Source organism: Calidris pugnax, unplaced genomic scaffold (genome assembly GCF_001431845.1).
Source record: "Calidris pugnax isolate Ruff unplaced genomic scaffold, ASM143184v1 scaffold17, whole genome shotgun sequence".
Lineage (NCBI taxonomy): Eukaryota > Metazoa > Chordata > Aves > Charadriiformes > Scolopacidae > Calidris > Calidris pugnax.
In genome coordinates, this window is record NW_015090794.1 from 6,335,165 (window position 1) to 6,407,253 (window position 72,089).

The following is a 72,089-nucleotide window of genomic DNA, read 5'->3' on the forward strand; positions in this document are numbered from 1 at the left end:
TCAGACCAGGGCAGTGAAGACAAAAGTGATTAAAGAGTACAGTTACCTATAGAAATCAGTTGGTTGTACCCAGCTGCTACGCCAAGAGTAACTGAGAGGAAAGAATCTGATATTACTATTATTTTATATTTACTATACTTATATTTTATATTTAATTTCCCTACATTTAACTACATTATTTAACAGAAAAACTTTAAAGTTACTAAAACTGAGAAAACAGGAACTTTGGTGTTTTTTATGCTTAATTCATTCATAGCGTAGATACTAAAATTCCTGCTTCAGAGACTGAAGACTCTGTTTCATTATTAAACGTATGCGCATCATGGCCCTTACAAATCTCTATTAAACTGAGGATTAGGCAAGGGCTGGAACAGATAGACAGTATATTTTCATTCAATCTCCTTTAAAATAATGATGCGTGCAACTTCATGTCATTACTCTTTAACGGTCTTAAGCCTATTTAATAGCACAGTAATATTCCAAAAAGGAAAAGGGAATTATTTCCACATTTAATTTTCATCGCAAAAGTGAATGTGGTTCTTTCAATGGCAGATAAGCAGCTAAAACTGCTTGGTACCTTAACTGGGATATGACTGCATTAGCTCTGCTACATTACAGCCAAGCTAATGAAACAAAGCAAAATGATTAGCTTCAGAATCCTTGGAGTATCTGAAAGTAACGTTTCACTTGTTTCTAGGGACCTCCGTAGAGGAAAGGGGATCGGCAGATGCAGCACCTGAATGCGCATCACTGGCCTGTGTGTCTGAGCTGGTTGCCTGCCCCGTCCCCCCATGGCACAGGTCCTGTGCCTCAGGCTCCACAGGGAGCAGCCTGAAGGTTATGGGCTCTGCTCCCCAGCTCCTCTCATCTGCTGCGACAGGAAGGAATGGCTAAAAGCTGAGGCCAGATCTGTTCTAGCACGTGATCAGCTGTGCCAGTCCCTGAAAAAGCTGCATGTCCCAGGGCCAATCCTACTCCCTTACCTGAAAACACCACACAGTTTTCATTCTCATCCTGTGGCAGCACAGGGACAGCTCTGAAGAAGCAGGGGACACTCTCCATCCCTGGGCCAGCCCAAGCTGGGTGACTCCAGCATATGAGTTCTTTCTGCATCCTGGCTCTCCTGATTACTCAAAATGAACTGCAGGAGGAACTGTGTTTTACACCACTACAAAGGGCAGCTTTAAGGCAGGGATGAGCCAACCTAACTGGTACTCAGACTCCACTCCCTTATGCTCACAGCAAAGCCCATCAGAGACAGCAGTTGCAGAGATGTGGCACAGGGGAGTGCCAGCCATGGAGAACTGATTCACGTGTTTAAAAGCTTTACATGGCCAAGGCTTGACTGCTCAGTGATTTGGAGAAATGAACACGAAGTCATAGCACCTCACGACTCCAGTGAACGCTATGTATTGCCAAGGGAATGTTTACACTACAAAAGCCTTGTTCTTCTATTTACACTGATGCAACTCTGTAAATGTTGTAAATCCACTTCTGCTACACATTTATGGAAAGGAGCTGACACTTGGGCTTCCTGGCTCTTGTGCCACAAATAGAAATAACTTGTTTTTCCTTCTTAAAAAAAAAAAATATAATAATCACAATCCCCTGATTGTTACTCTAGCAGAACCTCCTACCAGTTAATTTAACTAAAAAAAAAAATAATTCAGATGGTGGATGTGCAATACAGAACACAAAGGGTATCTGAACTGAGGTTCAGAACCTATTTCTTTCAATGCAACAATGTGATTGATTTCCACACACACCCCACCCCCCCCCGGAAGGTGTTCCTTTATTCATATTTCAGCTTTAATTAGCTCCTCCGGTATTGTTAGTGCTTCCACAAGATTCTTTCCTCTAAGTTCTAATTATAGATACTGCATAGATTAGCCCGTGTTTGATGACCTTTTAATAGCCAAATTGACTTCAGCTTCATGGGCACAAAAATCCTAGTTGGGAAAGAAAGAGAAATTAGATCAGATGACCAGAAACAAGTGCAACGCAGCAGCTCTGCCCCTGACCTCCTGTGCTGGTACTTTACGTTGTCTGAGCACCACTAGAGAGAAAATTCACATCATCCACGCAGCAGAAGAGAGCCTGCTTATAAACAGAAACCAAGAGATACTAAATAGATATTTAATATAAAGTTCAATGCAACAGAAAAGTTGACTGTGCTCAAAAAAGAAAAGATACATTGTGGCAAAAATCTGGGGTTACTGGCACTGTAGCCTGATACATTTAAAAATTCTCCTTGCCAGGCTGTACTAGTCCTCAAAAACTAAGATCATATCATTGACCACCACAGACCTGTTCTTTAAGCACTGCCTCATTCTACTTTTAGGAGTGCTCCTGAAGAGGACAGGGCTCCAGCTGCCCACAGTTACCAGAGAGGAAAAACTGTTCTCTGGGCTCTCCAGAGAACTTGTGGACACAGCCACCTCACACGATCAAATCATCTGCTGGAAAGAGCCTTCAGCAGCATCTCAGTTTCTGCCAGCAGAGAAGCTGTGCTACAAACCCCTCGTTCTCTCTCCCCCACACTCCCTTCCTAGGGATTTGTGATATAGGAAGGACAGTCCCAAAGTTTCTCTCACCACCTACCGCAACTACAGAGTATTGGAACTATGAGGTGATATTTCTACTGCAGATGAGATTTTCCCCAAGGATCTAAGAACACAAATTTCATTTATTTTTTAACAGATATGTAATTTTAAACTATGAAAATGCTATAAAAAGAAAAAACAACAAACAGCCTTTGAAGATATTATAAAATTATTTTACATGTGTATAGAAATACATAAAACTAGTCAGGGAACTTCATTAGGCTATCACTCTGTGACTGGCTTAATACATAGCTCTGCTCCTCACTCAGGAATAAAAATCGGGTGGGTTTTTTTCCATAACCATTAATTAATGAGGTTACAACAGTATGAATGATTTACAGTGACATGCTCTGACAGTTTATACATGGTGAGTAATGCCATGTCAGACACTTCAGTATTTATATTGAGATGAATGGCGCATAATGTGATGCACACGCTAACAATGAACATAAATATTTAGTACTCCCAGCAAAGCCTACTGGTATGATTAATTTGGTCTTAACTTTGTATCTCTCTGCAGGCTTACCTATCAGCTATTTATTTAAAGGCATATTTCCAGACAGCCCTTATCAAGTGTATTTACACATCCTCGCTGCAATAGCAGCTTTGGGCAAGTAGTTATTCTTCTCCTTGGAGCGGTGAGCTCCACTCACATCCCTTAAAAACATCCTAGAGTCCATAAAGGCCAGTTGGGCTTGCAGCAGCCTGGAAAGAGCCCAGGAACTGTGCTGTTACTGTCATGTTGTCAGTGACCCCCTGCACACCCTCCTGCACCCAGAGATGTACCCTTTCTCTGCTCGTATCCATCCCCTTCTGGCAGAAGAGAAGGACGAGACTGTTGCTACACCACCCCTCTCAGCAACTCTGTGAAGAATGCTTTGAGCTACAAGGGAAGAGGAAAAGCCCTCCTCCTGGCTGCCCACCCCTCTGTTTGTGGGAAACCAGGGACTAGCTCACCACCCCCACCCAGTTCCAGTGAGAGCTTTGCTCTTGCTCAGCAGAGCTGGAGAGGAGACCACGTGCAGCTCCAAACAACTCTGTACGTTCAGGACGTACAGAATATGTCTGAGAAATAATTATAGCAGCTCTCTCACTTGTTCTTCCCTTATATCATACACAGTGAGGGTCATTTTTTCTTAGGAGCTGTTAATGCTGCAATGACTGTGCTGTGACTGATCTGTCTAGTGTTTAAGTTGTGGAGGAGGAAAAAATTTTCTACCTTATCCCTTATTTCTACCCAAAGAGAGCCTTTGATTGCTCACCAATTAATAGGTGTGATAATTCACTTCATTTTTGGTATTAACTCTGTTTATTAAATCACAGGACAGGCTCTCCAGGTATTGCTCTAAGCAAAATACGAGCACATCTTAGTTTTAGAATATTTTCAGTCTTTACCCTTGAGATTTTGCATCCTCACTGCGTTTTAATGCATAACACAACTCCAAATATTTATATTCCTAAGATAAACAACTGGACAACTGATCATTTTCACTGGTAACAGAGAAAGCACATATATAGACCCTTCCCTCTGTTCCCCAGCCACTCTCAAGAAACCTGGAAGGTGGGAGTCTTACTATCCCACGTCACTCTGCCTGTAAGAAGAAGTTCAAGCTCATGCATTCCTGCTCCTGCCTTTCACCCGTACGTGCAGTCTCACCAGCTCTGCCCGCACACTGTGTTTCAGAGCATACCCACTTAGACTAAGGAGCCCAAAACCAAGCCTGGGGTGCTGCCTATTACCAAAAATACACATTATATACTGTAAGCATAATTTTATTCCAAAACTCAAACTAAATACAAACTAACCAAGATACTTTCCTTGTTGAAACATAAGCATATAGTGAAACTGCAACTAGGCATCTACTTGAGTAGGGTAGCAATGAACTAGCAGAGGATAAACCTATATTGTCAGAGGTCTCTTCTCATTCTGAGTAGCCTCTTTACAATCCAGTCATACCTATATGAGCAGCATATTTCTGTATTTATCCACTACTAATCCATAATTCTTTATGAACTGAACTCTCATTAAATTTTGTCATCCCTGTTGTCATGTGAATAGCAGAAAGACTCATTCCATGCATGTGCATAAATAAAGTCAATGTTCATTTACTCGCATCACGTACTAACAATTTAATGTTTGTCAGCTAATAGAAAAGTTGTCAACCTGCCATTCAAGTGACTTCTGTGGTGCATCCTACTCTTTCAAAGATTATTTACAAGGCAAGGTATTTGCATGAATGCAAATCATGAGATGTTTGACCTACATTAATCCAATGTATTAGAATCCTCCCCTCTCTCCTGGCACCAACATTTTTCAGTGTAAGACTTCTCCTGACACAACTAGCAGCTGCCATTACACGTGGTTCTGCATTACACTGGAAGATTTAGGAGCTCGATCTGTTTCGTCCATCACAAGGAAAACCAGAAGGTCACAGGGCTATGGTGCACCTCCACAGGAGAGAATATCAAAAACTCTTCAATACAGAGGAGATGAACACACCAGTCCACTCAAACAACTGGTACAAGCACACCAGTACACTCAGACAACTGGTAATGAAACCCAAACAGATTCAAATCAGAAATAAGCAGAAATTTATAAACCCACAAGAGTAATGAATCTTTGGAGTTAGCTACAGAAGGAGAGGGCTTTCTACCTTGTAACATTTTCAAATCATAAACAGGTGTCTTTTCAAGGGCTTAGGCAGAAGTAGTTTCTGGCAAAGTCCACGTGAGCATCTTAACTGCCTCTGAGCTCCACCAGCCTGCTTCCATGCAGAGTCATCACTTGAAATCCAAACCCAAAAGATAAGCTTCAGTGCTCTAATAACATTGTCCCAGTGCTCATCGCCACTGCTCTGGTCACCCACAAGGTGCGTTCAAGTACACAACATTTAGAGGTTCACTGCTGCTAGTGCTTCAACAGGCAGAGTGAATATATTTAGGCTGTAGGAGGGTCCCCCTGTACCTCTCGACAACTGCCTTATACATGAGTGAAATCCCTGCCAAACTTTCAGACTGCTCATACCTCATCAGGAAGAGCACACTCAGACCAAATTACCTCCCTACTCATACCAGAGCACTCCACTGTCATCTGCAAATTTACACCGATGCTTATTAGAGGGTCACCTGAACACACGTGGACCGGCAGAACCCACGTACCTCACTTTCACCCGCACAAGCCCTACCACCTGCACCGCGGCTCTAAGGCGGAGAGTCAGCAGCACTTACACGCTATACTTGGAAACAGTGTGTGTTAGCCATGTTGAGAAATCTAATTTTCTGTTACTAAAAATCAGCACATGCAATAACCAGCAAGACTGCTGGGCAGAGGGGTGTCTCTTCCATTTATAGAGCTTCCTCTTCTAGCAGCCCCAGACGCAGCAGGGAGGTTGGACTAGATGATCTTTAAATGTCCCTTCCAACCCAAACCATGTTGTGATTTCCCTCTGGAAAGACAATAAGGGGATAACAAATGCAGTTCTGATAAAAGCCAGGAAGAGTACCATAATGTCAAGCTCCATCACACAAACCAGAAGGTGAAACATAGTCAACAGCTATATCCCTTTCTGTGTTCTTCCCACTACTTTGTGATGTTGTTTCTGGCCCCTCAAGTCCCTTTCATCCTGTGATACATTCATGATGGTCCTATTCTTAGTGACCGGGCTCAAAAACTTATCACTTTGTATGGTCTGAATTGATCCTCTAAAGAATTCTTTGAAAAGTACTATTAGGATGATGTATGGCCTAATTTTGGTTGCTATAGCATTTAGAGTCAGACATGACTGGGGAAACAATCTCCCACTCACTTGAAATGCAGGAAAAGGTTTCACGACTGCAAGAGAAGCCTTTCTGGCTGAAAAGTCATATTTTAAAGTTTACAGCTCCTGCTTCTGGCTCGGTGTTGCTACGGCAGCAAGGAGAGACAGCCTGGCAGGGTTTCACAGATGCTGTGGAGCTCTGAATGCGGCCACCCTATAACACTGTTTCAGCTGCTGTACAGGAGGAATCTAGCAGCACTTTATTAACTTAAGTACTAAGTTACCATTTGAATTTTTCTGTTTTAAAAGCACCATCTTTTTATTAAGATAGAAGTGACTATGAGGAATCAAGTGCATTTTACCATAGGCAGTAAGATGTAACGCAAGAAGGCTGTGTAGGCCTTTATGGCTGGCAATAGACATGGTGGCTATCAACCTTTCCTGTTGCCTTCCATCGAGTTTAATGTGTGTAACCTTGGTGGCCAGCACACTCTGGCCTTGGGGCCGTATAAGCAAATAAACCCAGCCAAAGCCAAATCCCAAAGCAGACAGAACCATCTTTTCTCCTTTCATTCTATATATATCTGTTCCTATGACAGAAGTCCTCAAAGCATTACTGTATATATGCATCATACTCTGCATGGAAACCAATACTCATTTCACAAATTAAGATAGGATGGTTGAATTAAAAACCTTTCCTCCAGTTCTGAATGCTTCAGGTTCCATATTTCATCAGGACTTTACAAGTGCTAAGCGCCAGTTTCAGAAGTGGCTTCCACTTGCACTCAGGTTCATCAATGTTCAAACATGCCTTTAGAAGTCATGAACCAGGTTCTCCAGAATTAGGAAATGGCTCTAAAACATGATTTTCAAGCCAGGCAAAAATCTCGTATTACTAATAATGTACCGTAGACAAATCCAACTAAGCAAATCAGAATAACCTAACCATGTCTTAGGTATCTGTCTAGTTCTTTTTCATGCAATCATGACTCTTCAGAGTCCAGTGAGAACACACGTACAAGTGTCATTTTGTTCAGCTTTGCCCCCTTTCAACTACCTTTTTCAGCTGAGGAACAGCACCTGTTTTTAAGAACATACCTATTTATGACAGATACAAAACTAACATATGCTTAGTGCTACTTCTTCAGATTTTAAACCATCCCGAAGCACGCAGTACCTGTGGCTTACACAATGCACACAGCTGATGAATTTTAGTTAAACTAATCTGTGGTGGTGTTCTCACTCCAAGAGATTTTGGAGGTGCCTACTCCCATTACTACACTGAAAAAGTCACTTCCTGACTGCAAAGCAGACGCTTGGATATCACATAGAGAACAAATGTCGTACTCAGTGCAGTACCAGGGCTGCTAATGAACTTCTCATTTCCTGCCACTGAGACCGTATCTTGCCCCAAAACCTTAAATAGGTGAAACTGAGTTCTTACATACGACACAATCTGCTCCCTAAGAGAGTTATGCACTTGTTTAGTTGATGCTAGAACTTTGATCCAGATACCCAGAGCACATACATGATCTCAAAATGTCACCTTTCATAATTCTTTATTGTTCTGAACTCTCTCTCCCTCCACTCTGAATGGCAGCCAGCTCACTGCTGCAAGCAAGGCAACACTTACACCAGTGTTTCACAGGCAGCCGGTGCAACCACGTGATGCTCCTGGCTCCAGCAGTGCTGGCAACGCAGCACCCCAGGTGACAATTACTGCATTTAAAATGCCTGAACTCGGGTGCAAACCCACATTTGCACTAAGCACCCAAGCACGCATAATACAGAATATGTTCTTTCTTATCTATTGAGAAGATCCATAAACCAAACCCTTTTCTTGTAAAATTAGCATAAGTTACCTTGGAATTTTGGGTGGTTTGGTTGTTTGGTTTTGGGGGACTTTTTCTGGGGGAGAGGGTGAGGCAAAGGGTACTAATTTGTTTAAAAAAGAGGGGGAAAAAAAGGAAAAAGTTATTTGGTGAGTTTCAGTGAAGTCTTTACGTGTTTCCTTTAGAAAAGCTCCATAGTAATCCACAGCACATTATCCAGAAGAGTCTGTACCGGCAGACTGGATTGCTAAAAGACTTCAGCCTTAAAGAGCTTTTTATTTACTTTTTTGTTTCTTTCTTGTTTTACTTCAAAAGTTTTCCCAGCGGCTCTAATCTGTAATAGAATATTAAGCTGCAAAACATCTCCTGTAGCTTTGCTGGTCACAGTTACTGATAAGATTTGATTCCTACTGTTCTTAAAAGGCGAGCGACAGGCTTCGGCAGGGCGTACATGACCTTTCCAAAGCTGTGGCCCAGTAGGAATTGCGTCGATTGCTTTAACCTGTCAATGAACAAGAGCTGCAGAGCCAGCAGGAGAACAAGTTCTGATGCCTGTAGTTAAATAACAGCACCTCAGGAGAGCACATTTATGAAATATCTGAAGGGCCGAAAGGTCACTCTCAACGAATCTCCCCTTTCTCAGGAGCAAGAACTGCTATTTCCCAGCTGCTCCTCTGGCTGGGGCAGGTTGTACCACAGCAGCCTGGATGTGAAGGGGTTCAGAGCTTTGGAAATTAAGGTCTTTATAGATGTGAGCTCTTCTCCACAATTTATTATACTTAAAGCAACATTAAACTTCTGGCAGAAATTGATAAAACCCAGGGGCTTGAACTTCTTTAAACCATCAGCAAATAAGGCCCACCTGTCTTTTCACACAGCTTCATGGAGGTCTTACTCTTTTCAAGGGCCAAGAGTCCCCAGACACCACCCACAATGATCAAAGCCTTTGTCCCCTCAAACGTCCCATAACTAGAGCATGCAAACCTTCCAAAACTTACCACAACATGCTAGGAATCAAAGAATTCTTCCCAACGGTTTAACCAAGACAGCTCCGTAAAATTACAAAGCCCTTTTCACACCACACATCACTGGCCTGACCTTTGAGAGCTCTGAGCTCCCACCTGACCCACTTTGTTGCAGACTTCACTGCCAACTCCTGCAAACCCTCAGCAGCTCCAGGGTGGTTCCCTGGGTGGTATGTGTGTCAATTAACACTTTGTGGAGCAAAACCTGACTTTGAGAAAAATGAAGACAGTAGAAGTCCCCAGCTGGGTCATCTATTGTGCCCTGAGCCCATGCAGCAGCTGGGCAAGCAAAAGCATAAAAAAGCTGTTGCTCCTGAGATACCATGGTGTCATAACCATCATCCACACATACAGGAGCCCTTGTGCTCAGGCAGAGTTTTAGCTTACCTTCCCTGCACGCTGGCCCAACAGTCGGTTCTCCACACAGCCCAAGGGCCAGAGTGTGAGTCCTCCCTCCCTTGTCTCTTGCTTTATGCTTTCTCCCATTTTTCATGCTGCTCCTCTGCTGCTTCAAGGTGCCTCTGTACCTGTCCAAATGGAAGAAGGAAATCAAATTGATACCGCATCTCTGTTTACACACATTCTTGTCTTTGGATACAACACCTGACCTTAAGAAAAAGCACATTTAGTGCTTCCTATACTTAATGCAAGTGAAGGGAGCTGGTATGGATATCAGTCTCAATAAGTGTGGTGTGATGCTTCCTAAACCGTACCCATTCTTCAGTCTAACAACAGGCACATCCAAAAGCTAAACAGTATTTTCTCTCTACCACGAGCTGTTTCACTGCCAGCTTAAAGAGCAAGTGTCTCAAAAGTAGATCTTTTACTACAAGCAATATGAGCTTGAAGTAACTCAAATAAAATGTTTTACTACTTTTTTTTTTTTATTTTCTGAAATCTGCCATCTCTTGACACCTTTTCTCCCTTGTTTAAAAGCTTTTCTAATCCAGAACGGCGTAAGAAACACAGTGCTGTAAAGTGCATACAGCGAAGTCCAGCTGGGTAATTTGGCAATAGTCTTACAATAACTGTTTTTCCAAACCCATTTGTACCCTTTCCTGATGTTCCAGCTAGTATATAAAAAATAAAATAAAGCTTAAACTGTAAAACTTCTATAAAACCCTAGAGCAGGCAATGCACTCCTTGGTACAATCACACATTTCAAAAATGGGATTTTTATCACAGTATTTCATTTCCAGTCAATCGAGGTCTGCATTCATAGATCATTTTTCACATACATTACTCAGTGACTGCTCTTTCTATCTCTAGTCTGGTAAATATTTTTGCCTTGTGCAAAGGATATAAGGGCAACACAGCCAAGATGAATTCTTGCCTTAGTCTCGCAGCCAAGATGACAGTGACATACAGCAAGACATTAGAGCACTATAGTATCAGAAACGTACAGTAAGCCTGAGTAAAGGCTGTAGCCTAACATTTTATAGCCTCAGTCCCAGGAAAACAAAGATAAAAGGCACACTTCTCCTGTAACGTATGGCCAAGTTTAGTCATTCAGAATAATACACCACATCAATTAAATTTAACCTATTGATTCATCATCTTCCTGGAGCCGGCCCAGGTGCCTTTGATGACAGCGTGGCCTATTTCATGCAGTGCAATACAGATCAATAAGGAGGTGGTACAGGGTAGTGGATGGTGCCTGTGTGTCTAGCTAAGAAAACAAAATATAAATTAGAGTTATTAAACAGTTTTACTGCTTCTAAATGGACATCAGCATTATATAATGTAATCCAGGTGACGTAGCAGAGACGTTTGACTACTGAAAGTGCTGTGCTTCCTTTGCTGCTGAAAGACTGCTGTGTTTGTCTAATGGGCAGCAGGATATTGCTCCCAGTGAGTTCCCGGTTACTGGGAGCAGGCTGGTCTCAGTTTTATGGCCAAACTAGATTCAGCTCAAGAGCAGCACATAACCAGTCTCTTATGAGCAAAGAACATTTTGGTTTTCTAGATTGATGGTAAATCCTCATTTCTCTTCACAGGCATTAATCCAGACTCTGTGGAATCAGGCATATTTAGAAGACAGAGAACAAGTTACGCCGTTCTTTCTTTGTCCCAGCAGTATTGCACGTACGTCATTTATGCCTATGGCCTTATCACCATTCCAAGATGCATCAGTTTAGCTAATAATACTAAGATTTTTAAGCAGCTAGTGAATTCTCCGCATGGCCAGAACCACTTTATTTCAAATCGGCCTTATATTGAGTTCCCTCAGCTCAGCAAAGGCGGCAGCTTAATGTGTAATTAAGGCCCTCCACACAAGTCATTTTACCTGCTATGTAAGCAGTTAGTATTATATCAAGAATCATAAATAAGAACTAACACAATAGAGAGTCAGTCTAAGGTGACGGAGAGACGGAAAGTTTATGCAAAATACAGACTGCATCCAAGTCTCAGAGTCACCTTCAGGACTGCAAAAACACCAAACAGCACATTTAACATCCTATTAGTCAATTTTCTAAAATGATACAGAAGGACTAGTTCAAAACATAGAGTTTCAGCAGAGTGAGTATTGAAATCCCTTCATAAGAGACCTGTACTATTCTGGTCTTATTTGTAAATTTATATAAGGTGTCATAACCATATATATAAATAAGAAAGAAACAGCCTTGCAATGGTAAGTAATCCATACAAATTCTATCACAGTAATAAACTCTCTCAGAATTTTATCCTCAGGGCTCCAGATAACCTCATTCAGTGAGGAATTCAATAACTCCATCAGTCAAGAACCAGAAAGTGGGGTGGTAACAGGGTTTGGAAGTAATGCTAATGAAACTCTACAGATGCAGCTTCTCAAATGGAATTAATTTGACGAGAATGGAACGCAGAGAATCATTTCAGGCTCATTTTTTTGGACATCTTTCAGAGTTAAAATACTTCTAAATTGATATGCTTGAAAATCTAGTGACTGCCTTGATTTTCTAATGTAATATCTTTGCGGGTAGAATCCTGGAAGACAAAAAATTATTGGCACATGGCAGTATTATTTAATCTAACTTGGTCTGCAGGCTCAAAACACTTGATCTAAATTCCTATGGAATTAACAACCATACTTAGTAATACTATGACTGAATTTTAATAACCTGAAATTAAAGCTGGAACAGTTGGAGGAGGGAGACATGAAAACCGAGCTACTCATTTTTTCTCTTTCAAAGACTTGCAAGTTATTCTTAGGTTTTAATACAGTGGAGGATCTCCAGGAATAGCAGATATCACGGTTTGGTGGGTACTCTACAAAATAGGGCAAAGAAAAAATGAAGATGTTTCTTTCTTCCAAATAACTTCCAATTAAAACATGAAAAAACCCAACCAAAAAACAGATTGAGGCATCAAGAGACAACACTGTTTTTTGAACTTAGTGGCTTAGTTCAAAGTCATTTTTGTCCACAGAAATATTTTGAGGTATTTTAATCATGATGGCATGATGGGCTTGTGTGAAAGAGGCAACATGAAAAATTTCCAAACAGGTGGCTCATACTAACACACAAGGGAGATAGAGCTGAACTGAAGCAAGGATCTCTTGGAAGAGAATAAGACATCCTGGTGGAAGGATAGCCTCAGTGGGTATCCAATGTTTGATGGAAGAGAGCAAAGAAAGCCAAGGAAGAGCTGAATCCAGAACAGTATGAGGCTCAAAGAAATTGTCTAAAAAGGTGTCTTAGCAGCTGCACTTGGTACACACATGCACAGTGACACTGCATTTAGAAAGTCAGATGCTCCTGTAATTAAGATTCAAAACAGTGAGAACCTGGAAGAAGTTCTGCTGGACTAGTCAAGAAAGGCCAACCATGGAGATATTACTGAGGAAAAATCACTGAGACCAAGGCATTTTCATGACCAAGGCAATTTAATAATTATTATTCAAGTTAATTTTTGATGGCAACTCAAAGCATTTTTAAGACTTTGCTAATCACCCTGTCTTGTAACAAAGAGCAATTTCTGATTTTATATAAAAACAACCAGAACACACTCCCATTTAAAAAAGCTTAGAATCCAATTGTCTTTACACTTAAGGATAGTGATTAACTGGGATTAATGTATCTTTGTAAATCAGGAACAAGACGGATACAACTGAGCTGGTATTATAATTTCTGCTGCTAAGGCTTTAATCACATCTAGGGAAAACAAAACATCCAGGAAAAAATTATAGTTTTCCTAAATGATACTAACAGTAAAGTGTCAGAATGTGGCTTACTGCTTTTCTTTAGAAAATGTACAGAATTTCTTGGTTTAGCAAAATGAAAAAAAATGTGGCATAACTTCTTTTCAGTGACAGTAAAAATTGTAACTTTTTTCTTATCAAATGTTTTATAAAAACAGATTTTTCCAGCAATCACCACACTGTGGAAGTTGCCCTGAGTCTATTGGATCTGTTTCCAACAGGCATCTGGAGCATGTACTTCAGTACAGGGAGATGCACACGTCGACTCTCACCAAAACCAAGAATTTTTGCAGCACTGGACCAGACCTGGGAATTTAAGGCACAACTTTCCTCTGATGCTTTATTACACGACCCTGAAATTCTTCCTCTGGAAGTACTTTTTTTTTTTCCCTTTGTTTGATTCCTTCTATTAAACTTAACATGTGCTAAAAATGAAACAGCAAGCGTATTTATGAGTGTGAAGTACTCAATAAATTATAACTGTACATATAGAGAGTTGTAGACACTTGTTAGAGATTAAACAAAGCACCTACTGGCACCACAGTTTGCAATGAATACAAAGTTCTTCCAAACGCAGTCTGTTCTACAAGTGACAAATACAACATCTTTCCAAGTGGCAATGAAAGGCCTCTGAAGGCTGAGGAGAGGGCGAGACCCAAGCCAGCAGGACCATAATATCTTTATCAGCAGATTACTTCTCTAACATCAAAAGAAAATAATTTGGCAAAGGCCAGTCAGGCCTCAAAGTAGGATTTCTAAACTGGGAACAGGTTTTCAAGGGTAAGTTGCCATGCTAAGATGCAGAAAACCCCAAAATTGTGCAACCCCAAAATTGTTGTCTTTGTGCAACTTAGAAAAGCTGTATGACTTGAGGCATTTACCTTTGATATGACAGCCTGTGGGAAGCACATCTCTCTCTTCTCTCTAGAGAAAACACAGGCTTCTACATTGAGATGGTCTGAATCTCACCATCGCCTAATGCTGTCAAACATAACCACCATAAAAAGCATCATTCTATTTGGATTTCATATTGATTGGTCTTCTACTGTGAATGGGATTATTTTCTTACTTGACCTCAGTACAGGGAGCTATTTAGGGGCTTTTCAAAACCTACTTTTCTATTATTCAGAGACAGATTTGAATTTATTGAACAAGAACTGCTTTTCAGAGATGTTTTTTTTCTGTTTTTTTTTCCCCTTCCATCTTGCTTTTCTGCTCTTTCCCTCCCCTCCCAAGGTGGATGTGAACCTCAGGCTGCCCGAGTAGTTTTATTTAAATGTTAAACAAAACACATCAGCTTGCCATGTCTGTCTCAGCAGAAAGTCAATATCCACTCCAGGAGCAATCAAGCACCCAAGCATGGAGGCTATAGCAAAAGCCTGTAAAAAAAATGTAGTAACAAAGGCTGGAACTGGCGTGAGTAAAGGTTTTCTCGTAAAACTGCAGCTGAAACCAACTTTATCTAAGAAATTACAAAGGTTTTGATCAACCTGAACTAAATTTTGTGGTTACGAACGCAACATGTGGCTAAGTGAAATTTTGAACCATGCAATACACAGGTATCTTTTATCAAGTTCACTAAGTACTTCTCTAACTTTTGCAATTCTAAATCTTTGATGATCCACACAGTGAATACCATAAAAAAAAAAAAAACCAACCAGTGCCAGTAGTGGGTGACTCTTGTTAAAGGGCACTGGGGAGAGTCCAGCAAAGGGCAATGGAGATGATCAGACAACTGGAGCACCCCTCATGAGGAAAGGCTGAGAGACCTGGGTCTGTTTAGCCTGGAGAAGAGAAGACTGAGAAGGGACCTCATCAATGCTTATAAATATCTAAAGGGTGGGTGTCAAGAGGATGGGCTCAGACTCTTTTGAGTGGTGCCCAGCGACAGGACAAGGGATAATAGGCACAAGTTGGAACACAGGCAGTTCCATCTGAACATGAGGAAAAACTTCCTTACTTTGAGTGTGACAGAGCACTGAAAAGGCTACACTACCCAGAGAGGTTGTGGAGTTTTCTTCTCTGGAGATACTCAAAACCCACCTGGATGCGATCCTGGGCAACCTGCTCTAGGCGAACCTGCTTTTGCAAGGGTGTTGGACTAGATGATCTCCAGAGGTCCCTTCCAACCCCTACCATTCTGTGATTCTGTGCTCAGAATTTTAGCTAAACCACACCTTAATGCCTTTCTTGCTTCTATAAATGCAAACAGTGAGAAAAATATTTGTTTTCCAGTAGCACAGCTTTGAAAAGCCTTCCCTAAAAAAATATACTCATTTCACACGGGTCACTGAACATGCACTGGAAGACAAATGCTTTTTATCACTACCAATCTCGAGAAGTGTCTAAATGAAGAAATGTCTAAGTGCAGAACAATACTATACACACTATAAATGATCTTTTTTCTCCCAGATAGACTAAAAATAATGTAGCTAGCCCAGCAAAGATTTTAACCTTCATCCTATGAAGGTAGAAATGCTTTCTTTCTTGTGAAAAATACATAGAAATAAAGAGACTAAAAACTCCATAGACTCCAAAAATAATTTGTATTATAATAAATAGTCCAGATAAACACTACATAATTCCACCCTCAAATAAGTAATCTTGAGAAATGTTTCTAAATCTGTGAATTGGGTGGCCACTGTTGATGCTCGATGCTGAGAAGCAGAATGGACAGGAAACAGCTTCTGTGCTTAGCCACATACACACAATTCTTGCCACCAAAAGATACAAGCACATGTGTTCTCAGGTACAGGAATTGATTTAATTTCTGTTTAATAGCATTTTGTTTCTTCAAAGGGAATTGCCAAACTAATTCTAATATAATTTATCCAACAATCCAGCCTCCTTAAAACATTTTCCATTCTCAGTCATGCAGTGCTCCTGGCAAAACGGTGAGAAAAAAGGAAAGAAGGAACTCATAGAACAAAACTCGTTATGAAGAACTAGGATTTCCTGTAAGGTCTACAAAATTTAGAGAGTAGTTTAGCCTCAAATTTCTGAAGGTTTATTATGTCATCTAAAAAAGAACTTCCCAACACCTAGCATTACACTTGCTCTCAGAGAGAGGTCTGTCTTTATTTACAGCCTTTACAATAACAAACAGATGTAAAGATTAGGATCTGCATTCTTGGAAGAAGAAAAATCCACCTTTTTTCATTTTTAGGAGATGTTTTTCTTTCCTTTTTCACCATTTATTCCATCTCTGTTCTTTGTACAGGAAAAGAAATTGTGTATTTTAGTTTGATCACTGGCTTATCCAACCTACAGCATCATATCTGCTCTACAGATAAGCATGGGGAACCCACCACACACGTTTTGAGTACAGGCAATAATCTGTAAGGGAGGGCAGGCAAGGCAAGGGACATGATTCACCAAGTCAGTTGCATGGGTGACAAATGTAATAGCTACCCTGGGTGGCTGACGGCCACCTCTAATCAAAGCGTGTTACAGAGAGTGACTGATGGGCAAATATGATAATGGAAAGAAGCAAAATGCTTTTAAATAAACATTTTAAAAGATCAAAGAATCAACTGAAAAATCCTCACCCGCCCATCTCTTTTATCCCCAGTGCCACAAAATACCTTTTTACTTGAAAATATTAACATAAACATTCTCTTGAAGACTTTTGAAGCCCAAGATGATGGTGGAGAGCACCGAGGCCTCAGAAACACAAATCTCATTAAAATAACAACTAGTTGTGAAGAAAGCTTCATTAATACGAGTTAGACTGTGAGTCAGCAATGCTGGCATGATTGCTAACACAACGAGGTGGACTCATCTCAGAAGACTACATGTGTAAGCAAACAGCACTAGCAGCCCACTGAGTCTGGAGCATAAACATTCATTACCAAGAGAGACTGATATTGCTCCCGACTTTCTCAGCTTTAAATCTGTTTATTATTTGCAGCATTTGGCCAAAAATACTCAAAAAGTATTTCTAAAATAATGGATAATACGTAAACTACTGAGTAGAAACATTTTAAACAAGGAAATTCATCTCAAGGAAACACCAATTCCTCATGCTTTCAGAATACGTAAATATTTTACCCTGAGAAAAACAATAAAATGTTCATTATTGCAATGGGTATTTATACCCTAAGTGCTTAGCTGATCCAAGAGCTGACAAGTCAGCAGACATGCCTGTTCAGAAGCAATTTCCAGAAATTATCAAGAACAGTAGCTGTCATGGAAATAACATCATATGAGAACAGCTATCATGGAAAAACCTATCAGTCCAAAATGAAGTGACATCAAAAGAACAACTTCAGCATCTTAAATCATGGTTTACAAGCAGCTACAGGCTCCAACTTATCTACAAATTATAATTATTTGTCCCAGAATTACACAGCCATCTTACACACAAGCATGACATTCTTGAACTCATGATTTTTTCAAAGCCAAACTTCTGTCTCAACAGCAGAATTTAATCTCTTTTATTTATGGTTCTCCTGATTCCCCAAACAATTAGGTCGCAATTGGAAGAGGGAGGCATGGACAGAGGTTGATGTCTCTTCCCACGCAACAGCGCATCGGGTACTCCTCCTCCTGGCACACTCGTGTCAGCGTGTGGCACTGCAAGGTCGTGGTGATTTGTAGCACCAGAGGATTGCAGAAGCCTCAGGCGATTGTCAGAAGCCTCAGCTTCCCACTAGAAGCTCACTGAATTATTTCCAAATTTACTACTATGGCAAACAGCTGCCAAATAGTCTCACTGCCCACAGCCCAGAAAGGCAGAAAGCAGTGAATTAAGTTTAGAAGAGATGCAAAATTTCTGTCTTGCTCAGTGAGACCTTATCATCACGTACACAGGATTATTTACTTTCTAGTCACAAAGCTGGCATCCTTGCAGTGCCCAGTCTTTCTGGAGGACATGAGAAAGATGACACTTTGCCAAGAACGGGTTAATTATAAACCTATATAGCAGGTGACAGAATACTGATGTTATAGATCAAGACTCTCTTTAAGACATACTTAGAAGAAAATAAAGGCTATTTCTGAAGGTTTAGTCAGCAATTGTTAAACAGATGCAAAAGGCAAAGCCTGAATTACATTATTTAGAGACTGAGAGGCTATATAATGGATCAATTAGAGGATGCACACCTGGAACAATTAATACCTGGCTGTTAGTTCACACTTCCACATAATTCTGCCTTTGCTTACTCATCTGTAAAATTGAACTGCAATTTCTTAAAATTTTAGCTGATATGTGTTGAGAATTTTGATATTTGAGAGACACTACATAGTCTTGGTGTGAGTTATGGTTGTGATTGTGACTGAAAAATAGTTTGCCAAGACAGGGAGTCAAGGTGTCACAAGTGTGTGAGCAATGGAAACCAAAACGACTTACTGTCCTTGCACAGCTCTTCTTATTCCTAATGTAAGAAGAGGTGAGAAACATGCTTTGCAGCACCTTTAAAGGTGCCTTAAAACCTAAATTTTAAGGTTTTGTACTCCTGTGTAATGCGACTGCTCAATGTTGCCACTGCAGTGATGCCTTCACTGTGCCATCAGCTGATGAAGCCCTCCCAGCTCTTACCTGCTCCTCACACTGCGACTACTTTATTTCCTCGTGATATCTCTTTTGCAATGACCTTTTCTACTGCAAGATGGGCCTAATGAAAAAAAGCACAAAAAACCTCAAGTGTCTTAGGCCAACTAGCTAATTCTCTTCCAAACATTCCATATTTACCAAATTCAACAATGCTGTGTACTGCAGTAATAAAAACTTCATCTTTTGCACCTTTCTTCCAGCACACCTATTATGTTGCCCTTTTGATGTATCATATTCTTCCCACCTACAATGTATTAAAAGTCTCTCCTACTATTGCAATATTTTTTCCTCTAAGGAGAGGTGTATGAAACAAAGGACATCAGCAACGGTTATTTGGTATTTTTTGCTTTCTCAGTTATAAAAGAAGTTTTCCAATATAACTCAAATCTCTGTTCTCAGCAAGCCCAGCTCCACAAGTTATGAAAGGCAAACTCATCTGTCATTCATTTGTACTAAGGATTACCCACAGCTGCCTGGAAACAGCTCTTTCTGATCTTCACTCTCCCTTTCCCCATTCACTCTAGCAGTGTTTGCTTCTTCCCTTTTCCTACTACTTATTTGGAGGACTTCATTCATTTTTGACACCACATCATTTCGAAAACCTTTGCATTTATTATGCTCTGCCCACAAAATATTTTGTTTCTCTGTGGGAACAGTGGGGAGCTATACAGCTACTTAACAACATGCGGGTTTGCAGGCTTTGCTGCTTTCTCCTTAATCCAAGGCTATGTAAGGCTTCTGCATGCTTCACCGTGCCCAGCCTGGGTTCCCCACCCACACTACAGAAACCCTCTGCTGCTTTCACTGGCTACTCTGATCTCTGCCTTGTTCTTCTAAGAGATATTCCTGTTCAGGAAAATTCCCTGTACCTCTCCCCTGCTGCTTCAAGGGGGTTTTCCTCAATTCCCTTCCTGGCTTGATTCGGGTCACTACACAGCAATGGGCTGCACTGAGTATGTTAAAACCCTGTTCCTGTGATGGAGCCAGAGTCTGATCTGGAGACTTTTGAGCACGACAGAAGAGCACAGCAATGACAGCTCCCACTCAATCCTGCTTTTTTCAGACAGCACTGACTGACCTTAGCGACACCAAGAAATAAGACACAGAACTCAGTAACTGCACAGGACACTCAGTAAGCAGATTGCAAACAGCGGTGGGGCAAAATAAGCTGGTGTAAAGCTGTGCTTTAAAAGGGCATCAGCTTCTCTGAAAAATTTTTGCAGCATCCACTAATCTCTAAAGAGGTTTGTAAAACTAAGAAGGGACAAAAAAACATTTTTTCCACCATTTATTCCAATTAGACAAGTAAATTATTTAAATAAGGCTGGACATGAGCATGCCTCTATCAGGCAAAATGATTTGAGAGAGATCTTTGGAGGTTCATGAACAAAAGAATTGGAAATTTTTGCAGGCACTAAGGCTGAAAATTGATGGCTTCGGACACTTCTGCCTTCAGAAAGAAGAACATTTAAATAGAATAAGAGAGTAAAGGTCAAATCCAGCAAAGGAAAGTATTCGTAATGATACAATCAATCCAAACAAGGAGACCACAGAAAGTCTGTGCATAAAAGAGAACAGTTCCAGCTCAAATGACAACATATCAAAAAAGGTGCTGGCCTCCTAAACATGCCAGAGGGAGATTTATCTTTAAAATTGCTGGACAAAAGAAGAGCCAGAAAAAGGAGAGGAGGCTGCTACAATGGAACATGCAGGAACAAAGGGGTCTTAGCATACAGGTATGGGCTACTCACAGGGAGAGGGAAGCTGGATGAGTATGAAGGGATGAGATACTCAGTTTAACAGCTACAGCTGAGCCATAGGGACCGGCAAGAAGCCAGGTATGATAAAGAAGATAGATGGAAAACTTCCAAGGTCCACTGATCACAGTTATATTTGCTTTAAATTTTTTCTGAGGCTATTATTTCAGAAAAAGCAACTGAAATGTATTACAGCTTTTTAAAAAATCAGCACCTGAATATGAATGACAGAAAACTGATTGTATCAATTGTTTTCTATAACAATTGTGGATGGACAACAAAACCACATTTAACTTGTGGTTATAGACTGAGAACTGCAGTCTGCCCACAAACATCACCCGAGTAATTTTACATGAGTTAAATCAAGCAAACCTTACTTAGCCACAATTAATGCTGAAATTTCTGGGATTTGAGTTTTGTAGCTTTTTCAGTACACACCTAAAGCATCATAAAACCTGTGAAAATCAGTAGTGAGTAAAAGAACATATAAATAAATACATACTTGTCATAAAGGAATAAAACTATCCACAAATATTTAGCACTTGGACGGATGATGCCAACAACGGACAAAATAGGAATGCATGTAAGAAAAGCAGAAGTAAACATTAAATTGAAGACCACATACAGGTGGTCTTTTCTTCTAAGACGTCTTGTAAAACAGAAGCCTGTTCCCATCATGATTCTCTGGGTCTCTTTTTCAGTGATCTGGGAGATTTAAGGAACTCAGTAGAAAGCAGCCTTATTAAGGACCTCTCCTCAGTGCAACTTACCCAGCTACGTTCTCGAATTTGAGTCATAATGTTTAATACCTCATCCATATATAATATCTGTGAAAAGAGATTAAAATAAACAAAATGGAAGCGGAAAGTCTTATTTCTATGGCAGCACTGATGTTAATAGAAGCCTCACAAATAATTGTAACATCGTTCTCCTCCACAAGCCCACTCACCGTTTTTTTGTGCTGCTATCAAGGACAAACAAATAAGAGAAACCAGGAGGAATCCAGTTCCTAAGCAACGCTGTATTTCTGTACCCCACTCAGGCTCTGGCAGAGTTTTATCTTGCTCCAGGCTCTGAAATAGGATACAAAAGGTCTGTGGCACTGTCTGGGAAGCACAGTCCAGCTTCCGATGGCACCTTCTTAAATCATATTCCTCTTGGGCTGCTATTACTAGCCTATATGATGAAAATCATTGCTTTCACTTCTTTCGAGCCATTGTGTTTCTCATCTATCTACCCAATAGAGTTGTCAGGGCAGAGATCAGACCTTTCTGCTGTTGTACATGCCAGGCAATAGGAAGCCCTGAATTCGGAGGGAGGGTCTCTGATGCTACTGTAATACAAAATGTAACAGCATCAAACAGCCTGGACACAAAACCAAATTATTTTCCTCCTGCCAGAAGCTACATTTGGTGTTTGTTTCACTAAACACCCTTAACCTGCAGCAAACAGAATTTCTCCTGCAACCAAAGTCAGGCTAAATTGCAGCACTGCCACAGACCAAGAGCATACAAAGGGCCACGAAGTAAAGAATCACCTTGTGCATAGAACCACCAAATAACATCCTAATTTATTAATGCCATGATGAGCTGATGCACCTCTTACATGAGAATGTAGCAGGACCCAGGGAAACAAAAATATCTGCCATCTGTATAGGGAGGTATGGCATACCTGAAAACATACAGATGACAAAAAAATATCACATTTTCATAGTTATCACTATAGTATTTCTTACACCAGACATAAAGCAGTGGCATATACTACCATAACATCACTGTTAAAGGATGATGAACCAAACAAAAAGTTGTTTTTTGCCAGCACACACACACAAAACACATCCTCTAATTGCATAAAGCTCCATGAGCAATTTTGCAGAAGGATTTTTTTTTTGTCATCATGCAGTTGTCTAGTGGTAATATTTGTCCATCTGTTATAGAGCATATTTCCATATCCAAAGGCACAGTACACATTGCCATGTGCTGGAAGGGATGTAGGATTCTTGCTTTGCAAATCAGCTCATTGATCATAATGAAATATGGCAAAATGCCGATAGCTCGTGTACTGAGACATCTCAAGGATTCACAGATGAAAAGCTATTTAAATAGTAAAAAAACCCTATTTCAAGTCATATTTAGAGCTGACTATCACCAGAGTAACAACTTTTTCAGCAATACAATGTTCTTTGTAAGTAATATGCAATGTAAATTTATGAGGGCTAAAACATAAACCCATAACTATACAAATAATAACCACATAAAAGCAGACCCTTTGACCTCAGTGCTGTTATTTCACTCTGAGGAGTACTTTTCTTTATGAAGGGTTTATTTGTTCTGGCCTCACTTCTTTTAATGATGGTCTGCCATAATCACAAATAGATGTGGCGTTGATTTGAATGGTCTCTCTTGCTCCTAAAATGTGGGATTTACTTCTAAGCATCAGTGCAGAGTCTAAGTTGTTCCACTATATGACTTTTACTGCAAGGAAAGTAGACAGAAAATGCTCTCCAACCAAAATTTCTCCTATATCTTTTATGTTTGTACGGCAAAACCTCCCATTACTAAAAAGAAATTATCACCTTAATATTAATCTAACCATTCATCAGTTGAACAGACGTCATTTGTGAGCCTGGATTTGCTCCAGTGAAAGCACATGCACTCCCCGATACCCAGGAGATGAAATTTTAATTCTCACCTGGTTTTCAGGAACGCTATGCACTCCTGCCTTTCCAAACTACATCAACTAAACTGTAGCATTCAGCTACAAATGACTAGCACCAAAGAAACACTGATTTAACATTTACGTAGATGTTTTCAGCACAAGGAAAGCACACAACTTGCAGAGTCCACCAGTAAAGACTTTTAACCTAGTCTAGATGAACCAGTCTTTCAAGTGGTTAAAGGTAATTTAGATTACATGCTAATTTATGTCTGGCCCTCTCCTGTGAGCAGCTTGTGCCAGATTGAATATGGTGCTCTTGTGATATGGGATTACAGTCAAAAGAATTAAGGAGGAACTACCAAATTAATTTCAGTTAATTTTACCTAAAGACGTACAATTATATGCAAACCAGCTTCCCAGCAGTACAGGAGTGCAATAGTATTTCATTCACAAAGCTACTGGGTCTCCATAATACATTCAAATTAATAGACACATTACAAAACCAGATCTGTGCCACTGGTAATCTAAGCAGCTCATGAAGGTACCTTGCCCCCTCCTTTGGCACTGCACGAGAGCAGATCCTGCTGTCTGCTCAGAAAGCCGCTGCAAGTGTCAAATTTTGGATGGGCAAGAAACAACAACTACAATGAAAGGTAAAGGCATTAAAAATGCAGTTTTCAAATTGCTCTATATTTTCCTTACAACAGCTCTGAAGCCCCACTGAATGCTGCAGATCCTTGACACAGTCTCGGGTTGCTCTTCTGTCCAAAGGCACAACCTTCACGGCTGTCACTGGACTTCACACACATTCAATGTGGACCCAAATAAACCGCTACTATAAATAGTGGTGCTCACACACGTACTCACTGAAGTGACTTTTTTGTAAGTTAAAATATCTTTATGCTGCTGCTGCAGAGGGTTATCTGAACCTCTTGACTCCCCACGGGAATTTTGCTATAATAAGCTTCCCTCTCTTTTTGCATGGAAGACCTACATTTAGTTCAGTGGTGCTACTCAGGGACTGTGGGACATCAGGGATGCGCTGGCAACTCTGGGCACTGACTTTAAGTGGATTAGCTTTGTTAGCAGGTGGTCTGGAGAAAGGGTCACACAGGATTGGTATTTGCCACCAAATGAAAAGCATCTATTTTAAGTATGCTCAGCCTGGCTTCATTTCTGACCTGTCAATGAAAATAATGGAGGACTAGATGCTGAGTGCTTTTAAAATAGTATTCTGGGTCAAACGCTGAGGCCAGCAACCCAACTTAAATTCTCCTCCAGTCTTTCCCTGACCTCCCTATTTGCAAGCCCTAATTGTACCACCTTTTTTCCCACTCAGGAAATTAAATGTACATAAAAATGATTACCTATGCCGAAAGTTACACGTATTTTTTAATGCACATTAAAGGTATTATAAAAATGTGCAAGGCTTGTAAAGAGTGCAATACTGAAATAGCAAGCAGGATCTCCACTGAAAACTGATACCAGCAGCTTACTGCATTCTTTTATTTCAACATGGTGATACCAGTTTTCTTTTTACATAAAAATACCATTCCAGAAAGTCAGGTCCTCCCTATGCCCTCAAAGGTTACAAAATATAACTGTTCAGAGATGTCTGGCTCATTATTTTAAATGTCACCAAATCCAAACCACAGCATTAAAGGAGTTATTAGCTATATCCTTGCTCTGTACATGCCAAAACATTTGCTCTCTCATCAAAAGTTCTTGTTTATTCTCTTAATTTACTAAGTTCTGAACTCACAGATGGTTGCAGTAAGTTTCGTTTACAGAGTAAGCATCACAGAAACAAAACTACGGTAATGAACAATGTCTTTAACAAGTCACACTTAAAGGAGATCGATAACATCTAATTTTTGTAAAGAATGCAGCAAATCCCTCTTGCTGTCACATTCGTGTGCTCACAGATATTCACAGCAATCTCGGCTCATCTGGAAAATTGAAAACATAAAATTGACAACTTAAATTACTTTACTAAAGCAGATTCACTTTTTCTTTTACCAATTTAAAATATGTGATTTTTGCCAATAATCTCGTCTGCAGGGTGCAATGAACAAGCAGTAGGTTTCACAAGCTGAAGCTGAATTTAAGTTAGTGCAGTAAAACTACTATAACTGCAATGTAAATCTCTACAATGTTGGTACAGAAGTAGATTATTTCAATGAAGTTTAAATTACTTAATATGAGGTTAATAAAATGACAACAAGCCAAACTTCTATTTGTCTAAATATTAATTCAGCTTTTACCCTAGTAGAACTAGACCGGTTCAAAAAAAATAATGTCAAGCTAAAAATTCAGTTTCAAGTTAAATATAGCAAAAATAATACCATGCAAAAATAATACCAGAAATGAGACCACCAAATTAAAACTAAGCTCAAAACAGTATATATGTCTGGAACTATACATTTGCACTGCACAGGACAGACATACCATCATGAAGAAATAACCACAGGGAACTTGCCTCAGAAATACCTGTAAGTAAATTATTTTCCAACCATAAAATAGTCATAAAATTTCTTTATAGCGTATCTCACACAGCATATGCTACAGGGTTAAAAAAACCTTACTGAGGAAGAAATACAGCATGGAAATTCCCTGGAATACTGATGCTTCCTCCCACTTTCCAGCCTTAGAAATTTTCCACTTTCATTAAGTTTTAGTTAACCAAGCAGTATAAGTGATTTAGTACACTTTCCCTTACATCTGTAGATATACGATTGTGTATATGACTTTCTTTTTTTCACAGTTCATTTTATAGGATTACTAGAACGCTAAATAATAGAAGTCAGTATTACACTTCCCTGCAGACAAGATGTCTTTGTTTAAGGAAGGATTAAAGAAGGACCAGAGAATCTGACTTCTCAGAGGAGAAATTAAATTCACCTAATACATTGTCTAGGGTGGGGGGAACCACAGGGAAGAACTATGAACAACCAAGGTACGGGGCCTTATTTTAAACCCGTTTGTCATGCTCATTTCATTAAAAATGGAATGCCAATGAAAATAGCAATGATGGTCTCTATTGCAACTTGTGACAGCAGATCATGGGTCTGCTTGGGTGTCAGACTTTACCATGGGTGTCAAATACTGGGCTGCATATCTTCTAGTTTCCCAGGATAAAGCAGTTTCTCCCCCTTGCTTTCAGTAAATACAACGGTAATATTTGTAACAGTCGATTGCCCATACTGTATCCCAGTGGCTTGAAAATATCCTCTTAGGAGGGGTGATAAGGTTATAGTTCTGCATTTCTGCTCTCTCCCTTCAATTAAGATTTTTAATGTCACCAAAATACATTTTACGTAAATTCAAATCAAGGATTTGTTACTGAGCTGCATTTGGTATTTATAAACTTCAGACAGAACAGGCAGTAAGGCTCATGGTTTATTGTTGTTTTAAGCCTATTGTAATCTGCAAAATATGATCAGTTATTGTGGCGGCTCTAAGTATTTAAAGCAAAATCCATTTTTCTTTGTCAAACACTTTATGTGATATGAGGAGATGTTAGACACACAGACTGAGTCATTTTCTCATTAGCTCAGCCAAGCATATACATCTTTCGCCATCCTCTCCTTGAATTTATGTTATGAAAAGATACATATTTTGAAGCAAATAATTTTCTCTGCACGTTAAAAACAAAAAGAAGTTGGAGACTGAGAAAGGGAGAAAGGGAACAGCTGAAAGTAATCTGAATCCTGTAATATATTTAAAGGGAAAAACAATGTATATTTCAATTGGGAGATAAGTCATACTGAGCTTATCAAAAAAACAGTCCTTGGATGCCACAGTTTGCATGTGGCTTGAAGATAAAGAAACAATGCTTCTTTCTTCCACTCTCTAATCCTTCAAATGGGCAGCTTTAAAATATCCCATAAATTACGTACATATTTATGATCAGAAATCAGGTACATTTATTTTTCACAGTTAATTACATTCAAAGTATTTAAGAACCCAGCTTATTCCAGTGCTTTCTGAAAATAAGTGTAGTTCTAGTACTAGTTCTGCTTGCTGGGCTCGTAGTTGGGATTACTGTACCCAACACAGCTTTGCAAAAGTTTATCCTTAGGGTTTTGCTGCATTTTAGTTATTTAAGACAACGTGGAATATAGTTTTAATTTAACAAACTGCAAAAAATTGAGAGGATTGAGGGATTAAATCACAAATAAAATTTGTAACATTCAAAGAGAGAGAAACCAGGGCTGTCTCAAAAAACAAGACTGAATTTCCAATTAACAGATTACCAGCCTCTCCAACAGCCCAGTAACTCTTAAATAACTGACTCATCCCACTGACAGCACAAGACAGGAGCTTCCTTAGGACCATACACTTTTAGACAAATTGATTTATTCGACTAGAGCTCACTCCTTTGACCGCAGCAAACTTGGGATGAGACTGTGAGGTAAGAATTCTTTCATCGATTCAGTCAACGGCCAGGTTTTTGCTCTGGAAAATGCAGCATGGGTCTCTCAACTTTGGACTTTTGTCCCCTCAGTAATACACCCACTCAAGCCCTGCACAGGCACAGCTCTGCCTGGAGAAACTGAAGTGCAAATCAAATCCTTCCCTTCCAAACTGAACCAAGACAGTTTGGTTGTGTCTTGACCAAGTTCAAGCCAAACCAGTGCAATGCAAACCGCTGCAGGGATGGGGGCGTTTCACTTCTGCCAACACGTAAAATTTTCTTGCACTATATTTAGTCTTTGTTGTTCCACAAGATACATGCTCATACAAAAATAATGCAATATTCAATTCAGATGTACTTCAAATTGTGTTTTAGGGGAACAATAGCTCATTATTTCTGAGCATGTCAGAAACAATACAGAGATTTTAAAGCACAAAGTGTATAAGCAACAAATCCTAATGCCTGCTTGAGCTGCTCTGTAATATTTTATCTGGAGATCTGCCAAATTCTTTAGCTGAAATTCAGCTGAAGTTTGATGATCACAAGGAGAATGGCTATTTTTGTATCCAACATGCTTATTATCAGGAATGAAAAGACAAATTGCCAAGTGAATGGCACTGTTCTTATAAAGGTGGCATTTAAACAATTGAAGAACTTAGAAGCAAATAGAATGCAACCAGAAAATTCCACATTGCTTCAAAGGATGTTTTTACAAAGCTCCATTTTTCAATTATTTCGCACAATGTGCTGTGCTCTATGGATTTGAATCTCCAGTGCCAGGCTGCAACACATCCTTCACAGTCCTGGAAAATGGGCTTTTTAGGCTATTTTAAACATATATTTTTTTAAAGTAACCAAAGCCATAAGGGCAATTTTCATGCATAAACACAAATTTCTGGCTGTTTATCACTGATGTCAGGCAAACATTAGCCATGTCCAGCATGGCACTTCCTCTTAGTTTTATTTTAAAATTTCCATTGCATACTGGAAATGGGGTTCTTCAAGCGGAGCATTTCTAAAAGGATTATTGCTGTGGAAGGATAAACTAGTTCATGAAAATAAGGAACTGCCTGTGGATTTCATCCATGTCATTCCACAGAACTAAAGAAAATTACAATCTCACTTTCTATCCCATCTACTTCTCCAAGTTTGCAACCAGACATTCTCTCCCACTTTTAAATGACACTGCCAATACAGCCTCCTGTCCCATATAGTCCCTCAGGTACCCCATATTTCCTTTTCTATACTGCAGGTTAGCCCAGTATCTCATCTCTCTAAATTGTACTTTTAGATACCAATGGTCTCCAGGTATCCTATGCCCTTTTAACTTTTTAATTAGGATAAACTTCCTTCTTGTTTCCACAGAACAGAAGATCAATGGATTGAGAACTCAGCGATGTCAACCCCTCAGAATCATTAACTCCTCTAAAGCCCTTTAAGGCAAATAAAAAGACTCCCATTGCGCTTTTTATTAAATAGTTCCTATGGCAACTTTAAATTGTATCTTTTACTTTTGCCTGCAGAGGTTTGCTATCTGGGCCACCAAATATTGAGAAGTCTCACTTTTCACCTGCGGATATTTACCCCTCTTGAACTGACCTAAAGACTGCTGGAGGGGAGAAAAAGAGCATGACTGAATTTGCAGAAAGACAGTCAACAAACAATAACAGAAATCATCTTGTTCTCTCTTTGGACCATTAGTCATACTGATACTCATTTTACTAATTAAAAATAAATAAATGTTTTTAAATTTTGCTCACTAAAGCAGTGCTGCCACCTTCTCTGCAGCCACCCCACCCATCTCTGCAATCAACAGGCACAATGGCATATGGGTTCAGAAGAAATCTTCCAACGCAGCTATCAAGAGCATGTGAAAAGATTCACTCCAGAGGTATGAAAAGCAAATGAGCTCTCTTCAGCAGCAGCTGTTCTAGGAGCACACCCTCACCGAGTGACTGACAACAGCCCTAAGTCATCTTTAACTTATCCACCAAGATTTATTTTTTTCCCTACGGCTAACTTTTTGAAAGGAGATATAAGCTGATCATATTTTGTCTTCATCCGCTCACGTCTCAACCTTCTATCTTTTAAAACTTAACCCACTCATCTCTAACATGCACAGGCTCTCTCATCAGCCACAGACTGCTTAGACAGATGCTGTATTACACGTCCAACCTGGGCACTTTATGCAAAAATCCCAAATGCTGATGTATTATGGTCAGAGGTTACTCTGTTTTGCATTCCAGCGCCTTCAGGCATCCCTCAGTCTGTCCCCTGCACCTTAACGGTTTGCAAACTTGATGTGAATTGGAGACATAATCAGAAGCGTGTTGCTGTCAGAAGCACTGTGAGCTGGCAGTGCACTGAGGAATGCTCACTCTGACTCCCTGACCTGATCTGCCGGTACATTCCCTGCGAGACTTTCCCCTCCTCCGAGCGCCTGCACCATTAGCTCTCGCCTGGAGCACCGCTACTAAGCTCTTGCATTTTCTAACGCCTCTGTGCTTTATGTCACAAAGACACCAGTTTAACAAACAGTATTAATCAGACTTATGGTTTCCAGACACGTAAACTTCTAGCAGTAGAAAAATGTAACAAATCATTGCATTTACACTATGGCAAGCTATCATGTAAGGTACTTGCAGCAAAGAAATTAAATTGACAGATACTAAAATCAGTATTGATAGCAACAGCTTGAGAGAGGAAAAAAAAGACAAAGAACAAGAAAAGAAAATCACCAGGAGATTTAGCTTCAAATGTTCTAAAATCCTTAGATGACGGATATGACTAAGAACAATTGTCAGGGAAGCAGGTGTTTGGGGAAAAGCATTTAAGTGGCAAAATAAACAGAGCTTCAGCCAAATTCAAAGCTCTCTGGAGAAACAAAGCCAATAACAAGACTGCACATCACCAACTATAATCCCAGGTAAAGAAGTAATATCAATTGCTAGATATACTATCATGCAATTATAATGCTGTTTAGTAATTTATCAGAGACAAGTCCTACTCACTTTATTAAATAGAAGAATCTTAAGAAAGATGATATTCTGTTAAGAAGTGTCCTGGTTTTAGCTGGGATAGAGTTAGTTTTCTTCCGAGTGGTTGCTGTATTTCAGATCTGGTATAAAGGCAATGTCAATAATGCATATTGTCTTAGTTGTTGCCAGATGATATTTATATTTTTTAAGGACTTTTTTCAGTTTCCCACAGAAGCTGAGAAGCAGCATAGACAGAATAATGGAATGATCAATGGAATATTCCATACCATTGATGTCACGCTCCAAATATCAATAGAGTAAGCCAGGGAGGTTACTCCAGATCACTGCTCGGGACAGGATAAAAGAGTGAAGTGGCACTTTCTCCACCAATATCCTTCTGTCCTGTGTTTAAACTGTTCCCTTTTACCTAAGCAGAGATGTTTGACTCAGGGTACCTACCCCTTTAAAAATGGCTGAGTAAATGTCCAAAACTTCACAGGGTGCTGGTGATTTACTAAGTACTAATTTAAAATTTGTTGATATTTATATTTGAGAGGAATAATGATAAAACCTGCAGCTTTGACAGATATGCAGGCTCACTCTTGTATTCAGTAATAAGCTTAGTCCTGCCTTTGTCTGTTTATACCTTCCATCACAATGAAAAGCCATCTGCTTCCTTCTACTCTCCTGGGTTTTAACCTCAGCATCTTGAAAGACAGATACCTTTAGACATCTGGGTATTTACGATACTGGTACTTCAAATATATGATATTTCAAATTTGCTTGAGGAAACACATCTGAGGTGCTAAGCCCTTTCCTGCTGCCTTGGCCTTTTGTTTATTGAATGTGTCTTCCCCTGCTGTTCCCGTGAGGACTCCTCCTGTCTTGGTCAGGTCAAGTTCCTTCCTGCCACCAATGTTTTTTGAACACTCTTATTATTACTATCACAAATCAATTGGTAGTTCACCCACTAGGGTATTTCTAGATGACCAGCCGGAAAAGCTTAAACTATTCTAGGAACTTGTTTTGAGGTGGTGTTGCCCCCACCCCTATGCCTAGACAGGCTCTGCCGCCTTCCCTTGCTTTCTCGTGGGTGATGGAGTTTCAGACTTGCACATTAGGCTGCAGAAAAAAATGGGGAGAGTGAATAAGAGGGAAACAAGGGGGGCAATTTTCTGCCAGCTCAGGCCACTGAAACAGCTCACCACAAGGCAGAGAGGACCCAAGGAAGAAGGTAGGAAAGCGAGTTCTCTCAGCTCTGCTGTGCAGGAGCGTTCCATCTTGTCTCCCAAGCCGCAAGGGCCCACGCCATCCTTGGGGCATCCTTGTCCAGGATGCACTGGGATCTCTCAAGATCTTTTCAAGTGATCTAAAATTCCACTCTTTTCATTTCCAAAGTTGTTAAGAACTTACTGGGAACAATAGACATTATTGTCACAGACACTCAAGAAAATTGCATCTAACATCAAGGGAGACCTTATAACAGTCTTCCAGCACCTGAAGGGGGCCTACGGGAGAGATGGGGAGGGACTCTTTATCAGGGAGTGTAGCGGAAGGACAAGGGATAGTAGTTTTAAATTGAAAGAGGGGAGATTTAGAATAGATACTAGAAAGAAATTCTTTAGTGAGAGGGTGGTGAAACAATGGAACAGGTTGCCCAGAGAAGCTGTGGATGTTCCATCCCTGAAGTGTTTAGTGGGAGGTGTCCCTGCCCACAGCAGGGGGGTTGGAATTCGATGATCTTTAGGGTCCCTTCCAACCCAATTCTATGATTCCCTTTTCTGCATTACATATACCATTTTCTTAAATATTGACACAAGGTCTTTTGGAGCCCTGGCTGTGTAACAGATCCACCGAGTTCAGAAATTTGGAGACGCAATCAACTGCAGCAAATGGGGTGTCCGGGTGCTCGAGCCCATCACCCTCCAGTTAACCCAATTCAAACCACTGTGCACACATTAGCACAGGTCCTATACTTCAATCCCTTCCACGTATAGCTGTAACTGCCCTAAAAATATTCCTTAAATAAGAATATTCATTGCAAACAAGCACCATATAGAGCAATGACAGAGCAGCATCACCCAGCAAACCCAAGTGTACTCCAGGCATTCGCTGTCCACTGCTCGCACCACCCCTTGAGTTCATAAGCAGTCTTCCACCCTCAGCATTAAAGGGGAAAGTTCCTTGTAAGTATTTAGCTATTTATCCAGCCTGATATAATGCCCCTGTGCCATCTCCCTTGCTCATTTGCAGAGAATAGCATATACTGATTAAGTATATTTTGTTTCTCTGAAGATGATTATTATGGTTGCTGGGAGTGATGATAACCTCCTAGGACATTATCGTTATTCAAAGCCTGCAGTGGCAAAAACATTAATTTAATTATCCAAGGGGCATTTAGGAAAATGCTTTTGTTGTTGCATAAAGCCTAATGAAAGGGCAGATACACTGTGGGTATCCTTATATCTATTAAGTATGATTACTGAGGTGATTGCAACATTCTCCCACAACTTTTGCCAAATTATAGGTAAGAGAACAAAAATCTGAATTTTCTTTAAATCCTCTAATATTTCCCCCATCATTTAGGCAGATGTCATTTTCATTATCCTGTAAATCTCAGGTCTCCACCCTGTGTAATTATTACCATCAGAAGACCCATTTTAGATCCTATACCTAAATATTTCAGCAGTACGCCCAGGAAAAAAACAAATTGCCAAGCACTTTGGATTCATAGAAGACTTTCCCCTTCAATTACTACACAAGCTGAAGAGCATTAAGTGAGAAGACAACATGTTAGACACCCGTGAGAATGTGCATCAACTATTTGGAAATTGGACAAATAATTTCTTCTTGAATATTAATTTTGAAAGTAGTGAATTAGGCCAAATAAATTCAGGGGGCTTATCTTCCCTCCCAAGTATGAGGCTGAAGATGAATCAGACCATGAAATAATCATTCTAAGTGTACTAAAGTAAAAATATCTAAAGAACTGACTGGATAGTTAAAGTAATACTTTATCATAGCTATAAGATGTATTAAGTGGGATTAGTTCCAATAGATATTTTAAATGATTATTTTGAAAAAACATCTCATTTCTGTGGGACAGAGAAAAACAGCACACACCACAGCCTCCCCCTACATGAATACAACAAAATTTATCAATGTGGGTGAGGATTCTCAGCAGTAAAGGCTTTTTAGCAGGATCGGGTTTTTCACCTTCAAAGATAAGCAATTCTTGTTTCTGTGGCCACTCCTATATTGCATGAGAGTTGTGCTGAATACCTATTTCATCAGTCAATGCTTTGACTTACCCTTGTACATATATTGAAGAAAGAGCACCTTAAAATGCAGTCACTGGAACAGCGTGACACACATGATAATTTAAGAGGTTGAATCCTTCTACTTACTATCCTTTATTATAAAAAGAGGGTTGTCTTTGTCAATAGTATTTAAAAGGGTGCAAAAAAGGACTACGATATTTAACTCCGTGAATTAACAATGTGTACTTTTGGCTTTTATTAGTATGCTTAAGAAAAACAGAAATGGAAATGAAAGTGACCCAAACAATGATGTCCAGAAATCTCATGCTCAAAACAACCACACTGAGGAAAGTATGAAGGTCACACTGGATTCTACTCTACACAAAGAGATCTTACTGTGCTCTGGAAAGTGTCCATTCCCTGCTGCTGCGAGCTGGAACATGCCCTTGCAGCAGGCGAACAGACTCACCTCCATTAAGCACAGCAATTTTGGTCAATACTGCAATTTGCTACAGCTTTCATTTTTAAGCTTAAGTTTTTGCCGTTGAACCCCTACTTCAAAATTAAAAACCAAAACCAGCCTTTTAGCTGTTTTTCAACACTGACTGAGGTGTTAAGTCACAGGGGAAACACACATTACTAGATTGCACTAACTTTCCACCACACTTCCTTGGACTGTACTTGACCCTACTTAGTTCCAGCTCTTCTCCTACTGCTTATAGTTTGGTCTCAATTTTATTTATCTCTATCTGTATGTATATATAAACACACATATCTACATAGTTATTTGCGTATCACAAACATGGCTTACTGTTCCTGATTTTAATTATTTAGCTGAAATTCTCAAAAGAGGCTTTAAAGGAATTATTTTCTGCAGAACAGAAACAGCGAAGAAATCCTGATCCTACAGGCACAGACTATTGCAATTGACTGCTCAGCATATTCAGCGAGGCTTGAGTGACTCATACAAGGACACGGCTGCAGACGAAATGTTTTTATTAATTATTTACTAATCTTCAGTGTTTCGGTGGCATACAGAGTTAGCATAACTTTCTGAATAAATTATTCAGATCTTCACAGTTCAACCCAAGCACAGCACAGCTCAAAAGAGATGACAAACCTGTGACGCATAACACATACCCACTAAATCCCTTCCCTTCATTGCAGCTCTTGATATTTTAATCATGTTTCTACCCAGGGATGCACTCCTTTCCACTGCACATCAGGCAATGTAAATCAGCAGAGTCCAGTTACAAATACTATAGAAATTCAGTGATTGTCCCAGCCTCCTCCTGGCACAGGAGCACAACAGACTGAACGTGCCACTGGAACAAGGAGGTCACAGCATCAGAGATGCTCTAACAGCAATAACCGCTGGCCAGGCAGGCTAGCTCAGGATCCTGCCTCCCACTGGCCCGCTCGGCTGTTTCAAAGGGGCCAGGCAGGGCAGCCAGGAACAGGCAGCCACATTGTCCCTCCTGTAGGAACACCCTCCCTCAAGAACCACAGTGCACTGCTGTCTTGTTCCCTGGGGCATTCTCACCATTTGCCAAACTCCTGTTTTCCACACTTGATATTGTAGCTCTAAAGAATCTCAGGACAGGTATAAAAGGCCAGTTTAAAATCCTGCCAATCTTATAGCTGTTGTGTAGCTAAGAACTCCGGAAGATAACTGCATATTATGATGCTTAAAAACAAAAGAGGGAACCATAAAATGTCAATGCCTGAGGAAAAAAAATGATCCATATCACAAACTTGACAGGAAGATTTTTGAGCATTTCCTTCTGCAGAGTTATCATCACTGGAGCACCCTCTCCAGTCCAGGGGACAGAGAAGAGCAAAACGTGCCCCACTCACCCCCCCCATGGCTCTGAGGATCCTGACTGCTCACAGCCAGACCCCCCGAGCAGCTCTGTGTGATGCACAACTAGTGCCAGAGAAATCATTACATTGTACCCTGTGCAGCTGAACAAGGCACCTTGATCTAGCTCCTGCAGAAATCAATTGCTGATTAAATTTACGTAGGCAGAGTCCCTAGGCAGAGCTAGGATTTGGTTCATCTTAGCCCCCACAAAGGGATAAGAACATCCTACTTAAATGGTAGACTACACATTACCAGGAAAAGCTGCTGTCTTGGCCTCCTGAGATCTGAGCTACTTAAGAACATGCCTCCGGGCTGGGATTTCTGGTGTGCCCGAGGAACCTCATGCTTTAGGCACTTAACTTTCCTCAGCTCCTTTCTGTGCTTCAAGCTACATGATGCAAGAGAAAACACAACCAGCCAAACCAGCCTCTAGCCAATCTCCACCAGCAAAGCAGAAAACAGATAATGGCAGGAAGAGGCAACCAAAAAAACCCACCTCCTAATAGATTATAAATTGTAGAAAGAACATTCTTTGCTATGTAATTAATGGAAATTTACCATTTTTAAACTTCCCGAGGGAAATTTTCCATGTCAAATCAATTTGTAGGTAGGACCCAAGAGGCAGAAAATTACAACTGCTTCAGTGTGCTTCTTCATTAGACTGTTGCTAGGGGGTTAATTTTCAGTCACATTCTTTGGTGACTTTGATCTTTGATGACAGTGTTAACTCTATTTGGTCCTCAGTACTGCATTGATTTTAAACAGCCTTTTGAGATACCCTCACTAATTATTTCACTGGAAGTTTAATTAAATCTTGTCACACAGGAATAAGCTGCTTCTTGGAATAGCTGCTAAACATTATACAGCATGTAATTGGAGAAGCGAAGATGGATAATTATAGCTGGACAGACAAGCACATGAAAAAAAGCAGAAAGTTATTCCTAAATATGAATTTAAGTGCGGTGTCTGTGAACCTTCTCAGTTTCCTTTGTGCACAGAAGCAGAAGTAGCAAACTTCTTGCATTTGTTGATTTTTCCATGTAGATATTTCTATATCACACATTTCCATTCTCAGACCTCATCCTAATTTCTGTAATGTAGACAGCTTTGTAATTTACAAATTTCTCAGGATTCCTATTAGATTGGAAAGGAATTATTAATATTTAGTCAAGAATACATTATGAGTGGCTATCTTCCTGCAGACAACTGCTTCGCTTATGTTTGTTTACGCAAAGCACCAACGGAAAAGCTGCAGGCATTTCTTTTGTAATGAGGTTCTTGTGCCCACAATTCCTACCTGTCGATCTGTAACTGCTTTTTATTTTCCAAATGGAGTCCCATAGATAAAGGATATTAGATTATAGCAGAGATTGAATTTATTCCTCAGCTAGATATACATGCTCAAAAATGGGACCTGTCTTTTTTTCATTAGAGATTTCACTGTCTTTCCACTTTCCTTTTGACTCTTAGTTTCCCTGGAGTAAATGAGTTAAGTCTGTTACCACAAGTTATTCACCCCGCTCTAACACTGAATGTCACATGTATATATTTCATACTGAACCAGCAGCTTGTTAGTATCTTCTGCTTGGAAAACTGAGCGAAAAAGGAAATAAAGCTATATCTCTTAGGGTAAGCACATACTTTTTTCCAGCCAATATATTTTCATACTACTGGTATAAATATGGCATTCATACATAAATATTATACTTGTAAGATTACGTCAATATTTCTTTTTGGGGAAAAAAAAAAGATAATCTGACTTTAAATGACTTTAAGTGCAGAAGAAACTATTTGAGAGAGTATATCAACCATAACAAGACAGCAAAAGCAAAAGTAAAATCACAGGTGAAATAAAATACCAAAAGATATCTCCTAATCTGAATTTTAACATGTGAATTGCATAAGACGTTGCAGGATCAGATTTTAAGTTCCTTCAAGATTGAATAAAAGCCTCAAGAGTTTTGTATGATAAACCAAAATGGTGAAACTGGACTCAACAGAAGGAAAGCAAATACAGCTGTTTTGAGGGGGAAAGTAACAGTAGCATCAGTGGCAGAGACTAATGATGAGAAGAGCTGAACAAGAAAGCCAGGCCTTTGCCTACTTTCTAACAAACTTGTTAAGGGAAATGAAGGACTCTAACAAGGTGCTACTTTTTAATCTCATTAATATATCTACAATATGGCTGGAACATTCAAGAAAGAGAATTTGCTTTCCAGCCCTTGAATAAATGACCGCGGCCATCTGGAGGGATGGCTCTTCATCCAAACAGGCTGGAAAATCTCTGAGAACAAACACTCCTGCTTGGAAATGAAGAATAAAACCTCTGCCACTGGCACTTCTTTGACACCATTCTCAGGTCTAGCAGAAGCACCCCAGAGAGAAAATAACACTTCCTCATGTTAATTTTGAAGCATTGTAATAAATGAGATAGGACTCATATCCCCTGTACAGCATTTTCAAAGATGTAGGGCTCTTCAAATCCCCCTACAGTGAGGGTGAACTGTCAAGTTCCACAGAACTGTATCACTCTTCCTAATTAAGCTGCACAATACTTTTTTCCATCTGTACATTAACTTTACTCGTGTTTAGTTATTATCTTCTGTTCTTACTATTGGCCTCTCTTACCCCTAAAATAAATTTAACAAATCTTCTAGAACTCTTCACCTCTAAAGCAGTATCCATTGCTTTCTGTCACACTCATCATATCTGACAGAGCTTCCAACAGAGTGTCTACTATGGCTAAACACAGTAACAAATCTTTCAAGCCAGTTGACCTTGTGTCCAATCACTCCCATTGGATTTCCATAACAGAATAACCAATTTCATTTGGTTTATTTCAAAGTAAAGATTCAGACCACACATATCTCACATTATGGGTTTACTTCTCCCATAGGTTTTTTTCAAGTACTTCAAGACAACGAGAGGCCGATCCTGCAGACCCCGACTCCCAGCCCAGTCCAACATGAGGACAAGTGCCACTGGCTGTAACTGCAATAATATGGAAGTTTTAGTGCAGTTATTATTGGAGTTATGGATGTCAAGGGATGACAGGTGAATCATCTCCCCTATTGTCACTGGGGATCAACACACACATTAAACTTACTGATTAGGTCAGCACAACAACTGCACAGTTTCAGGCTGAGGAATCTATCTCATCCCTTTTATTCTGTATGGTTTCGGAGCTTCTCACAGATTAATCTCTTCAGGCTGGGGCTGGAACACCCTCCAAACACATGCTGTGGCTGTACTCACAAGAGTTTATTTGAATAGTTTGGTTTTTTCCCTAGTTCCACTTTCCTTGCAAATAATTTCCTGACTGATACCAACAGATCAGTGGGTCTGTTTAACTAAGAAATAAATGAAGCAGTGGATGCTGAAAACCACCACTCGCCTAAACTGAAATCTGTCATACTGACAGCGTGGCTTCAAGCAAGTCATTTAACGAGTCTCTGCCTGATCCCCATTTTACAGAAAGTGCCATCACTGTCTTAATTTTACTTACACTCTCTATTCTTGAGGCTAGGAGCCCCTTGCTACACATTCCTGGGATAACACATCCATACTTTCAGTTGTGGGTAGTGAAAGATAAAGACATAGGTAACTACATAGTTAAAATAACTGCAGAGAAGGACAGAACAGAAAAGAGAAAATTGTTTTTTTTCTATTAACAAAGTTCAACAAGAATAACTTTGGGTGGTATCTTTAACAAAAAAAGCACAATATTTGCAGACAGTGTGATCTTCAAATTGTCTTGCAAAAAGCTTAGCTAAGTTGCAGGTTATAATATGTTTCAAGGTTTCAGGTGTTCTTAATGGAGAATTTCTGGAATACTGCCATAAATATTTAATAGCTGGAAGTCAGCAAATATATCACAAGTCTATCACTATATCACTATAGTCCATCTACCATAAGAAAACAACAACAAAAAATCACCACTGCACTCATGCATATGATTAACTTCTGTGAAGCTTTCTAAAAAAAGGCTCATATGGTAATTTAAGATCATCACTTTGAATCAATACAACTTTGTAATTCCATCTTCTGCACTACCAATATATAAAGCTCTTCCCAATGACAATCTAGTCATTACCAGTTAATGAGTTCAGCATCTGTCCACAGCTGCATAGTATATGTGATATGCAGATAGATTCATATATAAAACATAGCAAATAAGATACACAATCTCAATTTTTCAAATATCTTCACTATAGAAGATTCCAAATTGCCTGTCCACTCATCCTCCATAAGCAATTTCTTTATGGAAGACTAACACAAATTCAAAGAAGGCTCATTTAAAAAAAAAAAAAAAAAAAAAAAAAAAGGAGAGAAAAAACAAAACAACAACAATCTTAGAAAACCCTGAGAAATTTGGAAGTTTCCCTGAAAAGCTTCTAAATCACCATAGCCTGTCAGTGACCTGGGCTTGCTTCTAACTTACATACTTGGAAAGATTTTTTACAACTAAATTAAAAAAGCATCTTGTTACAATGATATGATTTAATGAAAACTTCACATTTCAGAAGCGGCGGCCCCATACAGCAAATAAGTTCACTCCTACCTGCTATGTCCACTATTTCAACCATATTTGGGTGGGCAGTGATAGCAAAACAAAAACAAAGGGTAAGACATTTTTCACCACTTTAAATATTGATGTGCTGCTATTCCTTAAGACCCAGGTACTGGCCTGCACGGTGCATCCTCTCTCCCATCTAACAGATACAGTCCTTCAAAAGCTGAGGCCAGCACCAGCGAGCCAGCCTGCAGCACCGCAACACTCAACTTCCTTTTCCTCCAGCTAACTGAAGACACAGTCTAGCAAAACTGGAGAAATAAAGAATTTACAGAGAATAAATACTTCTTTGCCTCATAGCCCCCGTCAGCTGTCAGACAGAAGAGAGCCCTCCTTGGGAGCAGCCAGCATCTCCCCTTCCTCAGTTCTGCTCCCCACCTTCTGGCAGGGCAACTGCCACCACACAGCCTTGGCATCACTCAGTATTTCTGCTCAACAATCTTTTCAAAAGTGTTTCTTTTTCTCTCTTAAAGGCTTTGAAAGTGTCATACAATGATCATCATTTGCCTGTCAACACAGACCCGTGGCACTACTATTTGCACCTACCAACCACATTTCTGCACAGAGCTGAAAGCCACTTTGAAACTGCTGGAGGTCTGGGTCAGTGGGGAGAAATTCAGGACAATTAGCACACAAGGTACCTGATCCAATCATTACAAATGCAAAAATAGATGCAGAAGAGAAGAAAAAGTACCCAGTTTCTGTGCAAAACCATGTAACCAGATATCAGTCCTGCTCTGACTCTGAAATATGGTATCATTTATTTGTTTCTAACCTCTCAAAGACTGGCATTTCTTCACTTAAAAAAAAAAGTAGCAGTAATGGAAAGATAAAAATACCCCAAAGTAAACAGTTCAACCAAATCAGATATGAAAGGGAAAAAAAAAAGTCTGCAGACCTCTATTATGGAGACTGGTTATTAGCAAATCTATGAGCACTTAGGAAAGTCCTTCGTCTTGATCACAGTAGGAAAAAAACACATACCTCTGTAGAAATAATGCCAGAAGGGATTTTCCTCCAAGCTTCTGTGGGAACAGCGGGTACTGACCCTTCCCAAACTAATTGTTTCAGTTCACGTGCAGTGAAAAACAAAAATCCTAGCAACATAATTTCTGATTTCTCTACTAAACAGTTGAAGACATCCAGAAGGACACTCAGCAAATTGTTCAGCTGAGCAGTAAACAACCCCCGCACACAGCAGGAACATGTGCAAAGCAAACTACACCTGCATGTTCCTTTCCAAATTGCCAGAGGCTGTTAGAACAACTGCATCTCATTTTTGGGAGGAAAAAAACAAAAAAGCACAAGAATATTGCATCATTTTCCAGAACAAGTTGTTAAAGCTCCACATAAAGAGAAAGTACCATCTGATGTACTATCAATAACTAAAATTAAACTCACATTTAACATGACAAGAACAAAGCAGGCAGCCAAGTCTCAGTTTGTTCTTTGCAAATGTTTTTAAGGTTTAAGCTTATTCAGACATTACAGCCCCTGCTCCTGACTATTACCTCGCCCAGAGGCTGAATACTTACCCTCTCTGCTGCTGGACCATGCTTGGAATTGGAGCCCTCCTACATACCTTTCAACCCCCAAAGCTGCAGCGTCAAACCACTTGCTCTTGGAGCCTTTGCTGCAGGGCAGGAGAGGACACCTGGGGCAGCAGCTCCCCCACTGCTCTGCAGCCTCAGCCCAGGGAGTCCCAGTAGTCCCCATCTCATCATGCTTAAATGCAGAACCAGTGCAGCTCACAGCTGTCAGAGGATGAGCAGGTTCAGGTGGTGCCACCTTGCCCTCTCATCACTGGTAGGAAGCTAACAAAAGGCTGGCTGAGGCCAAGTCCTGACCAGGGAATCCCACAGCATGGCAAATGGCCTTCTGCCCTCCCATGCTGCTCCCACCTCTGCCCAAAATGACAGCTAGACACAAGCACAGCGATTCACTCCAGCACCCAGCTCTGCTGATCCACACCTAAGGCAACACCATTGCATATCACAAACAAAACGCTGGCTAAGTGCTTTAAAATCTTAAATCTACCCACTGGGGATCAGCCCTACCACGTGCCATCCCCCACCATGGGCACTGCCCCACAGCCCTTTCCAACTCTGCAGACGGCTCCTTGCCTGCTCTTCTTGCCTCATCCAGCTCCACAGCATCCCCAGACCCTGCTTGGCTCCCTGGACACCAGCACCAGCCCGGTGCTGTGCTGTCACCACCATGCTGCTGTCCCACAGGCAGAGCTCACACACGCTGGGGTAGCAGGAGGAGCTGTGGCCCCATAGCCACGCATCCCCAGAGCATCCTGGCTTCTCACAGCTGAACCAGCAACGGCCACAGCCTCTGTGGAGCCTCAGTGGGGCTCTTCACAGGGCAACAAAGGCACCGCAGATTCACAAGGAAATAATTTTTCTCTGATCTCTGTTTCGGGGAAGGAATATATCAAAAAATTAATCTTGTTATGTGGTATTGACTTCCATGCAGTGAAAGACAGGGAAACAATATAGAAAGCTACAGAACAGAAATGAAAAACAAAACCCCAGCGACCTTGAGTAGACAACACTGGAATTGCTTCAGTAAGCAAAACTGCCGATGCCAAAGGCGTAACAATTCAAAATACGTTTTTCAAGTTGCTCCGAATAACTGCTGCATTTCTGGAAGATATTTATTATGAACATGGGCCCTTGTGCGAGGCCGACCTAAGACTGGAACTCCTTAATGACAAGCCTTGATGATAACCTTAGACAAACCTTGTCGTCTGCTGTAAAGACAGAGCCTGAAGCTGGGGGTGAGAACGGCAGAGGTCCTTGGGCACAACACCCTCCTCGTTTCAAACATCAGTCGTGTAATTGCAGCATCTGGGGTGCCCACGCTGGAGCACTCCTTGGTGCTTGTCAAACACTGCGGGTTGCCCTTCCCTCAGACAAAATACTCCCTCTTTCATTCTTCTTTTGGGAAAAGGTAAATGTGTGTTCCTGGCAGGGAAACTCAGCACACTCTCCAGAAGCAGTGCAAAGGAAAAAGCTGAAATGCAAGATCAGGAAAAAGCCAGCTCAAGAGGGGTTTAGGAGTTACAATACTTTTGAATCAAGTGATTTCTTTGGTTCCTACTACATATTTTCAGTCTCAGCCTCTCTCCATCCAATTCCTTTGATCTAATACTATAACTACATGATTATCTTTGTCTTCCACCTAAAGCTTCAAGAGTATCTGGTCATTTCTTGATTGTCATCTGTATCTAACACATAGGGGCAGAGATACAGGAGAAATGAACAAATGCAACCAGCAAAGCAGCGAGAAACAGTCTTTCCAAGACAGGGAAAAGAAAAGAGTAGTCAATGAGTTTGCTGTCCCAGCGAGCATTGAGCAGGCACCAGGTATGTCCATGCACAGGGACTGAAACTGGCTGTGGCGTGCAGCTTTGGGATTTTATTCACGCAAGCACAAGGCAGCAATGGGATACCTGACCATCTGCACAGACAAAGTTCGCACTAGCTACAGGTCAGTAACTTCCCAGCTGTGTCACGCTGTCGCCGGGCAGGACGCTGCTGCTGGCTCATTTCCCAGCATGTGAGGTGACCTATGGGGGACACACATTACTGGCTGATGACCCCTGAGGAAGCCAAAAGATGCCACACCTCGTACAAGAGCTTTTCTTAGGGTTTAGCACAAGCCCAGCATTTGAAATCCACCTGCCACAATGAACTGCTCATCCCTTGACCCCTTTGCTTAAATTACCAACAGGTAACAAGCAGGGTGGTCACTCATTCCAGATGACTTCTGAAGAAGAGCTAGATTCAATATCTAAAGTGAGAATTCTGCAAATTTCTCCAACGATCCCTGCTGACCTCCAAAAGCATAGGATAAGGTCTTTACCCACAGCCAGCAGAGAGGTCATGGAGGAGGCTCTCTCCTCCACCCAAGCCTTTGTTCTGCAGCCTTCCCACAAAGAAGCAAAAAAATCAAACTTCACAGTGAAGACCTGTGGGCTGCTAAGATCCATATCCATCCATCTACAAAATGCTCAAATCAAGATGGCCACTGACACAAGCAATATTATCCAGCTAAAGTACCTCTCAAGTTCTGATTTGTCAACGTAGCCTGCCAAGAGCACTCACACTCAGGTCTGTGTGAATGTTTCATCCAAGCTCTGCCGAAGCATTAAGGCAAGCTCAAAGTGTGCAAGTCACAAAAAAGAAAATTTGCATTCTGAGGAAGTTGAAAATGTTCATTTTGAGGAAGTCTGTGACATTCTGGGATTAAAAGACAAAGAAATAGGTTCCACATAGGTCAGTTTTACTTCTCAGAGAATTGCTGACAGCTCCGCAGCAGCAGCAGGTAATGGTTATTTCCCCTTTCAGTAACTTATTTCCTGATGCTCAAGGCAATTTTTGCAGGGGGTGGCAGAAGAAAAGAGTCTGGAATAACCTCTGCAGTCTGTGAGCATGTGATATTATAAGGGAAAGCAAATATCATGATATACCAATCACCTACACTCGGGATTGAATATCTTGATTTCTGTTAAGTAACTGAAGAAATACACTTACATAAATGAAAAGGCAAGAAAGCACATTTAAAAGTATTTTTCAATCATTCATTTTGTTGCTTAAAAACATCTAAGGGAACTTTTAATCTACAGTTTCCCTTTCAAAGGAATTCTTTAGGCAAAATTCTGCTAATTATCCCATGATCACAAATCACTTGCTAATATTAACAAGGGAACATAGAGACAAGGGTAATTTAGTTATTTATTTCAATGACCGTCAACTATATGCTTTGCAGAGGAGAAGAGAGACCTGTAGCCTCTATAACCTGTGAATTTTACTGAATTTCACAGAACATTACAAAGAGAGATTTTTATGTGTGACCAATGACAAAGTGAAATGAAAAAATATTTTCTGAGAGGGGGATTTTTGAAAGTCTTGAAGGCCAGTTGTTGACCTGCAGCAATAGCAAAGATGATTATCATAAGGACAAAGAATTCCTAGCCATTTCAAAATAACTTCATTGTTGTTCATCCATTTGAAAGTATTTTGTTGCTATTCTTTCTGTATGTCTTGCACAACCAATGTACAGGATGATACTACTCAGGCAAAAACAAAAACTGCAAATCTTTGTTATTGAGATGTTCTGTAGAAAACCAAAGGTGCTTTGAAAGAAAAATATCTAAGGAAAATTTTCTGCCAGAATCTTCCCAGGACCATTCTCCTCCCATGACATTGTAGCTCAGTTGCATCTAGACTCAGCAGTGATTAATGAATTAGAAATGCCTGAAATACACAGATTTACTGCTAATCAGTGGGGTGAGGTTTTGTTTGGGTTTGTTTTGTTTTGTAGGGTGGGTCTTTTTTTTTTCAGAACCTGTTGAGTCATAACTTTCATATTAAATGACATATGAATTTTATTTGAAAAAATTATAGCAGCACCTCACATTGTAAATTTTATAGGACAGCCAGACCGCTATTTGGCCAAACAGAATTAAGGAAGAAAATACACCTATTTTATAGAAACAGAAAACATTAAAGAACCTGTTTTATAGCCGTATTCATTGTGTCTCAATTTTAACCTCAGGATATGTGGAACTGAGGAACACTTTATGTGAAATCAATGCCTGTTGTGTACAGACAGGCTTTTTCAAGGATCCAAGTGCAGACTGGCATGTGTTTTAATGGAAATGTCATTTACTGTAAGTAGCCAATCCTAATACCATTGAAAGATGTGATTATATTTGCACTAATAGCACTATGATGCTGCAGGTATCCTGATCTGCTTGTAAACCTAAAGCTGTAATGGCTTAAGAGAACTACCCTCACGCTAGTTGAATTATTAAGGACTGATACTCAGTCAATACCCCTCTACAAATCAGGAATGAGAGACTTGACACTTCTTTTCTGCTGCAACCCTGGGAGTACAAATCCTCTGTACGTAGAGGCTGTCGCACCGCAGGAACACAAAATATTATGCAGAAATAATTAATGAGTTCCCTTTATCATATTTGTTAGTACTTACCTGTATTCAGTAAGTTGTTGGCTAGACTGGAACAACCTAAAACCACTGAAGACAGCTTGACTGATAACACTGTAGAGAAAAGTAGCTGTCACCAGGCTAAATGCCAAACCCCCAAACTATTAAAAATCTGTTTAAACCCAACCTACACTCACAGCTCCACAACCTGCTGCCACATGCAAGCTGCCCATGAGAGGAAACCCTACCAAGCAAGAACCGTGTGCCCAATAGCCTTTAGGAAGGGCTTAATAATCTGCAAGATCAGTACTTAATTGAGTTTAATTAGCTTAAGTGCAATCTTAAATCTGACAAAATTTGAATAAGGTTACAAATTAAAAGGTCAGTATGCAGGGATATGCTTTCAGAGCGAGATGTTCAATAGGAACATTAATGAATTCAACATTTTTATTTTCTCATGCAACCATACAAGCAAAACACATAATTGTTTACAAGCAGAGAGAGGCTGGTCCTGGGTGGTGCTGAAAGCTCTTAGATGCCCCAAAAAGGATAGTGTTAAAAGGAGATGAGCTGTATACTGAGAAAAACCTATTTTGCAAAGCCTGAATTAGCCACAGTACTCCTTTTAATTTGTACAAACCTCCACATGCTTCTGTGTTAAATAACAGAGTATCAGTGCAGAACACAAAGATATGCTTGTGCTGCTAGTTCTCTGTCTCAATCACTTATTTGGGGCATGCTTAGTCATAATTAAACTATATTGATGTGATGTTTAAACAATTTCTGTATGGATTTGCCCATTGGGCTGCCAGCAAACTATCTCTTCCTATTCAAACGAACAAAACAATTTTAGAGTTTCCATCAGAGACACACATTTTAACTTTCTTTTAATGACAGAATAATGAATATTTTATAGTTGCAGTTTCTGTTTTAAATGAGATATTTTTATTGATGTTAGGATTGTCCTGTAATGGTTTCAATTCAAAGCTGGTAGGACTGTAATTAGGTATTTTTTTAAATATTTGGTACTTTTTCTGATCGTTCTGATAGACACAATTTTCTCATAGTTTAATATCCTCAAAACTGAATATGCCAATCATTGAAATTACTCAGTGGTAAAGAAAATGCATCTGTCTGATCAAAAGTACAGTATAACAATTTGTGAATCTTTTAAAAATTCCTTATCAAATGTGTATTTGCATCTTTGAACATACTTTTAAAGTACACATTTCAATAAAATCAGCAAACTTACACTTTGAATAACATTCAGTTTTTGTTAGTTATGCTCGTGAAAATGTAGTCTTATGCCACAAAAAAAAAAAAAAAAAAAAAATTTTATAATGTTAACATAGAAAAAAGATTTTGTATTAAACAACAGCAGAGCTAACCATCTGGAAAGAAACATACGTTCTCTATAAATCTATTTAATTTGGGAAATGGATGAGTTCTAGACACTGTTTTTTTTTTCTCTTAAGAATATCATGTTCTAACAAATTTTCAAGAAGTACACACAGACATATGTTTGTCAGGAATTAACAAGAAAGTAGATTGCTGAATACTGTTGCACTGAGACCATCGGTAACTCCCCAGTTTTACTGAAAATCCACATATGCCACATAGCATGTAATAGAATTGCTACTTATAGTCTTAAGGTTTTATGAAAGCATCATTTGTTCAGAAAAGTAACGTGGATAGTCCATAAATTTCTGAGCTATGGTGTGTTTACTCAGGTAACTCATTGCCATAATCATACACATGCAAAACCAGTTAAGCCTAGCATTCCCTTTCTACTTCTCTCAATGTCCCATTGTATGTGTGATACTTCACTACATCCTATTTCCCATCGAGACACATAACCAGACTCTTTTGAAATGAAAAAACACAGAATTTTTTAGAGGCATAAGAAAGGCAATAGTGCTTCCTGAATGAGGGTTTTATTTTAGTGAAAGCCACCAGAAAACCTATGTAGTGTACAAATCCTCAGACAGAAAGCTACTTCCTGGCCCTAATGTTCAGCCTGTCCAGACTCATTAGTCAGGGTACCTTTATCCTGGGGAATACCTTGGTGCCATACTTTTTGTCTTATTTGGGCAACAAGTAACAGAGGCCATGAGTAAGTCTTTCAAAATGCCTGGCCACGTACTTTAGAGGTGCTCCAGGACTGATCTATATGCGCAAATAGTGACTGGGGAATTTGAGTGTTAAACTGTTCATCTTAAACACCCCTTATACAAGCAGCTTAAAGTGATTAAGTGGTCCAAACTGAAACACCAAACACCCAGCATCTGAATTACCTCTTAGTTTAATACCACTTGGGAAAAAAAAAAAATGGCCTGTGGCCCAAGGTCCTAATTTTAAAAGATCCGTTTGATATTTTATCAGTGTCTATCCAGGACAGTAATTGCAGAATTCCACACAATAATAATCCTTCTTCAGTAACTGCTCAAACACAGAACCTACAGAGCACTGAATGGGGGCACCTTCGCAGAGCTCGCTGTGCCCTCTATCCCTAGAGCTCTACGACAGCATGTAGGCTGCTGCAGCTTACAGCAAAATCAGTGCTGATTCTCTTCTGTGCCACAGCCTGCATCCTCAGGTTAAAACAGTAAAAATTATTTTTAATTGGAACAGGAGCGCACAGCACACTTCACAAAGAGCAGTTCTGTACTCTCACAAAGAGCAGCAATGTAAAAGCTTTACAATCCCCAGCTTTGATCAAACACAAGGGATGTACAGGCAAATGGGATGAAGACTAGTTAAGTTTCAGTACAAATACAATGTGCACAGATGATTTAAGGAAGAACCCCGATACAAGCACTATTAGAAGTTTTTTGCTCCAGGACTACATTTCTCTGCTTCATACGAAAGTACCGACCCATAGCTGTAAATCACCACCATGCTCATCACTATGGCTGTAAATCATCACTGTATTCCTGAAGGCAGCATTTTCACTGTCAGCGTTGGAATCAATAGCCAAGTCCTGCCCCATACTTTAGGAAGAGGTTGAGATAATGAGTTAAGATGGACAAACACAGCTAAAACTAAGGCTTGAGCAACAGCACAGCACAGCACCCTCCTCGCTGAGGGCAATGGAAGCCCCTGGGCTTCATTTATTGTCCCTCCCCAAAATCTATTATTGCTTCTGACACCAAAGCAAAGCTCTCAGGCTGCCCTAAGCAGGCCATACAGATGTGGTGAATTCTTTGGGACACTGATGCTCTTAAGTTTGGTCTTGCAAGATCTTGTGAGAAAAGGATGTGGCACATAAAAGTGATAATAAGAGGTGAATTGCTGGTCCCCAAAATAGGATGTGGGAAAGGGTCACTAAGCAGTTTGACCTCAGCACACAGCCTAACTAGTTAGTGGTTACTAAATACCACTTGCAGTAGCACTCATTTCCTGGACAACAGAACAATGTGGCCCATATTAAATCTACCCACCTTAGTACCATCAACTGGAAATCAGTACTATGGTGGGTATGAGAAGATAATTAAAATAAAACAAGTTACTAAAAGATCCCATCAAGTTTGACCTTGAATAATTAGGTTTTTAATGCATAGGAAAACTACTAATAACAAGCTACTGTGAAAGTAGAAAATCAGATGTTTTTCTTGCAGGCAGAATTGAAAGGAAACACATTGCTTTTCCAGTGTCTTTAATTTTCAGTAGAGTCTGCAATGAGCTGCTAATAATCATACAGTATGCCATCAGGGTTTTGCACCTATTTACATATAAATAGTTCTGACCTGACTTGGCTACCAACAACGGTTAATTTAATTTATTGTCCTTTGGCAAGTGAATAGTCATTGGTTTTCTAGCACTTTTAACCTTGGCAAACCCTTGGGAAATAAAAATTAGATTGAAAGAAAATTACTAGTGGTGGAGAACAGTAAGAAAGTGACAGTAGTATATATAAACCTCAGGCAGCAGTGGAATAAAGTGTCATATTATTGTATGCTGTCTTCTAAAGTTCAATATTACTTTCTTGATTTACACTTCTGTAATTTTTTCCCAGTAATTCTTCTTGCTTTGGGGACTTTCACACCTAACTTCATGTTTTTCAGCTGGGAAGAGGGATTAACCTATTTAGCATTTAAAAATTTATCAGAATTCATAAGAAAAAACCAGTGATGTGCAACCAGCAACAGCTAAATAAGGTGACAGATATTGACCACTAATGACTGAATATTAGAGTGAGATTATTTGATCATCACTCCTATACCACTTGCATGATAATACATTTGAAGCACCGCAGTCTGACACCTGGAGTCTAGTGAGAAAATACAAAGCCCAGAGCATCCCCTTCTGCTTGCAACACATACAGCTGTCTCCTGGCTTTCACTTCAATGCAAAGTGCTCAACTGAGTGCACACATCATGACTCACTATTGACATTGTTATCGCAGTGAAGTCTAGATAATGAAGATCAGGAGAGCAATAATAGAAACTGACACTTCTGGAGTTTGCTGGGAGTGCTAATCTTTTCAAAAACTTCTAAGTGCAAGGTTTTAAAAACTAAGAGAGTGACCATATGTTTAAAAGAAACATATGGGAACTGAACAGTGGAAAATGCCCATGAGTTAAAGGCAAGCAGCACTGGCCTCAGGAAGTGCCTTCCCACCCCTGTTCCTCACCTGGAACTGAGGTGCAGCTTTGTGGGATCTGAGAGAAGGACCTGAATTACCTCCTACCCTTATAACACTGGCTCTGGGCAGAACAACTGGGGCAGAGAAAGTTGCAGAACACACTTCCACTGATTTTTTTTAATTGTTCCTGGATTCCTAGAATTCTAGATATGCAGAGTTCCTGTGTGCTCTCATGTGTGTCCTGGACTCCCATTTTGTCATACTATAACACACAGTAGCTTGGAAAATAGTAAAATCGGTCACATACATGGAGTATCGTCACAGTGAATATTTGGTTTCTGTTTTATGCTGGTGAAATTTGGCATTTTTACATTTGAGGCTACATCACACCCTGCAGAAACAAAACATTCATGAGAATGATTCCAACACACAAAACTGTAACCTTCATACCAAATGATCAGTGTAGATGCAAAATAGGATTTGAAATTAAGGAAAACAGAACTCTTCTAGAGCCCCAAGTGGTAAATGCTTTCTAAGCAGTCATCTTTAAAAAGGGAAAGTTACATACAGTCCATCCCTTATATAATCTATCTACATACCTATTTTTGTGGCAAAACCCTAATAGAACCTATTTCTGCAAATAAAATATTGCACACTGTCAGTTATCTGAGAGGATTATGCTTGCTTTTTATCTGGGGTCACTTATAGCTACAAATTAATAATCAACACTGCATATGATAACAGATAACACTTGTAATGGCTGTACTGTACAGTAAAAACAAGCCAAAAGACAAGACATCTATTATGCCATGGTTGAAATACATATACTGCTGTTATAGTGCTATCGATGCTGTTGATTTAAAAGTATATTTTTCAAAGAGAAAGTGGGGGAAAAAACATTTCTAGATAAAGGCTAGCTATGAATGTTTTCATAGACTTGTGTACTGCTACCTACATAGTCTATGAGGCAGAAAAAATGGTTTAATAAGATGCCAGAATGATATTACTTGTCAACTTTTGGTGTTAAAACCATCTTCTGAGTGTATGTTGTTTTCAAAGGAATCCTTTTAGGATCCTTTGCGCTTTCAGGTTTTGCGCTATTTTGATGCACTTTGCAATAACCTCATTGTGTCACAGTGTGCCCGGAGTTCCAGCTTCCCTGATTCCCCTGTGATGAAACAAAACTAAAAGAAAATGTATTTAGCCATGTAGATTTCAGAGTAATTGATCTGAGAAGCCCCTAAAGGGCTTGCTTTTTGCTCAGGCACCAAACTCCCATCCTGCTGAATCCAGCCCCAAATGACATCTCAAGTGGGCAATCCAGCACAGGGCGCTTTTGCAGAGGCCTATATAGAAATGTAGAAATAGAAATAACCACTAAGACTGTGGGTTTGGTTGTTGCTTTAGAATAGTTTTAACAACATTTACTGCATTATTGCTGCAACAAATATTGTTACAACAAATTTCGGGCATTGCTGACAGCTTGTATGTACATAAAACTGCTGCACAATTCACTTTCCAGAATTAAAAAAGAGTGAATGATTTCAGACAGGAAGTAAGTTAGAGGTATTGGCTGACACTGTATGAAGTTCCATTCCAGAGCCAAACTTTCCAAGATGGACAATACGCCACAGATGTGTAACGTAACTGTGGCCCTGATATGCAGCCACAGTGGCATGTTTTTAGGGGGAGACCAAGTGCTTGACTTCGTTGACTCTTTGGCCACAGCTGCTGCTGAAGCAAAGACAGCCTTCCCAGTGCTGTGACTGGGGAAACTTTGCAGTTCTTGCTTGTTGTGGTGGTTGTTCAAGTTCCCTGCCATGGAATTTCTCTGCTCTGTCTGCCATCCCTTTACCATAAAATGGATGTGGTTCTGCCCAAGGTATTTAATCTTGTCCTATACTTACAATAAAGACCTTATAGGGCCAATTTGAATTATACTTTGGTCATCAATATCAACTAAACAGTTAATTGACAAAATAGTGACCGTCATAACCAATATATCTAGTTGTCTCCAAGTTTTGAAAAGATCCTGCTCCTAAGCCACCAGCCCTCATACAATCCTGGGTGTTCTGAGACTCTTTTTTCTGTATTTGCCTCTGTTTTCTGTTTGCCTCTGTATCTTCTGCTTTTTAATTTTGATTCGTGACTGCCCACCTCCAGCATCCACTGATGAGTCCCTGTTAGTTATTTTCAAACCCCTCAATCTCTGTACATTTAAAAAATGTTTTACATGTAACATTCCATTATAATCTGCTCAGTAAAGTTCCAGCTAATTCCCAAATTTCTTTTTCTGGATTACTTAATGTGTGTCGTGGAGTACTTACATCTGGAAGGAAAGAAGAATGTGCTGACAGAAGCTCTTATCCAAAATCCCAGGGATGTCAGTTGTCTTTTCATTGCTAATTATAAGGATTAGAAGAACACATTTCTCCATAGTGTCTTGATCTGGAGAATATCTGAACTTCACAAACACAGCAGCAGGTTCAGGAAATGGAAGTCCTGAAATGTTGAAAAAATTTAATACAATTTTTATGCCAATACATTGTACTAAAGTCTTTTTATGCTAGAAGTGTGTTACCAGCAATGCTTTTATTCATTCCACAGGAGATTTTTGTTTAAAAAAAAGAAAATCAATAACCATTGTGCAAGAAAATAAATTCCATTTTCAGCTTGGAAACAATTTCCTTTTCTGCACTTCTCTAAAACCAATACTTTGTTTCTCAGTCACCTTCAGAGAATCATTTCCAAAAATAAACTTTTACGTTCTCGATGTTAAAAGCCCAAACATATTCTAAGTACTTGTTCAAATAAACCAGTATTGTGTGCCTAAACATGATCTTTAATGGTTTGTCTCAGGTGTCATCAGCTATTTTAGCAGAAGTTGAGTCACCACGTAAAACGCAAATGCTCCTTCATTTCACATTATTCACCCTGAAATTTTTAAGATTTTAGCAAGCTGCTATTTTCTGCATTAGGTACTTAGGCTATTTGCTTCAATAATACAGCATCACTTTATCACTTAACTTCAAAGTGATTAAAACCCTCTATGAAGTAAGAAAATATTAACAGTTCCCATTTAACTGAAGGGAGGTGTGTCAGAGAGATCTCACTCCTAGAGATATTTAGAAGAGATGCAAGTATTCCACCAGGAGGAAATGTGGAGCAGTGGGGCACGTGACTTCCAACATAATCAAATGCAAACACAGCATTGGGACTTTTGAAATCCCACCTGACGTAGCTCAGGATCTTTGGGTAATTTTGCATATTTTCACATATAGCCTAAAAAAACGGACTACGCCTACATTGCTGAGTCACATCTCAGCATGGAGTAATTTGCTCTGCTTCTCCGCAGGCCAAATCAGACTGATATTGTGCTGCTGCAATTTTACTATGCCCAGCATCTAACCAGCTTTAAAGCCAGGTTGGAAAAACCCATACTGTACTCAAAGTGCTACTTTGACTGTGGTGCAGATATATCTCAACAGTAAAATTGGTCTTGTGTTAGCGCTGAATGAGCATTTGTCATTCAAATAATTTTTTTACAAAACACTTACTTTCTACTGAATCAACAGTTTTTCAGAAAATAATCAGTTTCAACATAAAGAAAATTTTCTTTTAGAAATTCATATTATATAATTTCACCTGAAGCTATATGGTGTTGGCCTGTTGTTGAACTGAACCAAAATACTTAATTCAAGATCAGCAAGTACAACAAACATAAACCTACATGAACATGTAATGTGCTACTTTAGACAACTGAATTTGCACACTGAACTAACTTAAAAGACCAATTTCATTTTCATTTTACAAAAAATAAAGTTTGCTTGAATGGTAAATAGTGCCATTTTCAAATCTATTTTTAAATTTCTGTGTTCTATTGGGGCGGGGGGGAAGCATTACTTTTCAATCTTTTCAGAAAATCTGGGCTGAAAATAAACTTCAAATGTTGACATTTCTCCCAGAAAGAAATTGTAAATTCTGGTAAACTCTGGCAGACTTAGACCAGTCCCTTTTTGAATAGAAACTTAAGAGTCCAGTCCTACTAAAAGTAGCTGAGATAACCTCCTGGAGACCTGTGCCACTTTTGAAAATGGGAAAAAAGCTCCTATCCAACCTAGACATTTTTTAAATGTTTACTGTTATTGTGCCCAACTTGTTACACATTAAAACCTGGGGAAAGCCAACCAATAAAATCGGGTTTTTTATCATACATCTGTTCTGAAATTGCTAAGTACACCTCTTTGCTCAGGACCATCCTCTCTTTAGGACTGCATGCAGCTGAGCTGCTGGTCATTATTTCAGTCATTCTTTTTAATGAAGAAGCAATTACATATAGTTTGACAACAGAGAAAATGAATATGTATTAATTTTTCATTTCAAAATGAGCATAATATTTTGTTTTGATTACACCAATTCCTTAGAAGATATTACCCCTGTTGCTAGTTTGGCCTTGATACAAATGGTATGAGCTACAGCAGCTTCCAAAGAGAAGATTTACTATAAATTAGGATCCGAATGGAAAGAATCAAATGGCAGACAGAGAGGATTATGAGTCTATAGCTATATTCTGACATATATTGGATTATTAGGATTTGCATTCATTAGGAAAGTTAGACTGGCATTTGCATGAGTGTGATACATTGTGCAGTTCATGAATGTTTTATAGTTAATAGGAAAGGGGTAATTATAAACTGACTTTTTCTGATGAACAGCTGTAGATTTTGCCCACTTTGACATTGCTTGTAGTTTGTTATGCCAAGCAGCGCTCTGATCCTTCACAGACCTCTATGCCCAGATAAAACTGGTGGGTTTTAACAGATGTAGAAGGCTGCCTGCACTGCAGTTTGCAGAAACTAGCCCCTGTGGTAACTAAAGGCTTTCATAAAATACATTCAGGGTCAAATCTGATTTTCAGCTACAATATTGTGCAAAGTACAATTCATATTAATGTGTATGGATTGCACTAATGACAGGCAAGGCTGTAAGATGGAGATGCGCTCTGCAGTCCATTACAATTAGTTGTCAGTGACCCAGTAAATCAGACTCTGTAAGAGAAAAGAAGCCCTATTAACTCATTTTCTAAATATTTGGATAGACCATGGAAACTACTAAAACGGCCCCTAAAGTCCTTGGCTACAGGCATCTTTAAGCTTGACTTGCACAAAATTTAACAGAATTCAACATTGTCTTAGGAACTCAAATATGTCAGTCTTCAAATTAACCTATGATGATGTTGATTTATAGCCTTGACAATCCTCTCACCCACTGTGAATCGCACGGCAGGCAGGTAGATTTAGAGTTCCTCACAGAAACACAAACCACTTCCTCAGGAACAGCTCTGCTGTGCATCCTGCCACAACTCTGGAGCTGGACCAGCTGTGACAGTGTTGAAACAACCAACACGTAACACCACAACGTAGCGGGGAGAGCAAGAAAGGGGAAAGCAGGGAGCTGAAGCCAAGTTATGGTGAAGGCTGTACACAAAGGATTAAACTGCTAAATGCATTTTCATGACAGGTGAATAATGAGCTGTTACTGGCGAGATGCTGCTTTTAGACCTCAATATTTAAAAGGATTTATGAAGGCTTATTACTAGGGACTGCATTAATAGAGTCTACGTGGGTCTGCACTCCATCAGCCTACCTCCTGGTGTTGACTTTTTCCTTCTTTTCTTTCAAAGTAAGTAAAAATAAAGTACTAGAACCCCCTATTTGCTTTCCAGAGCTAAAGGAATAATTAACTCTGGGAGCAGGAGGCAAGAAGGAAGAGACCCCAGGCTTAAGCTATTTGATTGCAGAGAGAAGCAAAACTATTATCAGCATTAATACAGAGAGATCAGAAGCCTCAATATGAAGGTATTAAAAATGCACACACTATTGATCGACAGGTTTACTATAATTATGTAGAAGCTGATTCAGCCGACTGAGCTTTCAGACTTCCTGGGTGATGTATCTCCCAGCTCATGAAATATAGTCTGATGCTATGAATACTGACTGACAGCTTCATTTTAGTAATTTGCCACAGCAGACTGACATTTTATTAGAGCTCAGTAGAAGACACATTGAAATTAATGGGGAAGACTCTCTTGCTTTCAGCAGGCGTTGGATAAACTAATAGGTTTTGTTTCTGATAAGATGGTGGGAGACCTTCTTAAAACCACAGTAGCTTCAAAATTTTCAGAAAATGAAAATGAGTGGGAGTTGTGCATCTGAGTACTATTTGTGCTTTTGAACACTCCTCTTCTTCATAATTACATAACACACTTACCAGGATGGAAGGTCAAGAGAGAAGAATGCAAGATGCTTCACCTCTGCTCTGATACATCTCCCCTTAGTTTGCTCACTCTTGATCCATTCACTTTACTTTTCTAGTCTCCTTTCTCAATCAGCCATTTTCTCCAGTCCCTCCTCCCATCTCAATCTCTCTGTCAAGCTATTTACTACTGTTTCCATCAGTGGAGCCAGGAGCTATTGCCCTGCTAAGCAAGACAGCATTTATCTCTAAACTCTAAGTTCATTCCTGGTTCCTAGACTCTTTGTCCCAGTCTGTTCAGTTCTTCTGATGTGGCATTGTCTAATCTGATTTTGAGTCAGCATCAGAAACTGAATCACCAATAGCAAAGGAGAGACAGGCTCTTATCCAATGCATTGTCCATTGATACACCAGCCTAGAGCACCTCAAAAAAGCTATTACAGGGAAGAGACTTAGGGTACCCTAGGCCTGGGCAGGAATTTGCAGGGATGGTGCATCTTTACTGTGTTTACCTGTAACAGCTGTGAAGGGCTGGAGCCAACTGCCAAGGACCTGAACGAGCCAGAGGGGCTCTCCAGCCTCTCCCCCTTCCTTGGGGTTTGCCTGCCTGTGCTCCAAGTCAGCTTGGATGTGGTGCAGCTGAACAACCTTGGTTCTGACTCTTGAGTGAAGAGCTGTGCAGGAAAGCTGTAAGAAGCTTGCATGTCAGAGGCCTCTCTGGCTTTGCCTGGGAGCTGCATTTAAGCCACATACCTTGCCAGTCTCAGCCCTGGCTTGCTGACTGAACATCCCAGCGTGACCCTGGCCCTGCCTCATCACCTCTGGACTGTGACAGACCCTGGTTGCCATCACCAGACCTGCTCTGCTTGTCCTGCTTGGGACGGCACCCTTGCAGGTGAGGAACCTTCCCCGTCTATCTGGCACTCTGCAAAGGATCACTGTAGCGACAGTGGAAGTTTAGGAACATTAATTAGACCAGGAGACAATGAAGATCTATTAAAAAATGCCCATCTGTGAGTGTTAATTTAGCAGCTACTAGTTATTTTTCTCTGCTGGGATGGTAGATGGAAAACAAGCTCAGAAAATAAAAGGCAGAAGAAAATAAGAGAGGAAAAACAGTATGAAGCTTATCAGGAGAAAACGTTAATTACACTTTAAAGCCTTTAGTCACCTAAGCTTATATTTACAATAGAAATAGAAACAGTCCAAATTATCTCTGCATTTTTTAACAAAACTCTGATTACACTTATTTTTGCTACTTTTCTCTCATTATCTTTACTCTAACTAGAGAAGTATCAAGCACTTACAATTTCTGGATATTGCTTTGTCACTTTTTATTGCCTTTCTTGTATGCGTTCTAGTGAACACACATCCAGAGGTGTGTGAAGCCACATGAAATGTGGAGCCAATTGACCACAACAGGCACTGCTCGCTCTTTAGTGCTGATCAAACATGCTCCCACCAAAGTCTCAGGCTACAGGATATTGAAGACGAATTCTACAATCACACCTTTACTGAGCCATCATTGCTGAGTCCTTCATGGTAGTGGCTGTTAAGGTGCAACGGCAGAAAAAAAAAGAACTTTGCAAAAATGGCACAAAAGTATCACCATTTTATCTTGCACCACTAAAAAAAAAATGCATACAGCTAATATCTGTTCAAGCAATTAAATACATCAGGATTTTGCTACTGAATTCAGTGAGGGCAAGACTATGCCCATAGCCTACTAAGTTGGCAACAGCTGTAAACAAGTGTAATCTGTTCTCTAGGGCTGTATTTTATATGCCAGAAATAACAAGAAATAGTCTTTTAAAAATGCTGTGTTCATTAACAAGGAATACTTAGTCTAAAGAAATGACTGACCTTTTCTAAGATGCACCCAATTTAAATTCCTAAGCATAGAAAGGTCTTTATCTTTTAAAGTGGTCATTTGTTTTCTGAGTTTCCCGCCTGAATGTTCTGTGTAAGACACCACAGGTTGCAAAGTTTTTGATTTCACAACTGTGTGTTGTTGAAATACTTTGATTCTTCACTTTGAAATAATGACATTGTTAAATAATAGGCAAAGAGAACTGTAAAAAGATTTTACAAACCATAAAAAAAAAACAATCCTAGCACATATCTATTCAAAACAAAGTTTCAGATATTAAAGTATGTATTTACTTATTTTTAAAATAGTTGAGGAAAGTCAAAGGTATTTTATTGTAGATTTACTGCTCAAATATGTGTGGGTTTGCAGGCATTTCTAACAAAAATGCTGAAACTAAAAAAACATTAAATACTACAGCAAAGGCTATGATTCTGTCTCTGTACTCACGGCAGGAGAACTTGGGTATGCTTTCAGCATGTCAATGTTTAAGAACAGCAAGGTTTAAATGATGAAATAAATGACATGACAAGGAGCTTCAGTTTGAGATGGCTATCTGTACAAACCAAATGGTCAGCCATGCAGAGAGTTCACTTGCAGATGGTCAGATTTCATTAGTAGACTCACACTGGACTACAGATAGACCTGTGCAGAGCCCTAAAATCTCAAGACACCACGAGTCTGACTTATTTAATGTCTTGATCTCAATTTTACAACGCTAGATGCAAACTCATTGTTGGATTTTTCTTGCAATAGTCATAGGCAAGGCAAGATGAAATTTCGCTCTAACTATGAATGCATTCTAATTGCTTTACTAAAACTCCTTCTGTCATTGCATACTATCACATTTCTTGAGAACATTGATTCGTAAGCAGAACTTCTAACTGAAATGAATGGCACAATTTTGGTGTGAACCCTGATTTTTAACATTCAACTTGCTTCCCACCCATTCTCCTTATATTTCTTTCTCCCTCTCTCAGCCATGATTCTCCTACTAAGTATCCCATCGTTGCAACAGTCCTTTCTAAGTGCAAAAAGTAATTCATGGATATAAAATTAATAAATGCTGAAGTATATCTGCATAAGAGCAGATCACCACAGGACCTAAATAAACACAATTAGCAAAGCTGCATTTCTACTGGAAGCTGCTCAGTCCCCATGTTCACCAGATCAGCCAGGTGAGTCCACCTAAATCCACAGTCTGAGCAAAATCTGTCACCCGTGCACAAGCAGAGAGGAGCTGCAGAATAGGGTGTGTGCCCACGCGGTGGTGGGAGAATGCAGCTGTTTTGAATAGTTTTCCAGAGAGCACTTTCCTCTAAAAAGAAGAAGGGGGAAACCAGTCATAAGTCCTAAGCAGGCCTGCAGAAGGAAGAAGAAATAATGTCTCCCTGATGCTTCAGGTGATTACCACAGAGAGCTCCCTGCATGGAGAGGACAGCTTCTGCCACCACAGCCCTGCAGCAGCAAGTGTCACACCAGGTGCAGGCTTGGCAGCACCATAAGAGCATTCTGCTAACGGCACAAGGAGAGCACTCCCACCACCCGTGTGCATGGAGGTCTGAGCCAAAACATATGCCTTCACAGTACAGTGGACTTTACTTCCTTATTATTGTGGGTTTCATTAACCACTCCAGACACAAATGCTCTGTTTTGTTTGTGGCAATAGTGCTACTGAACCTCCCCAAGGAAATAAAGGGAGGTCACAGCATCATATCTCTATCTGGCTCAATCACCTAGTCTGGGAAGAGCTGCTGGACCTCAAAAAGCTAATACATATTTGATGATTCTGTACGATAGCCTTGGAAATGGGTATTTCCGTGGCAATGAAGCCATTGCACGTGTGCACTGAGTGAAACCAAAGCCCCTTCTGCCGCAGGCTGCTGCAAGGATTTTGCATGAAATATTAAAAAGAAGCCTTCATGCCTGGAGTCCTTATTGGGTCACCTCAGCCTTTAGCTATCCTGCCAGCTCAGTCCTCTCCTTGGGGTGTAATTAAATAAGGGCAAAACGGCATGAACCTGCTAATGGCTTCGCATTGCCCAGAAGGAAATCACTGAATTACCCTGGGATGCCTGCTCTGATTAGGAATAGCACTTGCTTGATTGAGGTACTTCATTTGGCAGTGAGACTAACAGTATATAAGCACCGGAACTGAACAGCATTAAAGAGAAACCACCTCAGAATATGCTCTTGCAAAGAAGATTAGTGAAGGTTAAAAGGATCACAGACTATATACACCCACTTCCTTTCTGAAAGACCTACAGAGAGAGTCTGATTTCAAGCTGACTGGTGTTTTAGCTGAGCTGAGTGCAGTTTAGTTACCTGGAGGTACATCAGCATAGCTGAGATCAGGGACCTGGTTCTCAGGGATAGAAATTAGCAGCTTGTTCCATCAACATAGTTTGACATATGCTGTGAAGCTACTTTCTGAGTCAAACTCTAAATATTTAAAGGTTAGCAGAAAAATCCCTCCTTGGGCAAGATTATTCCACCCCTACCTATTGTAGAATTTCTTGTATTGTCTTCCAAAGCACCTGGTGCTGGGCCCCCCTAGGGAAAGGACGAGATGAGCGTAGTCCAATTTATGTTCTGAGTTTGTAATCTGGTGCAAGTAAAGCCAGAACTCGTATCTGTGAGAAGAGACTTTTTTTTTTTAAATCCCATGAAAAATAAGTGAAAGCGTTTTGACAGCCCTTTTTTTTCAACTGTAATTATCTTCAAAGTAATTATCTCTGGAGGAATAGAGCTCTGCTCTTTCATTGCATTAATCCAACTTTGGCTTTCCTTTTCAGAAGCAGGCTAAGTAAGACTGAATCTTGATTGTAAAGAGCATATTGTGAAAGTGAGGGGGAAAAACTGTGTAATTACAAAAAAGCTGCTTAGGTTTTTGCTAAAAGACAGCAAAAAAGGAAATACTGAGGAACAGCAATAGCCATGTTTGGTTTTGGTTTTTTTTTTTAACAGAAGACTTTCTTTGGATAAAGTTAGTGGCCCTGAAATGGAACGAATAAACAGTACAGTAGAATACCACCCCAGCATGAAGAACATCACAGACACGATAATGTGGACCTACACAGGGAAAAGCATTGCCCAGAAGGAAATCACTGAATTACCCTGGGATGCCTGCTCTGATTAGGAATAGCACTTGCTTGATTGAGGTACTTCATTTGGCAGTGAGACTAACAGTATATAAGCACCGGAACTGAACAGCATTAAAGAGAAACCACCTCAGAATATGCTCTTGCAAAGAAGATTAGTGAAGGTTAAAAGGATCACAGACTATATACACCCACTTCCTTTCTGAAAGACCTACAGAGAGAGTCTGATTTCAAGCTGACTGGTGTTTTTAGCTGAGCTGAGTGCAGTTTAGTTACCTGGAGGTACATCAGCATAGCTGAGATCAGGGACCTGGTTCTCAGGGATAGAAATTAGCAGCTTGTTCCATCAACATAGTTTGACATATGCTGTGAAGCTACTTTCTGAGTCAAACTCTAAATATTTAAAGGTTAGCAGAAAAATCCCTCCTTGGGCAAGATTATTCCACCCCTACCTATTGTAGAATTTCTTGTATTGTCTTCCAAAGCACCTGGTGCTGGGCCCCCCTAGGGAAAGGACGAGATGAGCGTAGTCCAATTTATGTTCTGAGTTTGTAATCTGGTGCAAGTAAAGCCAGAACTCGTATCTGTGAGAAGAGACATTTTTTTTTTAAATCCCATGAAAAATAAGTGAAAGCGTTTTGACAGCCCTTTTTTTTCAACTGTAATTATCTTCAAAGTAATTATCTCTGGAGGAATAGAGCTCTGCTCTTTCATTGCATTAATCCAACTTTGGCTTTCCTTTTCAGAAGCAGGCTAAGTAAGACTGAATCTTGATTGTAAAGAGCATATTGTGAAAGTGAGGGGGAAAAACTGTGTAATTACAAAAAAGCTGCTTAGGTTTTTGCTAAAAGACAGCAAAAAAGGAAATACTGAGGAACAGCAATAGCCATGTTTGGTTTTGGTTTTTTTTTTTAACAGAAGACTTTCTTTGGATAAAGTTAGTGGCCCTGAAATGGAACGAATAAACAGTACAGTAGAATACCACCCCAGCATGAAGAACATCACAGACACGATAATGTGGACCTACACAGGGAAAAGACTAGGGTTTATTTTTCAGCAGCCACATTCACACTGTGCTGTCCGCTCAGAACTCAGGTTTAGATCCCATTTCTGGGCTAAAGAGCACCATCCTTTTAATAAGAAAGATAAAATTTTCCAGATACCACAGTCTGTATGCCCTCTTGCAGGGCTGTTATGCCAGTACCACTACCTGTACCTGATCCCCAGCTAGCCGGTTCCCTCCTTACATTCGACAATTCAGCTGTCCCTTTTCTTGTCAGCCACAAGTGGTTTTTCAGGCTGTTAATGGTAGAATTTGGTAATAAAGTGCATGTTATTTGAATCTGAACAGGCAATTAGGCTTCTTCATTTAGCTTTTAGGGCTTTACCTGCCTGACTTGACACTAATGTGAATTAACCGGCATCCCACCCTGCTATGCCACTACCATTAATGCCAGTGCAATGTGCACAATAATTATGATATATTATATCACTGGCAGCTCATCTCCATATCATTCATGGGTTTTTTTCCCAAAATTGGTCTGATGGTAGGATCACACGTTCCCTAATTAACACCTTCTTTCTGTGGTTACTAATGAGTCTGTTGATACCACTTCTTCAAGCTCCCTCTATTATAATAAAGTCTTGTGGGTATATCCAGCTCTAACTGTCCACTTTAATTAAGAGACAGATGTCATTGACTCTCTTCCATTTAACACTTAACAGACACATCGTCCCCTGGATGGTAAGTGAGAAAGGCAAATGCTTCATCTTTTGTTTCTTTCTTCATTGTACATGGCAGAACTCTGGGACATGGCTTGGGTAAGGGACTGGGAAGTGAGATTGACACATCAAAAAGCAACATCTAGGAGAATATCAGCCTTGGAGTTCTTTAAAGAAAAACAGGGCTAAGGCAGAACACAGTGAATTTATGAAGGGGAGAGGGGCAAAAATGATTTATGGAAAAGATTTAAACAAATCACAGGAGAAAATTACTTTCCCATTTAACAAGACTTGTCAGGCTCACCTATGGCTCTTTCTGCAGCTTCACCGGACATTAGAAAAAGCCAATCGTGTTCATTTCATATTTTTAGGACAATTGATCTGATCCAAAACATAACAAATAAGGGGACCTCATGTAGCTTTGTCAGGCTCTCCTGGAAGAGGGCCTCATTTAGTTTTGTCATCCGGATCACAGAAGTGAAGATTTTCTATACAGCATAATCCATGCTGGCTGCCATGAGAAAAGGCAGAACACGAAATGGATACGCAATGTCTGCTAGAAACATCTTTTCAGTAAACTACCGTAGTGTCTTTGCTCTTTAGAGCAATGTTTAAGCTAATCCTTCAGGAGGCTAAAAAGATGGAAATCAATAGTATTTGACTGTTTTGTTTTAACATCAAAAAGGCGATTCAAGACATAGCATTCATAAAAAGCATCTGTAGTATTCCTTTTAAAGGTCTTGTATCTTTTGATTACTTTTGTTTACAAAAGGGAAACATTTGTGAAATAGTAAGATATACATTTCAGAAGAGCAGATTCATTAATCTGTGCTAGCATATTTCATACGGTATTATACAACATTATTATAGGCATAAAGTTTTATTATTTCATAAATGTAAAATAATATCTTCAAATTCCAAAGTCTGTTTTAAATATTAAAGATGAAAAATAGAAAAAAAATTAAATAAAAAAATGCCTATTTTACATTTTGTCTGCTTTTTGAACTGGAAAAACTCCACCTTTGAACACAGAATGACAGTTCAAAATTGTGACTGATTTTGAGCTCAGTTCTAAGTTACCATAAGGGATTAACAGAAGGGTTAAAGTCAGACATGTTGCTACTTTGAAATTCAATAGCTAAACCTTCAACAACATTTGCGGCTCAGGTTTGGGCTGTTTTCTTGTATTTCCTCTGTGGCTCTTTACAATCAATTTCAGCATCTTGCCTGCCACAGTGTCTTGCTCAACCTCATAGGGACTCACAGTTGCATTCCTCATGGCCCCACATCTCCTGTTATCAGACATATTTTTGAAAAGCAGAGTGATCAGTAGGAGTGTACAGATACTTTGATGTAAATAACCTTTTTACGTAAGATGCAAGGGTTATTTTCCCTTGCTGATCACGTGTCCAATTCATCAGAGATGTAAAGGATACCTATGTAGTTTCTACTGCTTATGAATTGATTTCAAATGGCTTGGAACTGAAGCCATGAAAAAGACTTTCAAATAAGGGGCCCAGTTATTAAAGGCAATAGGCATTACATTTACAAAACTTGTGCTCTGTGGTCTTTCCTCTCACCAGCATAAGAGGCCTGAGACTTTACCTCTTTGGCTGTGCATAGTAAAAGCCTTCAAGCTGGAGAAAGTGGTTTAGGAGGGAAGACGCGATAGTATTGGGAAAATCATTAACAACAGCAAGTATCGAGAACATGAAAAACTGCTTACTCAAGCAAAGCAAATGAGAAGAGAGAGAAATCAGTGCTCTATAAAACCCAGAAGAAAGCGTGATACCCTATAAACTGAACAATTATTCCTTCCTGTTGCAAACCACAAAGCTTTTTCTTTCTTAAGATACTGTCTAATGGATAAGCCCCTTATAACTACAATGTAGGAATGCAATATACCAATCTTCTATAAAGAAACAATCCAGCTTTCAATGCTTACCCCATCTCTGGGTTTAATATAGGGCTATTGAACTGTTGTGTACCAAAGGTTAATGTCTTCAGCAAGAGAAATGTTGGCAAAGGTGAAAACAAGTTTCCACTGTTGCTGCTTTGAAATAATAGCTCATTTTAATAACGACAAGTGAAAGACTTTCACACTTGGAATTAAGATACTGACACATTTTTCTTGAAGTGGACATGTTAATATCTTGTTTGTTTAGTTTTCTTTAAACATAGTGATATATTTCTCTATTCCAAGTTCTCAGTATGATTTGTGTTTATTAAACCATTGCCCTATTAGAGGAACACAGCAGCTAAGTATTGTTTCTAGATACACACACCTTGACTGTCCTCCATTATTTACCTTGTGTAGCCAGCACAATAAAACACCTATGCCCTGGTCTTGTAGCCTTTAAAGGATGTTCTTCATTCTGTGATTTGTTAGTTTTATTGTTGGGGAGTTTTTTGGTTTTTTTTACTTGATTATTTATCTAAATGAACTGGGGCTATTCATCCACAGCAGTCTGAAAAGTCAACATTTGGCCAGATTAGAGCTTTACCAGAGAAACCTCACTGTTGACAAAAATCGGTATGACTCAAGTTGCTACAGGAATTCTGGGAAATGAAAAGATTCTAAATCTCATAAAATTTATTTGTCAAAAAAATATGGAGGTCAGAACAAGCACCAAGCTGTCCCCAGAGGAGGCAAAAATGGCCTCCTCTCCAGAGAAGTCCACAACCTTGGCTGTAGACCTGTTCTAGCCACAAATCTGCCCAGACTCATCATATACAAACTCATCAGAGGAAAAGTATTGTTTATAGCTGCCACTTAAGGACAATCTTTGTTGGAGCTGAGCACGCACAGTGCTTGCTTTAGTTAGCTTCAGACAGAGGCTGAGGAACAAGGTTTAGATTCATGGATTCTTTGCTGGTAAAAGCAAAGGGGCTTGAGTCAATCCCAAATGAGCGAGCCCAGATGCTTCCAAAAGCATTTCACAGGCAGCAGTTGAAAGGACGCAGCTTTCCCCTGCCCCTGAGCCGAGAGGGGCCGTCCTAACCCCGGGAAAGTTTGCTGCTGCCTCTGGACAGTGCTAAGGCTTCCTGGCATGACTTTTATCCCTATCTTAAAGTTACTTCTGAAGATCAATATTTGTGCTGTCAGACTATACCAAATTGCAGAGATGTTTTAATTTAATTTTTTTCAAATCTCCAAAGGATGAGCCATCCTGAATTCCCCATTGGCTTTATTTCCTCTCTTCCCTTGCCCCGCCAGACAAAAAAAAAGAAAGAAAAACAACAACAACAAAAAGAAAACATCCCCAAAACATCCTCCACATTATCAAAGCCTTTTGTGACCATGTCATTTCAGCAGACCAGCTGGCCCTTTGGTTACACACTTGGAGGAAGTGACTCCTGGTGAAGGGAAGAAAAAGCTTCACTTTCATAAAGAATCCAATTTTAAGGTGCAGATCGTCACATCTGGACTTAAAACAGTAAGCGCAGTAAGTGACAGGGGCTACAAACTGGAAAATAAAAGATTTTGTGGCCTGAGCTCCTGTAGGCAGGATAAATCCTTCAAATTACACAAGATCCTGGTTAAACTTACTACTTGCTGTTCAGAAGTCTTCCAGCATTTTTCATTCTTTGCTAAATTTATCACACTAAATCCCTTCCCTAAGATCAAAGTCTTTTGGGATACAGAAGCTGAATGACTTAAAAGTGCTGCGATCCAAGGGGACTCTATGATGAAAACAGACTTCTGTAATACAACCTCTTAATTGTTACCATAAATCAGCATGATACGCTATCTCAATGCCATCAGCAACAAAAGACTTCTCAACAGGAAATACTGATTTCAGAGATCCCTCCATTGCCTCATACGCATTCGGAAATGCTGTTGAGAGAAGCAGCCTTATTCAGAGGTCCCTCGGAATAATTAATTTGCAAAATACCATAATTTTTTGAATAGAGATTCTTTTGTAGTCTATCTCATCTCCATGACCAGAGCACAAAACCCACATTTTTCCATACGTATATTTACCTTCATGGCAATACTTCACACTCAAATAGTAAGGCTTACTTTCCAGTGGGGTCCAGTTCAAAAATCAGATAAACCAATTGGAAACAATGGAGGAGTTAATGTATTTTCTTATTTTCCCTGGTTGTTCTAGAACCACTCAAGGAATACAATAACAGCTAAGGGGAGAGAGCAGCAATCAACAATACAACAATCAGCCTGTCAGTCTAAGGTACTTCTCCATTGATTACTTCCACAGTACTCAGATAATATGTTCAATACCAAACTCAAAAATACTAATTCACTTCGGCATTCCCTAGTTGTGCTGTTGCTTTCCACTGGGGTGCATTACTGGCATTTTTAACAGACATTTTACTTACCTAAATTTTGCAGGACTTTCTATATTTCAAACAGGAGAGACAGAACTATACAGAACAAAGGTTCCAATTTCATTACAAAAGGGTAAATTTCAAGGTGGCTCATTTATTTCTCTAGGGAAAATTAAGTTTATTTGCTACAGATCTACCAAATATTCACTTCCAAATAATTCTGCAAAGCTACTCCCTACAAGTTCTCCTCCCTTTCCACATCACCTCAAACAGCTCCCCAGGAGTCTGCACACATTTGCTGATCTGACACTATCCATCAACAGCGTTTCAGAGTTCATAAAAAGTGGCACTGTGGTATAAAACTCTTCATTCCCTGGGATGCAAAACTGGGCCTTTCTTGACATGTCTTACTCTCTGAGGACCTTGACCAAGCCAGGGGCTACCTTACTGATACACACTGAGTACAGGCCAAAACCATTGCAGCACAGTCCATAGAGGTAGACACAGACTGGCTTTCATTCAGCCATTGACCTTCTGCCTAAGCCAACAGAAGCTTCCTGGAAACCTCCCTGCCATTTTCACTTGTACCAACAATTCTTCTGTTGACAGAAGAATTGCTGTCAGCCAAAGTGTCATTTCTGATAGTTCTTCCAGACTCCAGGCTTGCTAATTTGGAAATCTGTATAGGTGAAGCTACAGTTTACAGTAACCTCCTGGGTCAAAGTAATGGCAATCAGGATGGACTACATGTTTATGGGCTTCCAGCAAGAGGCACTGAAGGTGTACTGGATGGATGCAAGGAGAGTCTGAACTTTCCCTTTTGCCATCTATTCACTATCTGCACCAATGAATTCTTTGCTTTTCTGTCAAAATGCAGTGAAAATCACCATCGTCTCAGGGGCTGCAAAGGAAGATGTCTAACTGTTGGCTTTTTCTTTTTATCATTTTTTTTTAAATGGTATCATTTTCTGATGGAAATACTAGCAGATGATATTCCCCATGCCTGTGACTCGTTCAGGTGCATATACAGAAATATCTTTGTGTCAAACTAGGCTAATTATGCCACTATTCCCAAGTTATGGATTATAGGAAAATTCAATTAATACTCATCCCTTCTTCATGATACTTTAAGCATAATTTCTGAACAACTGCATTACCCCAGTAAGTGCTTGGGTTTGATGAGGGACAGGTGGGAATTACAAAGTGAATTGTCCCCACACCGCGGTGGGAGGAGGGTGCCTAACCTCTCAGTACTTATGAAAAATCTACTCCTCCATTTCTAAAATGAAATCTCTAGAAATAGTGCCCATATAGCAGTTTCTTGATATCAGAAGGAAAACAGTTAAGCATTTTATGAACATAGTTAAGGACACAAATAATGCAGCACTGTTGGACCTTAAGCTGGCTGTCAGGGCCTGCACTTTCAATGAGCTGCACACCCTTTCAGAAGGGAGCTTCCACCCAGGAGCCCCAGCAAGGTGTTTTACAGCATTGTGTACTGGAGATACAGTACCAAAAATTCTTGGGTTTGAACCCATTTTCTTCTCAATGGTACTTGTTAAATTCTACAACAGAGGTGAAAATTTTATTGCTTCTATCAAACTAAAGTAGTTTATCACAAAACACTTCAGTCTAATAAGATCTGATTCCAAAGACAGTATGGAGAAGGAACATAGCTGAGATGTGGAAACTGAATCTTGGTACTGATGTACCAGTTACAATAGCATTTTGGGCACACAAACACACATGACACTTCAGTAACAAACAATACTCACGTATGACAGCGTTTTTCTCTCATAGCTCTGAAAGCACTGTCAACGGAATAATTATTCCAACTTTGGTTTTTGGGAAGCAAAAAGTACTGCGGACCAACATTTCCAAACTGGCTATTGATTTTTGCAGTGCTCCTGTATTTCCTGTGTTCGAGAGTCCAGCTGGAGCTGGGACCTCATCTTACAGAAGCACCAATTACACACAAGTCCCATTGAATCACTGGGAGCTGCAGGTTATTAGCATTTCTAAAAAATTAATTACAGAGAACAAAATTAATTTGTTGCAATAATCTGGATGCGCAAAAATAAGGGATTACTTTGGAAAAACTATGGCCCACCTCTCATCCAAGGTCACAGAGTACATCTATTGCACAGGAAGGAACTGAACCCAGGTCTCCTAAGAGTGCATAAAGTAGAACGATATGGAAACTGGGCTAATGATTCAGCTGTGGGCTTTGCAGTATCATGTCTCTAGTGCATAATCTGAATGACACTGATGAAGCATCATCATCATTTCATAATCATCCATACCACTGTAGACTCTGGAGTATACCAGAGATATTTATGAGGCCAGTTAGGAAACACACATGGGCTCCTTGTTGCATTATGAAAAACCAAAGTAACTACATACTGACTTTTTTTTTTTTTTAATGATTTCTTTGAAGCATGAAAAACATAAAAAAAGGAGGGACAAATTCTTAAACTAGGCTGAAAGGAGAAAAAACATAGCTTACATATACAGGTATGATTTTCCGTTAGCTAGCAAAAAATCTCAAATCCAAACATATAATGACTACACGTCTTCCCCTTACTGATATTTAAAATATACATATTATTTCCTGATGAGTATACTCCAAGTATCATTGTTCCTACATAAGCATTGCATCTGTGAAATAAGATTTGCCAATCAGATCGTTGACGAAAATCAAAGCAAACACTTATTAATTTTTAAGTTCCTTAACCTGGCATTTTCAGACAAATATCATGGAAATTCTGAATGAACAAAAATTATCACTAAAGGTCAAACGCAATAAAGAAACACTAAGAAAATGCTTCTAGAATACATATACTTGCATTTGTCAGAGTAGGCTTTCAACAAATTTGTCCACTTTAAAAAGGAGGAAAGCAGATAAATTATTCTAGAGATACATGTTAGCAAAGGGTAAGAAGAGTTACAGTTATGTGTTATGTAGTTTAAGAAATCCTCCCAGTTTTGTTCTTTCTAAGTGGTATCTGATTATAAGATATCACTGATAATTCCAAGTAACAAACCTGGAGAGCAGGAAGCTTTTAATGAAGTAATTCTCAATCATTGAGAACCTTCTCCCTCTCTGTTCCTCTGCCTCTACTCACTCACTCATTAAAATGTGGTGGATCTCCAACAGATTACATGGAAATGTAATGTTAAAAAAAACCAAACCCACAGCATGGCAACAAAATATATTCTAATATATGTGCAAAGGGTAGAAATTCAAAATATTTCCTTCCCATCAGCATATCTGTTTTTAGAAACCAATGCTCCTTTACCCAGTTTAAAAATCTCTGCAACAGTTATGATGCAAGGGCTAATAGCATAAACCATATACATATGGCTGGAATTCTGAACATCAATATTTAGAACTCAAATTACCTTCCTCCAACTGACATTCAATATTCTGAAAATAGATCTCAAAAGACTTCCACATTTAGAAACATTGAAATGTAAGTAAAAAGGAATGGGTTAACTTTCTTTTTATTTGCCCTTTTCTATTATTCATAGTTCCTTTGCATAATGCTGTTTAGATGTCATCCTTTATAGGTTTCACGTTGTCCACCATTAGCATTAAAATTGAAATTTATTATAGGTCACATGCTCATCTGATGTAAATTAGAGTAGCTATTGAAATAAGTTACAGACCTAAAATAATGCTGAATACTAGAGATATAAGGCTCTATCCTGTTTGACAAAAAGCGTGTTGGAAATTTTTTTAAAAAGAAGAGACAGACACTATCTGCTGACAAAATAGGCTTCTCTTTTCCTAGTGAAAAGCATTGAGTCCCTTCACCGTTGAGACTAAACCCCACACAGTAAGAAAACAAA